The sequence below is a fragment of the Plectropomus leopardus genome, chromosome 14, assembly GCF_008729295.1.
Source record: "Plectropomus leopardus isolate mb chromosome 14, YSFRI_Pleo_2.0, whole genome shotgun sequence".
In the NCBI taxonomy this organism is placed as follows: domain Eukaryota; kingdom Metazoa; phylum Chordata; class Actinopteri; order Perciformes; family Serranidae; genus Plectropomus; species Plectropomus leopardus.
The window spans coordinates 17303545-17372675 of NC_056476.1; the positions used below are offsets into that span (position 1 = coordinate 17303545).

Sequence of the window (69131 nt, forward strand, 5' to 3'; positions counted from 1 at the left end):
TGGTCTCTTTAAAAAGGTGGTTGCAAACAAGTGGCTAAATGAGAGTTCAGCATATCATTTTGTATATTTACACGTGTATGCATATATGTGTATGTATATATGTAAGTATATGAATATGTGTGTGTGTATGTATGTGAGTCTGTGTGTGTAAATATGTAAGTGTATGTATAGTTAAAGACTAAGTTCAAGAATCAATTAACTGTTTAGCTGATAAGGGGTAAATAATTAGTTTATACTTCCTCCTACTCCTTTCCGAACATGCAGTTTATACTCATTAAGTATAGGTCAAATTGTGGAACGACCTTCCCCTCCACATTAAAGCCTCCTCACTGTCCATTTTTAAAAGTCGTCTTAAAACCCATTTTTATTCCTTGGCTTTCATCCCTGCATGAGACTCTGCTCCTGTTTGAGTGTTTTATGGTTTGTTTTTAGTTATTGTTTTTTTTTTAAATAATGAAACAATTATCTTAATGTTTTGCCTGTTTTATTTCATCCATTTTTATTTTTATTTTTTTAAATGGTTTTATGTCTGCATTGTTTTGTCTATTTATGTACAGCACTTTGTTTCAGCTGTGGTTGTTTTTAAAGTGCTTTATAAATAAAGTTGAGTTGAGTTGAGGTCATCATCCATTTTTGTTATTGCCATTTTGTTTCATTTTTGTCTTTTCTGTTTGTTTGCTTGTTTGTTTGTTTGTTTTTTTTTCGGTCATAGTTCCCGGGAATCAGAGAGGAGTGAGCGCTCTTAATTTTCACCTCGTCTCGGACCTCGGACCATCCCATCTGTGTGTGTCTCATTCAGTCAGTCAGTGACCCGCCTCTCCGGAGGTTACCATGACAACGGAGAAACGATCCCGGCGCATTCCCTGTTGTCTCGCCGGCGGTTTCCAGGCAACAGCTACACAAAACCAGGAAAACATCCGGAAAAGACCCTCGAGCCTCCTCCTTGGTCGCGCGAACGTGGAATAACTGCAGGACTTGTTTACTCATCAGGATTCCGGGACGATATATATTTGCAAGAAAAAACAACACAAAACAAAACATGACGACTTATTCCCTTCCTGTCTTGGATAACAGCGACCCCCGTCTAAAACTGAAGGTGGAAAACAGAATAAGAAACGTTTTTGTAACACAACCGGAAGACAGCAGGTAGGCCTGCAACTCATTACTTTAGACTTGTTGTTTTATTGTCATCTGTTGCAGGTAGCGTAACGTTTTATTAAGTATGTGTTTATTAGTATTTAATTGAATGTAAAGCAATTTATAACTTGTTTTGAAAAGCGCCTCGTAAATAAAGATATTATTAGTATTATTATTATAGGGCATATCATTATTATTAAGTCTATAGTTATCAATTATTTGACAAGCAGTCACTTTAACAACCCATATATAAATGTCTCATTTGAAATTTTCTTTTCAGACACAGAAAGGAGGAAAATGTCAACTACATACCTGTTGTGACCGAGGTAAGACAGAATAAGTCAGCATGTGTTAAAAAAGAGTGAAGTTGTGCATTAGGGAAATTACACAATATTATATCAAAAGTAATTGTTGTGGCTTGTGATGACTTGCTTTTAAGGTGTTTTAGTACAGTGGTTCTCAATCAGGGACCCACAGGGGCCCTGGAGGGAGCTGCAGAGTGTTCCCAGAAAAAGGGTGGATAGTTTATTTTGTGGATGAACTCCCGCTCACTGTCTCACTTGCAAACCCAAGAAAAAGGTTGAGAACCAAAGTTTTAGTACATGGAAAGAGTTTTTTTGTTTGTTTTTTGAAAAAAAAAAAAAAAAATTTCAGACTTCAAGCAGACTCCTTGAGGCAGGAGTGAACACTTTGCAAAAGACCCTGGTTCTGAAGAAACAGGCTGAGTTGGAGGAGGTGAATCAGCAACTTGCACTCAAACGGCAAGAGTTTAAGAACCGTGTGGAGGCTCTGGCTCAGAGGAGGTCTGAACTGGAAATAAAACTACAGCAGGTGAATTGAACCCTCCCGAAACTACTTGAATGATTCTGAGCTAGACATCCACTGATGACAGCGGCCTAATACGCACATATTTTTTTCCAGACTAAAGAGAGGGCAGTAAAGTTTGAAAAGTTTGTGGCTGAAAATGAAGTGAAGCGGAGCCAAGCACTGAAGAAGTATGAGGCTGCACGGGACCTGAACGCTTCAAAACAGAGAGAGATAGAAGACCTGACAGAACAGTTGAAACAACTTAAAGTCAGGTGAGACCTCTAAACCAAAGCCTTAATGTTTGAGTGATGCTCATTATGTCACTTTCTGGTCTCAGTTTGACCATATTTCAATTTACAGACAGCAAGTTTTAAAGGACAGAATGGCAAAGTACAAAATTTATGAGGACTACTTGATGAAAACACTTGATTATTTCCCCAACAGTAAGTTGAATTGACTTGTATTGGCCTCCATGAGCAAACTTTTTCTTTAACACGTTCTGTTTATCCTAAAGCGTTAATTACCCACTGGCTGTAAGATGGACTAAACTGCACAATCTCTTCCAGCTCATCTTGATAATGGGTCTGAATCTCTGGTTATGCCCATTATTCGGCGCCACGAAACCCTGTCCATCACCCATCGGGAGCTTCTGCAGCGTCTGGGCCGTCTGGAGGAGGAGGTGGAGCAGGGCCAGCGGCAGCTGCAGATCATGAAGCAGGACCACAGTGTTAAAAAAATGGTCAGACATACAGATACTTGCAGCTACTTTTCTTCCACCGACAGTGCTTGAATGAACAACCTTTTAATAGTTTTGTGTGCGTGTTGCAGATGGACAATAAGGAACTGTCTGAACTCCAGGGTGAGTTAGAAACCCTGAAAGAGAAGAACAAGCAGGCGGAGGTTAACCTGCTGATGGAGCAAGGCCTGTCCAGAGAGAAGGTATGTTTTCAGGACTATGAAATGTTCCTTAGATAATAAAATCATAGGATTATTAGATAGAAATGTTGTCATATGTGTTGTTAACACAGGTTGAAGAAGTGGGTTCCTTGCTAATGGCCATACACAACCTTGCAGAGCAGTGTTATCTATCAGCATATGGACCTCTGGAAAACATGGATGTACTGACAAAGATGGACATGGTGAAGGTAATGTCTGAGGAAAGTAGTTGGTTACCTAGAGCAATATGACTTAAGCTGCTTTCAGACGCCTTTCACAAGTATTTGAACCTGTGAACCCTGAGAAAAATGGTGTGTTTTCAAAATAAAAGAAACAAACAAGGGAAAAAGGTAATTAGCAACTTGGTAAGAAATGGAAATTGAAAGAAATTAGTACATCGCAAAAAATTATTTTAAAAAAAATTATTATAAAAAAAATTATTAAAAAAGGTAGGGAAAAATGTCTTGCGAAAAAAAGAAGAAAATAGGGAAAAACTATATTTATAATGATCAGAATTACATACCTAAATTCTGTTACAAAATTTTTATAATTTATTCCAGGTTACTCCCTTGTATTTTTGAACTTTGATTTTCTTTTGTTTTTTTAACGAATTTTCAGGTAATTTACTTGTAGCTTTTTACTAAATTCTTGCTAATTTTGGGTTATTTCTTTAAATTGCTCAATGCCTTCTTCCCATTTTTTGAAAGAAATCAAGCCAATTTGGCCAGGTTTCAAGGAGTTAGTATTCACATCGAAATACTAGTAATTGATGTTCCTTTACCTACCTGAAACTAACAAGGGTATGATTTCAGGAGTACATCCTGGACAAGGCGGACACAGAGAGGAGAGCGAGGAGACTGATGGACTCGGGGTCTGCAATGACGAGCAGAACAGCTCTGACAGACAAAAGAGAGAGAGGGTCAATGAAAAGTATCGGCAGTAAAACACTCATCAAAAGTTCCAGTAAAGTCAGTAGAAAGAGTGGGACAATGAGCTGATGTAGAACTTTTACAACAAATCATGCTCTTACTGCTCACAGTAATCTAATTATAAAGATTTTGTGGAGTGTAAAGGTTCATTTTTGACCTTGGAAGCAATTTTAAAAAAAGAAAGCACAGCATCAAAACTAAGTAAATGGCATCTAATGATAAAGAATGTAAGATGCATTTGAAAAAATGGGCCAGTAAGTGAAACTAATGTCAAAAATATTTCTGTAAACATATCAGAGTGCTGTGACACTTATTTTTTGAGTTTCACCATATAAAACTCCTATTACAAAATGTCATGCACTATATTTTTTTACCTACATTTTTTATTGATTTTGAAAACAAGGTAATCAAGTGTATTCGAGCATCAGAACTTTGAAAATGTGAATCTCTGGAATCATTGTTGCATTTTAAAATAAAATTGTTACAATCAAATGATGCTTTCATACACAAGGTAATAGCCATCAAATGGCATATGCAATGGTAAGTATGCAGTTTTCTCTTTTTTGTGATAGTCGGCATTTTATCTATTTAATACAGTAAATATAATCAGTGTAGCAGAGATAATCGTAACTTTCCTGTTGTAAATCATACATATCATGCAGAACCAAATGTTGCAGCCACTCACATTTTCTGTCCTGTATCATTTAACAAACAGTCCGTGTTTCAGCAAGAGGCACCAAACAATAGCAGCAATGCAGATTGTTGATTCTTGCCCGCTCCATATTGTCAGACGCGGCTGCACAGGTTTTGTGCAGACTGTGATCACCAATTATGTTGCAATGCAGTAAAAGTAGAAAAACATGTTCAGACATACATCTCAGGGGTTTATCTGTGTCCCTGTGTTGTCAGGCTTTGAGAACATTTACTCAGGTATTATAGCTGGCTTAATATTTGTACTTTACTTGAGTATTAACATTTATATGCTACTTTATACTCATAATTCACTACATTTCAGAGGGAAATTCTGAACACAACTACAATAACAAATACAAGAATGTGCAGTGGTGGAATGCAACTGAATACATCAAGTCTTCGCTGTAGACTACATAAGTACAATTTATACTTGTATACAATTAAATGCATCATTTTCATCTTGATACTTTAAGAATAATTTGCAGATAACAGGTGTATTTTTGTATGAAAAATTGAGATTTTGATTTTGAGGATTTTAACTTGTGACTGAGTTGTGTTGTTTTTTTAAATGGAATATTCATAATTTGATTGATTATGTATTTCTCTACCACAGTTTGTAACTCTTTGTATATTATTATTAAGCAGCAACAATAGGAGTACCGTTATGTTAAAAATGAAGAGAGAAAGGGGATTTTAAAAAAACCAACAAAACAAAATGCAACACAATTAAAAGGGAAAAACAATCAGGTAAACAGATGAGGAGGACAAAAGAGCAAGGACTTAGATGTAGATGTATTTAATTTTATAGCACTATTATTACTATTGTGATGGAAAAAGGCTAATATTAGGCTAATTGTGAGATGACATGCTTGAGCTTACACAGGTTACACTGCTTTCTTTTTGAAGCTAGTTTTCAGGCTGTCATCCTCGGGAGGTTTGACACCCGGAATTTAACAAACCCTGCACTGTCCCTTTAACACGGGCACGTGGTACACGCAAACATCCGGTTTTCAGAAAATGGAAATAAGATTGAAACAATGTTGTGACACACATCTTTGACGCGCGGAGTCTTTCCTAACTGTAATTACGTTTTCTTGCATTTTTTCCATGTTGTTGAAATACGAAGGTATGTCGTGCGGTCAGTCGACCCCTAAAACTGCCTTTTGTTCTCAAAATAGTAAAGCTGTTTGTTTGTCGACAGATGGAGGCAGGCAGCCTCGTCTCATGCCGAGAGGACATTTCTTCGCTGTTTCCTGAGCAAACGCCGGGTGCCAAATATAAAGTATGATGTTGAGGTGGTCATTTTGTCACCCCTCTTAACTCACGCCGCATAATAATCACATGTTGTCCTTTGTTAGGATTTAAGCAGCCAGTTTTCCACCGTCAGACAAGTGCGCGGAGATGGGAACTGCTTCTACAGAGCTTTCTGCTTCGCACACTTGGAGTCTCTGCTACACAATGCCAGGGCTTTACAGAGGTCAGTCAACATCATCGCTGCTGCTTGTCCAAACTGAGGTCACTTAAAATCTAAGGTGGCCTTGTCTCGTCGGTTTCACTTTCAGATTCAAGGAGAAAATCGTTCAAACCTGTGAAGATTTTTCTTCTGCGGGGTTTGACGAGAGTACCTTCAGGCACCACCTGAACACAGTAAATGATGCATTTCCTACCACAGTCACACTTTTTTTGTACTTACTAGGTATCCTTACATCAGTAAATCACACATGTTTACAAGCCTGAATCTCCATCAACATGCATGTTATTGTAAATGAATCTTTCAGAAATTAATGTGCGTCAAGCGATAAAACAAAGTTAGGCAAAAGACAAGTAGATTGTTAGTTTTGGCCTTTGGCTACGCCTCAACAATGCTTTTACAAAACTAGTGTGATGACATAATAAACACCTAAAGGCATAGAATGAGATGTATAGTAAAAAATAGATCAAGTTCTAATAATTTGGATATGTGTGAATGAACTGCAAGTCTAAACCAACTGGGCTTGTTGTATCATGAAGCCTTTTGGCACTCATCCATTAGGAACTGATAAACGCAAGTGGCTCCTTACCACTGCGATGGTTTTGTTAATGGGACACTCATGTAATTTTAAACCTGGACCTTATGTCCCCATGTTTTGTGACTAATGGAGACCACATTTTTTGAAATTGGTCCAGTATTGAGAGAGACCGCTGCAGGCTTAGCAGCAGTGAAACAAGCTCCAATGTAATCACTACTAATAATGTACACTAGCAATTTATGTCCACTAAAGGTGCTTGTTTTTGCCACTGACAGGCTCTGGCTGTTATTATACACATTTGACAATATTAAAAAAAGACGCTATAGGGAAATAAAATGTTTTTCTTTGCCTTTCACAGATCCTATGTGTTTGTTCATGTAACCAAGTTGGCCTCAAAGTGAAGTCTTGTTCTGAAATTTCAGGGACATGTCCACAATGTCCAAAAAATTCAGCCATGACATTAAAAATCTTTAAACAACACTAAGCTATACTTTCTATATACTCTACTATTCTATGTAGTCCAAAAATCATAAAAAATATCATCGTATAATATGTTGTCAAAAATCATAAAAAATGTTATAGTATGTTGTCCAAAAATCATAAAAACTTTATAGTACAGTATGACGTACAGAAATCATGAAAATGTAGTAGTATAGTATGTTACACAAAAATCATACAAAACGTTATACTATAGTATGTATAAAAAATTCGTACCATAGTATGTCAGACAAAAATCATAGAAAACAACAAAATATAGTATGTTGTAAAAAATCATAAAAATGTCATAGTATATATGTAGACCAAAAATAATAAAATACGCCATACTATACTATGTCATCCAAAAAGCTTAGAAAAACGTCATAGTATAGTATGTTGACCAAAATCATAAAAAACATCATACTTCAGTATGTCGTCCAAAAATCATAAAAAATGTCATACTATAGTTTGTCGTCCAAAAATCATAAAAAGACGTCATAGGTTCTATAATGTTTTCAGAGAGTTGTAATAACAATCTTAGCCTGTTGGTGACACAAAGCCACTTTAAATGGACATAAATTGTTGTTGCACAGTTGGCCGGAGTGATTACATTGCAGTTTGTTGTTTTACAGCTGCGGCTGTAGCAGTCTCTCTTCAGGATGGACCTTTTTTTTTAAAAAAAAAAAAGACACACATTCCCCTTTAAGTGTGGTTAGTCTGCTACTGGATCTCTACTTTTAAAAAAGGTGCAGGGAATGATAATTATACCACTAGAGGCAAACTTGTAGAACTAGAGGGAACTGTTTTGTTGAATTGTGAAAATACCTTCGTGTCTTTTCTCTTGAAGGTGGTACATGTTGTGGAGCAGTGCCAGGCTGAGGAGCAGGAAGAGACGCTGCTCAGGCTCTTTAATGAGCAGATGACCTCTGACAGCGTGGTGCAGTATCTCAGGCTGCTCACTTCAGCACACCTACAAAACCAGGCGGACTTCTTCTGCAACTTTGTGGAGGCGCCCAATCTGCTCGTCTACTGTCATCAAGTTAGTAACAAAGTGTTGCTGCCATCTAGTGAAAAAATAGTACACCTAGTTTTGAACTAAGGATAGTTCAGGCAAATGCAGCTGTGGGGTCTGGTAAGGACGTTTCTAGGATTTGAGGACACTGGGGGCCTCTGCTGGGGTTGGGGGGGTCCCCCTTGTGAAATTGTTTTTGATGCATACAGATACCACAAGTTGTATTTTGATTCCTTTTCTAAGCACTCTGGCACCTTATTTACCCGTAGAAAAGTTTTCTTTTTTTAACTTTCCAGACTATGGTATGACTGTTAATTATTAGACGTAAAATAGTAGTTGTTAGAAATTAATATTGAGTTCATTATTATTCTTAGTTTTATTTGTTTACTTATTTTTGTAATTCAGTTTGTTTAAATAAAAAGCAAGACAGAAGTATTGAGTAGAAACAAAATACTTTAAAACTGCTGTCATTCAAAATTTTATTGACCAGAGCTGAAAAAAAGTCTGTTTACGTAACTATGGTGGAATATAACAAAGTACATTTATACATGTAAAAGTATTTAAAGGAATAACAGATTATTAGATCCGGGACTTTTTTATTAGGCCTATTGTTATTTTTGAAACATTTACATGGCATACATATTTAGGTCTGGGGCTGTGTATAAAACATTCAGGGCTGAAGCCTTGGACGCACGGACCTAACACCACTGTTTGCGCTCTTTTCATTCAGGAAGTGGAGGCCATGGCGATGGAGTGTGACCACGTGGACATCTTAGCTCTGTCGCAGGCCCTGGATATCTGCATCCACATCGTCTCCATGGAGGGTGACGAACAGCAGTTGGCTCACCACGTCATTCCAGAGGGTGCTGAGCCCTCCCTGCACCTTCTCTACCAAACGTCACATTATAACATTCTCTACCCGCGACCACAACACTGACCAGAGATCCTCGAGGACTCGACGCAACTCAGGAACACTGACTGTGGTTGAATAAAATCCCAAGTAAGGACACTTCATGAAAACAGATTTTTATAAAGTATTGCAGTGTACAGCACTTCAACATCTGGAAATACACGTTTTTGCACACTGTGCAACAAGTATTTCATGAATTGAATGTATGTAAAAAAGAAATTACATCAATCAACAATCACACAAATCCTGTATAAGACTGCCTTTTAAATGCACATTTCCATTAACATGTTACTGCTGCTGCGGTTTCTTCTGCTTTTTCTGCCGTGACGGACCACCTTTCTTTAACTTCTGTTTCCTCTTCTGTATTGAAACTTGGGTGAGGGCGCTTTCCCTCCCCGCTAGAGGCATCTGAGGCAGGGAGAGCTTCCCCATCTGAGTGGGATACTTTGTCTTTATCACATTCTTGAACACAGACTGGGAGATCAAATGCTTCAAATGCTTTTTCATCCCCTTCACCACCTTCTGCTGCTCTCTGTCCCCCTCCTCATCCCTTCCTCTGCCTGTAGACACAGATGGGATATTCAGTCGTCTGTATTTGTATACTTTTTAATTAAAGGGAACATGTTCAGGAGATTTTGTGTTGTGTTGGTCTTACCAATTAAAAGATCATCATCCAGGTCCATCTCCATGGCCTCTGCCGCTTGTCTCAGCCAGGAGTTGTGCTGATTCTTCCTGCTGTTGTGAAACTCGATCTTCTCAATCTGTCTGGCCAAGTTTACTCGCTCCTGTGAAGGAAAGCATTCCACAATAATAATCAAAATATAATCTCTTTAATGTCAAACTAAGGCTAGTCTGGCTCAAAGGATGTAGTCTGTGGGTATAGATCTGTCCTTAGTTGCCTATTTCAGATGGTAACACGCTTTCTGTGTCGCCGTGTTTAACTTGTCCTGAATGGCGAGACCTGTCTGCACACCTCACTTTAGCATTGTGTGTGATAAAACAGCAACCACCTCCTGGTTAGCAACATCCACACTAAAAAAATTTCAATGCTCTATGCAGTGTTTGTCTTTTGTGGGGATTTAGCCATTTTAATACCAGGGCTCACCTCTCCATGAGCAGATGTTCCACCAAGACTCCTAAATTTACTCCTGACAGTTTTTTGCAAGGGCACAGTTGCTGCATCTTGGACTTCGTGCTGCCCCAAAAAGACTGTTTGGTTTGACATACAAACAGCCCAGAGCTGTTTTACCTCTTTGTGCAGATTTGTAGATTGCAAAATTGCAAATTTGCGTTTCCTGGCAAAGGCATGACCCGCCCAAATCTCCCTCTGATTGTGTAGCTGTGTAGTCTTGTTGGTTGAGTTGGTAAAGTTTAGGACAGAGGGGTGGGATTGGTTAGGGTAAGAATATCAGGATAAGCAAATCAGAGAAAGAGTCAGGCAGAGTACTGCAGATCAAGTCTTCGCCTAAGAATCGCAAATTCGCCTCCGGTGTTGGCATAGCACAAGTTAGGTGTGGCTGTGTAGAACTACATGAAGGCAGGACGTAATGCTGGATCTCACCTTGATGGCCTCCATGAATTTGAGTTCTATTGGGAACATGGGAAGGTCCTCGTCCTTCTGGAGATTATTGTAGATCTTCTTAAAGTTCATCATGTCGTCTGGGCCTATTAGTAGCAAACTCAGGCCCTCTTTGGTAGCTCTCGCTGTTCTGCCACTCCGATGGACGTAAGTCTCAGATGTCCTGGGGACCTGATGTTCACAGAGGAACATAAGTACAAATAATTACGCCAGGTACACCAAGGCTGTGCTCATCCATATGTTGCAGGATAACATCTATAGAACAGTGGCTGAACCATGGCTCAGTGGTTTGTGCAACAGTTACTCATGTTTATTGAGGATGATACTCATGTTACGTGAATGTAAGCGAATTTTAAAAAAAAAAAAAATGCTACGGACAACAATTAAAAAAGCTTACCTGGTAGTGAATAACATGCTGAACATTTGGGATATCCAGTCCTCTAGCTGCAACATCAGTCGTCAGCAGGACACAACTGTGAATGAAGTTTTGAAATTCAAGTGTCACCTTCGTAGAGTTTTGAGTTGAGCCACTAAAGCGATGCCAAATAATGAGTTTTGTTGCAACTACGACTTAAGAACACAGGTGTTAATCACTTTCTATGACAGAGATTGCTGCAAGAACTAGAAAATAATCTCAAAGTTACCAAATACAGATTCTGTGTTAAATGATCTCGAGTATATTTTTTTTACTTTCACTGTGGTTTTATTTTTTAACTTTAAGAGACCTTGCCAAGATGGCAGCAACACATGAACATGTACAGACAAAGTGAAACTGTTTCTTCACCTTCCACTTTGAGGAATGAATAAAACTCCTGTTTGAAACTTCATGTCTGTCCTCCCACTGTTGATTAAATCTCAAAACTTGAAAATCTTGTGCTACTAGAGGAACTTGTTTTAATTTGCCAAACCACTATGGTTACAAATGTATTTTGTAAATATGCATTATGATAAAACTCTCAATGTTGGAACTAGGCATGGGAAACATAATCCTGGACTTTTCACCAGATAAAACCCTTAAGCTCTTAGTTGCAGCTAACAGGTTTTTACATTTTATCATAAGAACACAATTACTAACCTAACCCAGAGGCAAACAATACTGCAAGTGTGTGCAAACCTCACCTCTCCCTCTCTGCAAAGCGTTCCAGGTTTTTGAGGCGTTGTTTCTGGTGCATGTTGGCATGAAGAGGCAGTGGAGTACAGTCCAAGATAACCAGCAGGGAGTTGAGTCTTTTGATGCAGTCGATACTGTTGGCAAACACCATGGTGCGGCCAGGATACTGCAGCAGAAAGTAATAAAGGTAGAAGTCCTTGTCCTCCTTTTGACAGTGGATTCTGGTCTCAGTCAGAGTCTCCACAGTCGCCTCCTTCCTGGTCAGGTCAATGATTTTGGGTTTGGACTTGATCCCCACTTTCTCCATGAGAATCTCCAGTTTGCTCCTCTGGTCCAGATTCTTCTTCTTCTTCTGCAGGAGGCGGGTGGGCAGGCTGCGAGCCATGGTCAGCGTGGCAGAGAACACGAACGTTTGCCTTGTGGGATTAAAGTGCACGGTGTTCAGCATCTCCAGCAGACTCTCCAGCTCTGCAAAGTGGCCTTTCTCTACCATACGATCTGCTTCATCAATGACCAGGCACCTGCAGAGAAACACAACCCAGATTTATCGATATAAAGAAGCATGAAAATCTAACAAACAAGCCTCTATGACTGATCAGTGCCACAGAAAGATTCATCAGACTTCTGATGTTTCTCATGTTGATCTAGCTTTCTGTTACATTCAGTAAAAACAATGTCACCCCCTCTGGTATCTGTTTAGCGTTCAGCAAATATTGTTTCCTCTGCCTCTGGCTTTTGTATTTCACACAAATAGCTATAATGTGCACGCAGTCAATACCAGGGGTCTTTGCTTTATTTAACATTTGACTACTGCTGATGCTGTACTTAATGATGGGTGGATTGTTTATTCTTAAGCCCAATCATGTACTGTTTATAACAGAGCATTTCCATACTGTTTTAACCCATTAGTGCCCACAGACTATATTTAGTATGTTGAGAATGCTGCGAAATTTGTTTTAATTTAAAGTCTTGAAATGCAGTCTTGCAACTTTTGTGTTTATAGATATCAAATATCTGTTAACCTATATTTAGTCTATGAAAATATTTGACTACTGTTTTTCTTTATATTGTAGAAAAAAACAGTAGTCAAATATAATATATAGTCCCTTGTGTCCATAACATGGTCATAAAAATGTCATTATTTATTTATTTATTTATTTATTTAACAAAACTCTGTTGTCTAATGTATTTAGTAAACACATATTATAAAAATAATTGGTGCAATTAACTGTATAAGCTTGAGAAAATTCAGTGCTCAGGGTCTCTCTAAAACATTTTAACACAATCTGAAACTGCTTGCATCTCACAAAATCCTTAATGCTTATGCCAGGTGCAGATTACAAATGCATTTTGAATAATAATGCATTTTTACCTGAGCTGTCTTAAGTTCAGCAGATGTGGATGTCTCTCCTTGATCAAGTCCCATAGACGTCCCGGAGTGGCGATGATGATCTCTGGTCTCCGCTTTAGCATCCGTCGTTGTTTCTGTTGTGCCATTCCACCCACCACTATCGCTGTCCTGATGTCTACATAACAAACATCTTAAGCATCTTGACATTCATAATTCAGATTATTTTTTTAAAAAGCTAATTAAAAACTTGAAAGACTTACCTGTAAATTTCGCAACAGCATCAATGTGGTGTTTGACCTGAACAGCCAGCTCTCTGGTGGGAGTGAGCACGAGTCCGAGCAGCGGCTGACTGCGACCACCAGCAGGTTCTTCTTCTGCCTCAGCAGCGAAGTCAAACTCTGCATTTTCGATTACTTGAACGCACCCAAGCCTCTCATCATCCTTTCCTTCAGTGTCATCATGTTCATCTTCGCTGTCATGTTCGTCTGTGTCACCCTCCTCCTGCTCTGTGATGCTCTCACCCTCCTCTGCCTCCATGTCGTCCCCCTCATCTTTGGTGGACTCGTCTGCAGCTGGTAAATACAAACTCTCCACCTGTGTGGTCGGTTCAGTGTCAACAGACTTTTCGGAGTTGTTTTTCCACTCCAGGATGGTGTGGATCATGGGAATACCAAAAGCCAGTGTCTTTCCACTTCCTGTAACAAAAGTGCTCACATTAGCTTAATTCACAGACACTCAGGGGCATATTTTTAAGCTGCAAAAAGGTATTTTATCTTACCTGTCTCAGCAGCTCCCAGCACATCCATCCGATCCCTGATCGCTGGAGGCAAAGCGAGAGCTTGTATTGGACTCGGTGAGCTAAATCCAAGACTGCTGAGAGCCTCTAGCACAGGCGAGGGGACAAACAAGTCCTTCCATGCACTCACATCAGCATTTTTACCATCAGAGCCAGACAGAGCTGCATTTGTCCAATTCTTGATCTGCTTTTTATTTTTGGGAGGCTGTGCCACTTTGTCTTGAGTGGATTTTTCTTTTTCCAGAGGCTGATTTTCTGACGGAGAGTCCTGGTTTGACTGTACCTCTTGGATTTGATCATTTTCTCTCTGCTGCTTCTGTTTCTTTTTCTTCTGTTTGTTGCTTTTCTTTGTGAGTTTTGATTGGGCATCAGGCTCTGAACTCACTGCTGTATCTTCTGAAGCGTCCTCTTTAGGTGCTTCATCTTCTCCTTTCTCGTCACCTGCAGCTGCATCCTTCTGTGTCACATCGACAGCTGCATTATCTGCATCCTTTGCAGCCAGTTTCTTATTTTTCTTCTTCTTCTTCTTCTTGGCTTTTTTCTTGGCTGGTTCAGGTGCTGTCTCTCCCTCTTTGCTCTCCACATCTCCTTTCTCTCCAGCCTCCTCTGCCTCACTGACTTTCCTTTTCTTCGCTTTCTTCTTCTTCTTCTCCTCCTCCTTTTTCAGTTCCCTTGCTGCTGTAGCTGCGGTCTTCTCGGAGTCAACCAGACGATAATTTGTCAGCTCTTCAAAACACACCAGACCCTCCATGCCCTCCTCGGAGAACAGACTAGGATCCAGCTCTATGGCTTTCCATTTGCCTTTCACATGGATGCCCCGTTTGTCTTTTTTGTGCTGTGCCGAGGACAGACGCTTGTTTTTGGGCTTCTTCGTCTTCATTTTCCTACAGTTAAATAACAAGGTACGTTGATAAAAAAACCTCCTACCTTAAACTTGTTGTTGAAAGCGTGTGTGCGAAGTTAGCTTCTAGCTAAGTTTGGTGCAAAACCACTTTAACTGTACAGAAAACCCTCGAAGAAATACCAGCTCCAATAAGCTTCGTCTATGATAAACAACTACATAACAACTACAAGTAAGACCATAACAAAAAAAGTACCACCTTCGCTGATGTGGTTATTTAAAATGTCAAAATACTGTTACAAATGTCAACAGCCACGCATGACACGAGAGCGCAGCCATGACAGTGTTGATCACGTGGTTTGAAAAACTTTATTTGTCGAACAGCAGATACAGAGACTTTTCTCCTGCTGATATTAGTCGTTATTTATTCTTCACTGTAAGTAATAAGTCTTCCCTGCTGCTGTGTGTTAAGTCAGATCCTGTCTTATCAGTAAAACAATCACAATATCTTAAAATCTTCGTTCAGTAGCCTGGTATCTAAAGATATAGTGATTATATTCATAAAATTAGATATTAATAAGATTCAGGTATCTTGGGTGTGCTGGTACCACTTACTCTCATAATAAAAGGTTTACACTGTAAATTATGACTTTATTAATAATTAAAAATCTATCCTATATTGTGCTAATTTTCAGGTTCATACTTGACATGCTTTAATGTTCAAAAGCCATCATATCTCTGGCACTCTGTCTAAATAGGTGTTTACGTTTCAATTTAAAACTGTCTATTTAATATATTTGTATCATACAAATTTACATTAGTCCTGACGGGTTGTTTCTGAATTTCTCTGTGGATCAAACATTTTGCTACACTCACAGTTTTTATATAGCCTGCCTGACTTTTCCCAATATGGGAGCTTTTATGCTTTATACATAATTTAAAGTCTATTAATAAGAACACTTTCATAACACCAGGTTGTGAAAAGCATCTTGTTGGTGAGCCATCAAGTATTCAACAAATGCTCACAAGTTTGTCACTTTTAACTTAATTTCTGCATTCTAGTGAATATTCATTTACAGATTTGTGCCTTGTCTGCATCAGTGCATGATGTACATATCTCATTTGTTTTTTCTAAGCATTGAAGTCCTCTGCTACTTTTTTTAAATATATTTTTTGGCTTTTTGCCTTTATTACAGATAGGACAGATCAAGTGTGAAAGGGGGAGAGAGAAGGGATGACATGCAGCAAAGGGCCACAGGCCGGAGTCCAACCTGTGGCCACTGCGGCCAGGACGCAGCCTCTGTACACGGGCGCCTGCTCTACCAGGTGAGCTAATGGGCACCCCCATACTTCGTTTTTATTGAGGGGGACATATGTACAGTACATTCAAAAGTATTGAAGGAGATGACCCCTGTGTACCCCTGAAAATCTACACCTATTCAATTCAATTTAGTTTTATTTATTATTATTCATTTTCACAAAACACAGTTTGCCTCAGAGGGCTTTACAGCATACAACATCCCTCTGTCCTTAGATGTGCATATGCATCTGATCAGGTAATTAATAAAGGGTCTTGTTTCACATTTTCTGATAAAGCTTTCTGTTAAGGTTTGTAAGTTATCTGCATACAATAATAAATTTTAAAAAAAGGTTAATGGTTTTGACAATATTCCTTTAAGTGTTATTTTTTAATGTTAATATTTAAATGTTTTCCTAATTACAGGTCAAAAAGCAAAAATATCCTTGAGCTCACTTGTATATAGTCAACACTGCTCTCATTTAGTATGCATTTTGCACATATCTGTATTTGAGAGCTGAAAAGATTTGATTAAATCCAAAAAAAGGCACACTAACATAAGTTCTTTTTTAATAGGGATTACATGTAGGTAGGTAGGCTTACAGAACAGACCAGCATGAGCATTTTAAATTTTAAATTGAAAAATGCACCAAAGCAGCCCTTTAAAAGCCTAAATAAACACAACGACACGTGCAACCACTTCAGTACACAAACAGCATAGTCATGACTGCTAGTTTTTGGTGGGGTCAATCACCCTGCCCATGAACAGCAGGCAGTTTGTGTCTTCGTGATATATGAAGAAGAAAAATGGTCTGTTGACAATGAAGGCCCTGGGTAAGGAATATGGAATGATGCCCATTGTTGTGGCAGCTGCTGCTGTGGTCCCCGACTCGTCCACCTCGATCACTGCCTTGTGAAGCACCTGGGATTTTATAGTGGAGATTAAAAAAAATTAAAAGTTATTATCTGCAAAGGTTGGAATATAGAGGTAGTATTCTGTTACAGGATGGTGACATTGAAAACTAACCTCTGACACTTTGAGATCTTCTTCCTTACTCAGCTTTGTCAGATTGGCTGAATTGCTGAAGATACTGGCCATGCCTATGTCCGGTAAGAGATTGTGCAGGGAGTACGACTCTTCCATCTTGAATTTAGGCAGGTTGATTTCCAGTTTGCTGTGAACGAGACGACATGTTGAGTACACTCGCTTGTTAATCTGTTGCTGTAGGTATTTAATATTATGCATTTGTTACTAGGTGCTTTTAACAGCAACTTTCTGGAGAAAATGTCACAAAGTGCTCAAAAACAACAGAATACAGACAACAAAACAGCAGGACAGCATGCTTTATTATGATTTTCTCCACTTACAGTTTGTGCAGCTTTTTGATCCAGCTGAGGAACCTCTTAGCATTGATCCCTTCTTCAATGACAGTGTAGTCCATGCCTTTGTTGGGGAGTAGGATAAGCATGGAAACACCCTCCTGGTACGGCAGCTTCAGCACTTTGGCACCAAGAGAAACATCTTCCATCATGTAGAACTTATCCTCCAAAAACATCATTGGCACTTGCACAATATTATAGTTGTCAATGTAGAAGGATGCATTTTCAGTGAAATTGGGGTTGAAAGGCAGCTTCCAGGTACCTGTAGAGGAAATAATACTGTCAGTTTAATTGTGGGCACTATAGGTCAAAAGTCAAAACACAAATGGGAGTCAAAGCACAAAGATGAAGTTCTAAACTGAACCAGCTTACCCTGGAAGAAAATGGTGTTGATTAGCATGAGTTGCGTCTGTGTATCCAGGGTGGAAATCATCTCCGTCACTTTGCCCTCAGTCTTGTTCTTGATATACTCATTGATGAATCTGACACTACCTTCTCTGTCCGCAAAGTCTACAGTTTTGATGTCAGCGTCAAAAAACATCTTGATTTGCTCTTGAAACATCACCTGCAGCTCAAACTCCTGGCGTATAAAGAGGCCCATGCTTTGGTCCAGCTTCAGTGATCCATTCTGTGTGATGCTCTCATGAAGCAGCTGAAAGAGTTGAGGTATAAGTTCTGGCTGGTCGGCCCGCTCCAGCTGCTCCAGGTTGAGTCCTTTCAGTATTTCCTCATGCGTGACACCATCAGTGGCCATTAAGAGAGCAGCAAAGCTGGTAGAGATGCTCAGGGGTGAGAAAAAGATGTTCTTGTCATGGTAGCTGGATATTTTTCTGTATAGGTTCATGGCAAAGTCCATGTTTTTGAAGGAAAGATCTGCGATGGTGGCATCCGGGAGGCGCGCTTGGTGGACCGGAGCGAGGAAGCACATGAAGGTTACAATGCAAATAAATGCCATCTTCATTTTGTTTACCAGCATATTTTGAGATGTTTGGCTGCACAATCTGAAATATGAAGACAAGTAGATGTCAAAAGATTATTATGAAAAGCACAACTGAACAGTAACTTAACTAACCCAAAACAATGCAGATTAGAGATGATAACTTTACCACCAAAACACTTTTATGGATGCAATAGATAATTCTAAAGAATATTTTCCAAGATCAACTGTCGTACGTACCCTTCAGCTTGTGCAAGATCTGAAAGCTCCATCTATTATTTGGGGAAACAAAGTGCAAGTGTGCTCTGAGCGTTACATATTAACCACAAAACACGACGCGTTGAGTTGTTCCAAATGGAGCTGTTTTTCAAACATTCAGAGCCTCTTTTTTTCCCCAGAGGTGATGTCACAAGAACAAATAAAAAACAGACATGTGAGACTTCAGGAGGAGTGAATGTCACTTTAATCCCGGAACAATAACTAACACATGAAATACCCACTTTTCCCCAAAAACCTCTTCTGGGGTGTCCCTTGTCCTGCATGTTTGAGATCTCTCCATGCTCCTGCACAGCTGATTTAAATGATCATATTGCTATCAAGCAGCTTCAGGGATTCATGATGATTTGACCATTTGAATCAGATGTGAAGGAGCAGGGAGAGATCTGAAACACGCAGGACATGGGTTACTCCAGGACAGGTGCGGTAAACGCTGCATTAAAGATCCAATGTGTAGGATTTAGGGGGATATGTTGGCAGAAGTGGAATGTAATATGATAAGCATGTTTTCTGTAGTTTATAATCACCTGCAAATAAGAATTGTTGTGATTTTGCTACCTCAAAATGAGCCGTTTATATCTACATAGTCAGCAGGTTCTCGTTTACGGAAATTGCCTGTTGCACTGCCATGTTTCTACAGTAGTCCAGAAGGGACAAACCAAACACTGACACTAGATAGGACCATTTACGTTGTCATGTCTGACACTGTAGTTAGCAGCTGCTTAACAACAACTCACAAACACTGATTTATTTACGATGAAACTGCTTTATTGAGTCTTTATACCGGTTTTAATAACCTGGTCCATTTGCTATGGAGAGGAAGAGACCTCTGCTGATAATCTGGCTCCCAGTTAAAACCTCCTGAACAGTGAACAATGATGGAGTTCTGACCATGAGAAGTTTTTAGCTGGTTGCAATCTGCGATCCTCACCACTAAATGCCACTAAATCCCCCTAATCTTCCACACTGTTGCATTATAAGAAATAATGTGCTATGATAACATATGAAAGTAACAAAAATTCAGTACTTATAAGAATGTGGTGACTGGAAATAATGCAAATGATAAAAACCAAACTACCAACATTTTACACTCTTTTGCGAGTGCATCTTAAATAGAAAAAAAGCTTAACAGATCCAAAGTAAATGAAAACAATACAGGAATTTTCTTGAAAATCATCCAGCACAAGAAGTCAAACTTTGAGTGACATCAAATACTTCTGTGGAGGCATCAAGATATATTCATGCTGAACTGTCATTAGAAAACAATAACAACTGTAAACAAACCTATCAGTTTTAATGCTATGATGTGGTCTATTCATCTACATTGTGTGTTGCAACATTATTTTAGTTTTTAGGACTTAATGTACGCTTGCAGAGAATAAAAAAAGAGAGATTTTAAACAAAATCAGTCAGAGTTGAATGCAAAAAAAAAATTCAACAAACTCTTCAAAGTGAACACATGGTGACACACATTTGATGCTTCGTTTTATCTTTGGGTTTTAAATTATACAAATTATGAGGTTAAGTAACTGTCGCCCTTCATTCTCGCTATTTTACTGTTATGTCAAAGGGTCACCAATAAGCCAGTGGCCTCCATAGCTTTGAACAGTGGAAACCTCAGTGCAATTTAATTTATATTTGTACAACTAACGTGTACAACATTGCTCTAAGTGTTATTGGAATACAGGATAAGTCAAATCAGTGCAAATTAAAAAAAAAAAAAAAAGTATTTCAGGGTAGAATTGTTTGTAAAGGTACATCAAAGGGAGAATTAGCATTTTAACAAAGTATTCTTAACAATAAATAACCTAAACGGGTCATGACAAATACTGATGAGGAGAAACAACAGACACCAGATGGGCAGGTCGGACATGTCAGACTTTCTTTTGGTTTTAAGTGATCGTACTGTGCTGGAGAAATGAACTACGTATTTATCCATCAGCTGCAGTTTCATGGTGTTTACAGAGTCTTTGTTCCCCATTACATGTCAACTTATTCTGAACAAGATATGAAAAGTGATGTATCAGTCAAAAGCATCTTAGATTCAGCAAGTATCTCTATAGAATTATATTGTTCAGCCCATCCAAAATAGACAAAACACCCTAAAATTAAGTGTTTGTGAGCCGTGTAATCCTATATTTCATTACGCCTACACTTAAAGGTAATAACAAAGCCACAACATCAAAAATATGTTGTCTAAATATCTTGAGAGTTCAATCTTAGATGTTCTGAAGTAAAATGAGTGATGAAGTCAGAAATAAAAGACCCACATATGTTAGTGCTGCTGGCTAAAAGATGCATCTCAGTACAAGAAATGTTTTCAAAACTACACTTGTGTTTTAGTGTGGCAGGTGTTGGAATCACATCATGTGTCCTACATTGTGAAGGTATGGGGCTCTGTCATTATCTATCAAACTTTCATCTGTTGTCTTAAATTGGTCTCCTATGGCTTTCACAGAACACCCGTCTCTGCACGTATTCACCTCCAAACAAGTAAACACACTCTTCGTATGCTGAAGATTCCTTTCCATCTCTTCCAGAGAAAAAATGAGAATAAAAAGAACAATATACAATAGAAATAGAAGGCGCCATGGTAAAAAGGCAATTGCAAACTTGGATTAACTGCATTATGAGTTCTGTGGTCACCCTTTTCCCAGCGTCAGTGTCTCACTGAGTTAGATTGGACTAACTGCTGCCTTTTCTTTGTCGTTGTTCTCTTCTCTAAAGCCTGTCAGCGAACTAACCGGGGGAAACCTGTCAGCCTTCTGACTGTCCTTATGTTCGCATGTGCAAAAGGTTAGAGGAAGGAGCAAAGCTACCCCTGTGCGGGGTTGCCAATCCAGGCAGCTGGTAAACAACACAGACATACTCGCACATCTTCACTGGCTGGGCTTTTGTTGTTGGTCCTCCTTGGAGCCAGTGTTTACTGAGACTGGAAGACAAGAGAGGACTTAGGTAAGTGATATTTCATGTCTTTCTTGGATAGGCTTATAAGATCAAATTCATTAAATAATCTGTGCTATTTATATTAAAAAAAAAAACTGATGTACATACCTGAGCCACCTGTTGGTTTTGTGTCTGGTTGTTGGGGAATGTTCGGCTGAGCTTGTTGCTGCTGCCTAACGCGTCAACAGGGGGAATTTGTATCAAAACCTGCACGTTCATTTTCCACTTACTCAAACGGGGTGGGCACAATACCATGAATACTTCAAGCAGCTATAAAAAGAATTAATCACAACAAAAAACATTATGGCCTCAAAAATGTGGGCCTTTTTTGTAGTGTTGACCAATGAAATGATCACTGCATTCTTGCGGGTGTGTTCCCTTTACTTCTTAGAGCATCCCTTACGAACCCTTACTCTTTAACCGGCTTCATCACTCACATACGGGGCGCTCTCAGAAGTAAAGTGAATGTGCCTGCAACAAAGCGGGGATCGTTTCACTGGTCAGCACTATACCCAGAGCAGAGGAGAAATCTGAGAGTAGCCTGAGTCTGCAGGACAGGAAATTTGTGCAAGCAACAATGTATCTGAGTGTAATCACTCAACTTCAGCAGAAGCAGCGCCAATCGGAGCGCAGGCGGGGGCTGTTTGAGTGAGAAGGCAGGGTTTTGAGGGAAAGCATTACAAAATCTGAATGTGAAATCTAAGTGTCAAGTTCTCGAATTGAACAACCACGCTATTGAATAAAGGTAGTCCCAAACAAAAAAATGCCAGTTATTTTCAATAACACGTTTTCACGAGGACACGTTTACACTATAGAATTAAAAAAAATCAGTGCTTATAACTGATTTGCTCAGAAGTGTTTACAACATTGTGTTCACCCCCTGTACAGTAGTCACCAGGCATGCAGTTAAACCTACCGATCAAAATAGGCTTGTCTCCTCTTCCGCAGCTCCTCGGCTGTGAGCGCCTCATTCTGGCCTTCTCTTTGTCCTCCAGCACTCCCTGCTGCCTGGCTCCCTGATTTCACATTCCCCATTTCGGACTCTGAAGACATGTTGCTCAACACTGCTCCTATGATATTAGAAAAACAAGGGCCCAATATCAGTATTGCCTTTTGTAAAACACATAATGTCAACACTGCCATAAATGTATATCCTCAAAAAAATGTATAAATGTGAACCTGGAACACAACTTTTGAAAACAAGACTGAAAACGTACTGATTCACTGATATGATGATATAGAGGTGAAGCCTTGTTAATATGCAGTAAATGTATAAAGAATCGTGAGTTTAAGAGATCAGCATTTCCACCAAATCAACTGGACGACGAAACACTATATTTTAAAATCTTTGGATAATTCATTCTTTTTTTAAAGATTATTTTTTGGGGGAATTTTCCCTTTATTTTGAGACAGATGGGTAAGGTGGGACAGAGAGGGGGGAAAGACGCGCAGCAAAGGGCCACTTTAACTCATTTCTTGTTCATCTTTACCTTGCATGCTCAGCTGAATGGCCCTGCGAAGATCAGCTTCTTCATCTTCCACATCTATGTCCTGTCTGCTGAGTGCCAGAGCTCTCTTCAGCTCATCGTCATCATCCACAACCTCATCCTCCACACCAAAGGCCATCTCCGTCTGGTTCAGAGCTGCTGACCTGCTGCTCACAGTGCAAGACTTAATCAGTTGCAACAAGTCAGTAAAAACAAACTTATTTTTAGCAACTGAAACATAAACTAATCTGTGTCTCTGCTCCCTATTTTACTCTCTGCACACACACATACCCTGCACTTGTCTGGGATTCATCCTCTCCAATAAGCCTTGGTCGCTGCTGCTGCTGCACCCTCATGATCCCGAGAATCTGCTCTGCTTCACACTCAGGCAGGTTTCCTCTGATCACAAATATGGAATAACCTGCAGAAAATTCAACTTTCAGAATCGTGTCTGCTTTGCAACAACTTAACATTGTATAAACAAAAGTCGCTTTTATGATACCTTCTTGTTGTAACTGTGCAAGGAAAAGGGCTAGATAGGTGTCTGATATCAACTCTGGTCCAGTCAGCAGGGAATTCAAGTTAAACCACTGCAATGAAAACAAAACAGTGTTTTTATTTAGTAAATCAAGCTGCACTAGGATTGCTCATGATAACAAGTGCCTCATACCTGTTGTCCAAGTTTGCGTATAGTAAACCAGTGCTCCTTGTAGTTGCAAATGAAGGCTTTCTCATTTCTGGAAGATAAGACAAGAAAAACTTGATTAATCTCACACTGAAGAAAGTCACACGTTACAGCAGCTCAAGGGTCCGAAGCAAAAGAAGAAAGTTAAATAACAGGTTAGATGACAAAAAAAGAATAAAAAACCCTCAACAATAAAAGTTAGATAAAATAAAATTCACACAATATCAAAAACAGATACTCTATGTCCATAATTGATAGTTAAACAGTATAACTGTAATACAAACATGATTTGTAGTATATTTACTTGAAAAATATAGAAATTTGTACATATAATAACATAGCAAGAGGTAAATTGGTATGTTAAACAGTTGGAATTAAGGTAGAAATAGCTGTCACCAACTATTTTAACTGTGGCTGTGGGATTACAGTGTTGTGTCAAAGACTGACTGGGGGGTGGGGGGTCACTCATTTTAATACAACAACAGATTAAGATATTACACAGTAAAGTCTAGAAAACTTTACATTGGATTAATCATCATGGTCTGGTACTCCCGGCTGTTGAAGAGGATGAGCTCCAAGCCCCACACTCTCAGTGCATTGCTAATAACCTAGAGGAATTCGATCACAGAAAAGAGAATTAATATTACTAACTTCAAAAGGTTACTGATCTGTTATTAGGTAACAATAAAAAAGGGAATCTCTCACTTGTATTGAAAAGAACCCGCTGTCATCCATGTTCCCAGATGGTTGCTGGAAACACAATAACACAACATAAAGTTGGAAACTATTTGATAAAGGCTGCTGCACTAGCATTCACTTTTATGTCTCCTCCTCACCTGTAGAAAGGTCCTATACTCTTCACTGGCCATACCTCCCTCAGCCATCCTCATCCTCTCCTCTTCATCGAGCTGATGAGCGATGGAGGACAGATCCACAGGGGTGAAATACTCACCCTGCAGGAGGTTGTTGAGGCAGTGTTGGGCGCAAAGAGAGCCCTCTTGCTGCAAATGAGGGAGTGTTTTCAATAAGACACCGATACAGATCGCACTTTTAACACGACAGGACAATGACCTGTTTGTTTTTAAACTATTTGCATGGCTTTATTAACACCGATTTGGCTGATGCTAGTACTTAAATTTTACACGGTAACAGTCAAACACCAGCAGAGCCACATACAGTTAGCTTACGGAAACAACAAGCACAACTACTCTCAGTACTTCTTTATAAAACCAGATAGCTGTGTTAAGCTGGTTCGTGTACCAACTTGACAAAGATAACACGCTCTCGGCTGTTAGAAAGCTTTCTGCGTTGTTAGTCATTGCTGCAAAGAAACTTTTCATAATCTCTAACTAGCAGGTGCAGTTAGCATGTTAGCTGTCTGGACAACAATACTGCCACACACTAACACAAATCTCTCAACACCGGCCACTTAGCGACGGTAAACTGATAACCGGCATAAGATTCAAGACTTTCCGATTAAACACGGTGAAATTCTCGGGGGTAAATATTTGAAGTTAAACGGTTTAACTTACTTTCTCATGAAATATAGAATCCATGATCAGCTTTCTGTCAAACATTCAACTCTGACCTCTAGCCCCGCTGCGTTCATCACCATGGAAATAAGAGGACATCTCGATTAGCGCCCTCTAATGGCCTGGCTCCCTTACAACAGCACCATCCACATTCAAAACTCAACTTATAATAAAATGTTATGATAAATGTATATATTTATTTGTACATTAATGACAGAAACATTATTGAAATCACTGATTTTTAAAATAAATTTTTAATTCTTTTTGGGAATTAGAATATTGTTCTTCCAGACAATATCAACAGATATAAAGGACATTCAGAAGAAAATCAAAATGGCAAAACTATTTACAATGAATAAAAAAACAACAACAGATGCATATTTGAATAAAAGTGAAAAGGTGAGAAAAAATGTATTTAAGGCAATATACTTTGAAACCTCTTTTGCAATCCATGTAGCAGACCGATATGACAGCAGAGCCAAAACAATCCTTGCATTTTGATATTGTGACATACTTTGATTAACGTTTTGGATTCCTGTATCATTTGAGAATTGTTGAGAAGAAATATACTTTTTTAAAATTGATTTCTAAACCATAAGAGTTTCTGATTTTTCCATTTACATAAATGAATGTGTTTTCATACTTAGCCAGTCACTGTTATTTTGACAAAATTGTGGTGAGACTGGACGTGGATAAAAAGTGTTCAATACTTTCAGGTTCCTCGAGACAAAAAAACCCATTTGTTTCATTATTTTTAACATTTGTTTTTTCAACCCCAGGCAGAAGCTACTTGATGAACAGGATTTGAAAATGTGGCTTGTTTGTTTGTACTTCAATAATAATCATAATAATGATTATTATTATAATCCAAGAGTGTATTCATTTATTACATTTTTTCAACACAACAACGTGAGACACAAAAAATAGAATAGAATAATAAAAAAAAAAAAGATGGACTCAAAATAATAATAACATATGAAGATCTGGGTGACCACCAGGGGGCGACTCTAGCAAGAGTTGTTGTTTACAAAATTCTTGTTCTGACCAGAGACAGCAAAGATAGAAAAGACAGGGGTATTTTTCCCCCTAAACAAGTGCCCTTTTAATTAATAAATTACGGTATCCACATTTAAATATTTCTGACAACTCTTGTTGTGCTCTAATAACGTCGCAAAACGTTTCGATTACAAGTGGGACAGTCTCCTAGTGACGCCTCCTTCTTTACGGCAAATGGAATATGGCGGAGGGTGAGAAATCCCCAGACGGACTGGAGCTCAGTAAGGTATGATTTTTCAGACAGCTAATATCACTGTCAGTGGTCACCTAGCCCCTGGGACAAAACACTGAAGTATATTGTGTTAGTTTCCTTCTACAAAATAGCTCGGCCGTGTAGTTAAATGGCATCTTGCTACCAGGCTAGCATGATTAGCTCCCGTGCTAGCTACCGAACGTTAGGTTCAAATGTCCCTGCAGAGGCTGCAGCATTTACTGTTCACCAACAGCGAGTAAATGTTGCTGGTTTTACAGTCAGTACTTATTAGAGTACATAACACAGTTGAGGAAAACATGACAGAGTTGTTTTAGTATTTTATCTCCATCTTGTTGTATTTTGGTGGACGCGTTGTCTGAAGCTTCAGCATGAGTTTGCGGTTAGTTTAAAAATGTTGAGCACCATTGTCCCGACTGTTATCCGACCTCAAGCTGTTGCAACATTTTCTCGGTTATACACTGTCGTCCAAAACGTTTTTGAACGTGAAGCTGTCCTCATAGGGATTTAGATATTCACAGTTCGACACTTGTGGTTGTATTGACTTGATGCAAAACATCAAAACACAGAAATGGCAAGTTGTTGTTTGTAGTAGTTGTGGCCTATTAAATTTGCAAAACCTGCACTGTAAAATATAAAACATAGTTGATATGTAGTGCAGGCTAACTCGAGCCTCCCTGCACAGTGTGCAGCATGCAGATACATACCACCTGCTAGTATGAATGATGTTACTATCCACAATCCACAATCCACAAATATTACAATAACAATTATATATACATTTGTACATGTACAACAGCGCCATTATTGAAGCCACAGGGTTTTTCTTAAACAATTTTTTTTAGAAAAATTCAAATTCTTGTAGGAAAATAGAATACTGCGTTCTTCCAGACAATATCAACAGATTCAAAACAAATTCAAGCTAGTATTCAAGCCAGTATTTACAATGGATAAAAATAGTTTGTGTTATTGTGTTGCTTTGGTGAATCAAAGCAGCACACAAACTAACAAGCTGTTTAAGGCAGAGGTAGACCAGTAGCTCCTGTGTTCGCTTAAATCACTGTTTTTCTGAATGGAGTCTGACATGAAAGAAAGTGGTATAAATGCTTCAGGTACCCACTGCAAATCGCTGTCTAACAGAAAGGTAAACCAGTGAAAATACTCTACTCTCAATAAAGCAGACACTCAAACTGATATTGATTTATTGAGGTGGGAGTTTTTTAGGTGGCTATCATTCATTAAATTGCTGACCCCATCCACAGTGGCGCATTGCTAAGCTTCTGTGTCAGTACTTTCCTGCTTCTCCAAGCTGGGGACGTGCCCGCTGCCATCTACTGTCGGTAATACATTAGTGGATAAGTAACTCATACCAATACTAGTAAATCCTGTTCTAACATTAAAAACTTCCCTGCCTTTGTACATGTTGCTATTAATGTAGCTGCCAGCCAGCACGGGAAGTAGCAAAGTGAAGGAGCCTAATTCAACAGAAATCAGGAAGAGGAAGTGTGACTTACTCATATTATTAAATTGATTTGTCATTCTTAATTTTGAGATAGTTTTTTGATTTTTAATGCCAGGCTGGTTGTGGTGCGCATTTTCTCAATTTTCTGAAGACAAAACAATAAAAATATAGTAGAAAAAAACCAAGATATGATAGTAAAAAACAAGGTGCAAACTCAACAGTTAAAAGATATTAACACCAATTGCATATGGAAGACAATTGCACTTGTGATAAATTGCACTTTAGTATAAGCCTTTGAACCAAAATTTGAAGTTTAAATTGATTAGTTCGCATGGTGCCAGGGTGCCAGTGCTAAAATGATATTTATCTGTGTATCACTATGAGAACAGTGGCTTCTAAATGTGACTATAAATCATTAGGTGGAGACAGATTTGAGTAATTTCCCTCTGTTGTCTTGCAGGAATGGCTGGAGGCTGCAGACTGCAGGGCGGAGCTGTTGTGCTACCTGAAGGAGCAGGTGCCACAGATCTTCTGCCTGAAGAAAGCGTTGAAGCCTCAGGAAGAAGATGAGCTCATGCAGAGCCGACTCCTGCACCCTCTGGAGTGCTTCCTGTTTGGAGAGGATCCTCAAGAGGGTCTGGAGAAGCTCAAGCAGGGCAGCACCTCCTCCCAGCTCTGTGGACGTGTCTTCAAAGAAGGAGAGACTGTCTACTCCTGCAGGTTTGAATACATCCTCTGATCTTCTGTAAGTTATAACAGCAATAATTTAAATAGGGAGAATAAAATACGAGGTAAGTATTGGCTCCTATTAATAATTTGAGTCCTGGATGATTAATGTCAATATCCAGATGAATAACTGTTTCACTTCTTGTCAGAATTTAGACATTAAATTTGGGTATCACAAAGGGTTTTCACAGTACTCAGCCACTGTGGAGTCTGGGGTAACTTTTTATCATAATTAAGCACTATTAAACAAATAGTTTGGTCTCAACAGGTTTTAGTCTTGCAGTGGTCTAGTCCAAGGACAGCCCTGCAGTATTTAGGCTAAGTGTTAAAAATGAATAGTTTATGAAAAGACTCACTCAAGTTTCAGTATGTGGCAGTCTTTCAGTGGACACTGAATGATGGGAAATAACACTCACATACAGATGTCTACATCTGTTCTTCCATCACCACCAAAGCTGTCATTTAAGTTTTTTTTGTCAACATGAGTGGTATATAAGAAATTACTGCTAAATCCTTCCATAGTTAGGCAATAAATGTCAATGACTTATCTTAGTAGATATTCTTAATGAACAAGGTAAAGTCACTGTATTCAAATAGCCTTTATTAATATACTCTTAATAAAAAGTATATACCATGGGACAACAACATTTTTTAATAACTTGCCAAATAAAAAATGAGTGAATGCAAACTTTCAGAGCCAACAGAATGAACGTTTAAGTTTCACTTTCACTGGTCTTATCTTCTATCGCTCCGTCTGTGCCCAAAGTATGCTCTGCACTGTGAGAGTGTCATACAATGATTGTCTGAGCGGTATACATATATTTTATTAGCACTTCCAATGAATTGTCCAGCTCCAAAGTAGGAAATCTGTGGTAGGCTGCCACAGATAAATTAAATTGTGGGAAAATCTGCAGTAACAAAAATACTTTGAGGAAGTGTATCAGAGTAAAAGTGAAAGTTGAGATAAATTTGAAAATAAAGTGAAGTTCTGATAAAATACTTAAGTACTCAAATGAAGTATATTTACTTCATAACATTAAACCACTGAGAACATATATAAAACATATACAATGAGACGAAATGTTATTTGCTATTGTCTTAAACAAGTCCTTTGTCAATAGTCTATACAATATGCAGCCAATGACATTGAATCACTAAGTTCATGTGCTCTTCATGTTTACACTCAAGATTTTGCAGTAGACAGTGAAGCAATGTTTGGTTGATGCAGGAGTTGTCTCACATAGCCAGACCTATCAACACACTTTGTTTTAGCACTGTGCCAGCACTGCAGAAAGGTCTTGCTTAACCCCATCATAATTCTGCACTATGGGGAAAAACTGCCATTGGTTGTTTGTATTTCTTTAAACAAGTCACGGTCGTCTTGGGCGGCCCTAAGCCCAGGATGCAGCGATGGTGCCCTTGCACTACAGTGTCAGGACTAAACTTGTAATAGTGGAACATTTGCACACAGGCAGGCTAGCCCTGGCATGAAAACGATTAAATCCATGTAAAAGAAAACACCATTTAAAAACACTGAAAAATGCATGTGTCCTCAAAATAAAGCCTACCTATAGGCCTAGTCCTAAAAAACTACAGACGATTTAACAGCTGAATGTGGCTCTTGCAAAACATTATTAACCAGATATCACAAAAGCTCATGTGAAGTGGAACGGATTTGTGCACTGGTCAAGTCAGTGTCACTGGGACATGCTGCTGCCAGAGTTAAAAGATGTGCCAAACCAACCCAGTCTGATAGTTACAAGTTCTGAAGTTGTTGTTTTACATAACAAACTTTGATTTTGAAAATGGTAACACGCAGATAGTAGAACGGGAGGAGAATTCAGTCTGTAATCGGCTGGCCTTAACGCACTGTCTGCATCGTTTGAGTCAGGATACAGAAGATGTCATCATCAAGTTTGTACAGTAACTACGATGGCATGTATTCAGCCTCTGATAACACACTTCTTGTTGTCATTTGCTCATTCAAGTAGCAAATCCTCTTCATCTTATTGCAGGGATTGTGCCATCGATCCCACTTGTGTGCTGTGCATGGACTGCTTCCAGGATAGTGTGCACAAAAGCCATCGTTACAAGGTTGGTGTCAGTATATGTTAACGTTTTAATCAAATCCAACTGAGCATCTTTTTAAGTTTTTTGTTCAGTTGCTGTCTGCTTCTTGCCCCTTGGATGAACGGGTGTAGTAGAAAATCACTCATCAGTGGATTTATATAGTGAGTTTTCTAGATGGGTCCACACATCCTGAAGCATCCTAACTTTGCCCTTATCAGTTACAAGTCTCCGATTTGCTATGTGCGCAGTGTGCATTAATGTTAACTTGATTACCCTATATATACCCACTAAACTTCCGAAAAAAGCATTACATATGTCTACATACACTAAAATCTGATTGATTAATCTCAAGTCAGTATAGGATTTGTATTTGGCTGTCCATGTTGGAACCCCAGTGTTGCATAATGGTGCATTCCCACAGCTAAAACAGCTGAACAACTTAATTACTGTTGTGTTGTATCCATTACTGTCCCATAGCTACATACATATTTGCATTTTTTTCCCCAGATGCACGCGTCATCAGGCGGGGGCTTCTGTGATTGTGGGGACGTAGAAGCCTGGAAGATTGGCCCCTGTTGCTCCAAACACGACCCAGGGGCAGCCACTGCCATGGTAACGGTGAGTTATATAATAGAGCGGAAAGAGGGACGTGGGAGGGGTGTACTTGTCCCATTCTGTGTCAGTGAACCCCAGAATGCTTATTTTCCCATCTTAGTCCTGGATGCTGCTCTCTTGGCTGTGGATGTGGCTCCGGAAACGAGAAAGAAAAGCACTTTGTTGACCTGCACCGACTGAGAAAATTTATAACTAGGTTAGGAGATTGTGAGGGTGATGAAAAGCTGGTGGAAAACAGTTGTTGATGGTGAGACTGGTTGAGAGCAGTCTTTCTATGGTTGCTTAAATCCTTCTGAAGTGTGCATGAATGTATACAGTTTACAGCTGCTTTCACGAAACTGCTGCTGGGACACATTTTGATGATCAGTTGTTGTTTGTCAGGCCTTTCTTTGCTAATCACAGTGTTTGGGCTTTCCTCTGATAAGATCCTGCTCAGAGGCTTAAAGCAGGCGTACAGCTTGATGGCTCTTTGCCTGTTTCTGTAAACAGCAGGTGCTCCTTTTAACGGAGACATCACTGGCACCAGTCTGGCAGCCTGCTCTCTGTTTGTACACCAGATCTGAACCTGTGCTTAACGCGCAGTGACACATCACATGACCATCTCCACACTGAACATGGAAACCCTTCGTGCCATGTCTTTTTATTTAGATTATGGTAGACTCCAGTGCTTGTTCTCACAGACACTAGTGTAAATACACAGACTCACCATATGTTTGTTTTTGTGTTAAATTTTGGACATTTGTATGAAATACTTAGCTGCTGTGTGGAATGTTTGCTCTCAGAGGATTTGATATTAACTTCACTGGGCCAGCTGCCTGTGTAGCTTTTATTAAACAAAATATTTAGACCAGTTCCTTGTCATAGTGTAGAGTCCCTGCTGGTGGGACAAGAAATGGAGAATTAGCAACGGTTATCACAACCAATTCGGCTAAAGTAAGATAAGCTTCAGTTTCTGCAAAGTTAGATATTTGTGCCTATCATTTTCACTTGTAGCAACATATTTATCAAATCATTTTATATTTAGATTTTACTTTTACTTGCATGATTCTCTTTCCTCTTTTTTAGAGGTATTTATTAAACATTGTTAGACGCGGCCTGGAGCCTTAATTTTTATTGCCAAGGACTGCTTCCCTGTAGCTGTTGTTCACATGATCAGAATAAAAACTGGAGCCAGGGTTCATATAAGGTGCTTGAATACTTGAATTTGGCGCTCAGAATTGTAATTACTGGAATACTTTGAAAAGGTGTTTTTAACTTGCTCTTTGAAAAGTACTTGAATATATTTGAGAGGAAAGCTAGTAGATAGCTGAAGCCAAAATGTTTTGCTAGCCTGCAAAACACTCACAGTGGCGCAGTGTCAGCCATTCTTTTGCAACTGATAGTTGTATGAAGAAAACAATTTCATGAAAAAAAGTGATTGAAAAAGTGCTGAAAAGACATTGAATTTGACTTTGCCCCATTTCTATGAACTGTGCTTGAACTTGAATTTGAAGTTGACATCACAAACACGTGATACTTAGTTGTCACAAAAGTAATGCTTTTGCGAAAGAGGAATGTGTGCTGTTCATTAACCAGTTGATTAAACATTGCTGCGTAGGTAGTCAGCACCAGAAATACTAAACTTATTATTAAAATGAAAATTTTATTGGTATACACATTTAACTTTTATGTTGACATTATTTGCATTGAAGTGTTATGCCTGTCTAGTCACATGTTGCTTTATAAAAGACGAGCACCTGTAAGCTACTTATGGCCATAATATGTCTTAAAAAAACAACAAAAAACACGAGGAAAAACATGTCATGTCTTAAGTGAGTTGTTGTGTGCAATTTTCATAATGCATGTTGCAAAGTGCCCAACATTTCATGTGCACTTTAAATATGGTTTGGTTACTAAAAAATGTGATTTAATGATTTTCAAATGGCTCTTATTATATACATGACTTTTTAGACAATGTTTAACCTTAAAGATTAAATTGTGCTCAATTCTGATTCTTATCTGATTGTTTTCTTACTTTTAGAGTAGTCGACTTGTCTGAGTTTAAACTTTGGTTTACACTTCACAGATATTAGTTGAGATATGAAATAATAGGAACATATTTACTGTTAAATTAAAGATAATGTTTCTAGTGTGTTGCTTTCAGAGTAAGAGACCTCCTGAAAGTGTTATTGTGCTCAAAAATGTCAATCCTGTGTCTCATTTTGTGCAGGATGAGTGTGTGTTGGAGCCAGAGCTATATGAGCGTGCTGAAAAGCTGTTTCGGATACTTCTGCAGTACGTCACAGATTTCTTGGTGTGGGAGGAGAACTTTGAGCTGTCGGCTGAACTCCAGCCCCCGTACGTCTTTTCTCATCACATGCAAATACATTAATCTATATGTAAAGCACTCCGCTTAACTTTGACAGAGTATTTCTCCATCCATTCAGGACAAAAGACAATGCATACTACTGTGTACTGTACAATGATGAGCACCACTCGTACGACCACGTGATCTACACCCTGCAGCGTTCTGTTAACTGTGATCAGGCTGAAGCACAGACACACACAGCACTTATTGACAAAGAGGTACTACTTGTTTTTTTTTTCGCATGACTCATGGATTTTCCATTACAGTACTGTCATGTCAAGGTTAATAATTTCACTCATCATATCCATTCCAGATTATGACATTTTGTAATTATTGTGAACTGTTGCACAGGGTCGACGGGCAGTAAAGAGAGGAACCCTTCGTTCTTGCCAGCAAGCAAAAGATCTCATCAGGGTAAACACCAGCGACTCTACATCAGTTTAGAAAATTAGAATAATATGAAGACCTAACGCAGTTTTGCATTTCTAATGCCTCATTTCTACTGCATGTTTCGGCTTGAATCAACTCAACTCTCTCTTGCTATCAGATCCTTTTCTCCATTTTGTTTTGCACTGTGGGTAGTAAACCCTTAATGTGGGCGGGAGTATCAGCTGATCAGCATAGCAATGTCAATCAGTGGTCTTCAGTGTTTTAACTTCAGTCATTTATTTGTTAGGATTTTACTGATACTACCTCTCTTATTGATACTCCTTATTCACCTCAGTAAATTTGTTTTTGTCATCAGTGACATCGACGGTGGTCTCCTGAAACATGCTCCAGACTCTGATTGGCTCGATTTCTTGCATCACTTTTGGCTTGTGTCGTATTTTGTTTACATATCTATGACCTAAACGAGATGGCTGCGAGGTCGCACCTCCCAAACATAGGCTCAGCTAGTTTTAAACTTTGAGCGAGGTGGTACCAAATAAGTACCAGGCACTATTCACAACTTTTACTTGCAGAAAACCAAAAAAGAGTTATTTTAAGTTGAATAGAGCCGTGCCATGCAGTGGAAATGTTGCCTACGTGAGCTCTAACTTTTTCATTGCTGTGTTGCAGTCCAATTCTGAGCAAATATCCCTGCAGCCACTACGCGTAGAGATCCTTCATGCAGCAGTAATGGCTCATCAAACTTTTGTCCTGCGCCTCGGCTCCTGGTTCCAAAAGATCATCGGTTATTCAGGTTGCTGACATCATTGCTAAAGCTGTATTTATTGATTGTGCACATTTGAAGTGTACCATCAAGCTGTCCAAACATGTCATGTAACTGGAAATGTGTGTGTGTCTTGTGCAGTGGGCTTCAGGCATGCCTTCTGTCAGGTGGCATTAGAGACCAGCACAGAAGGAGACAGGCCTTGCCTCATCAGCAGACTCATGCTGCATGATGGCAGGATGTACAAAGGCAAGAAGCTCCGAGCTTGATTTTCAGTACAAGCTTAATCTCAACTTGATTTCACATGACACTAACATGAAGGTTTTTTTCTTATTTCCTCAAGGAGCTCGCAAAATAGTACATGAACTGATTTTCTGTAGCATGCTAATGGAGACAGAGTTCAAGAGGCTTTTTGCAATTGAGTTTACAAAGGTAAAAGAGTGAATGTTGCATAAAAAATTGAATTTTTATGCAAGTCTTATACTTGCTTCAATTAATGCATACACCATCTTTGTCTTTTCAGCACTATAAGCAGCTGCAAAAGGACTTCATAGTTGATGATCATGAGAGGAGTATATCCATCACTGCTCTATCTGTGCAGATATTCACTGTACCCACATTGGTAAGTGGTGTTTGTTATTAGGGCAACAGTACAGATATTGTGTCACAGTCCGGTAAATGTTACATATCTGTAATATTTGTGTGTCTTTAAGAAGATTTCATATATCTCTGCCTTAACATCCATCTCTGTCCTCACGCTCCTGTTCATGTTCTAGGCCAGACAGCTCATAGAAGAGGGCAATGTCATTAAAGTGATAGTTGGTACAGTCATGGAGTTGCTGCGTGAACATCTGGATGACAACAATCGCTTCTTCTTCCTCGGCTACAACTCTGACAAGTTTGCACGCATTCAGGTCATCTTCCACGACCTCAGGTCATTAACAAGAGCAACAACTTTAATAAACTCTTCTTTCCTTCCTTTGTTTGGTCTTTATCTAACATGTAACTTCTCTCTCTCAGGTATATTCTGATCAGTAAACCCTCAATATGGACCCAAGAGCTGCGAAGAGAGTTCATGGAGGGGTTCAAAGTCTTTCTTGGGCTTCTCAAATGCATGCAGGTAATAATTACCTCGACCCTGACTCATCCTTTAGCTTGTCTTTTACATTAGGTTGCAGTAACTTGACAAACCAGATTTAATTCAAATTTAATAAATCCCGGCCTTCTTTCTCTTTCATTAGGGTATGGAGGAGGTGAAGCGCCAGTTTGGTCAACACATTGCGGTAGAGCCAGAATGGGAGGCTGGCTTTTCTCTTCAGATCCAGCTACGCCACATTCTTGCTATGTTTCAGGACTGGTGTTCCTCTGATGTGAGTTGTTGTGCGAATGGTCCATCAAACAAAAGAGTCGTACCACAAATAGATGGAGCATAACTATAAACCCCCTCTTAAACCGGGGCGCTCGACAGAAAAAACAGTTGCATGTTATTTTCAAGCCATAATTCAGCGAAAGGTTTTGCGTTGTCGTCATGGTAACCACAGATCCCCTGGTTTTTCATGCTCTGAGGTCTATTTTTCTCACATTTAGTGAAGCATAATATGTAAAGCTATTAATCCAGTAAAACATGAGGAAATGGGCTTGATTTCTTTCAAAGAAATGTTTTTATTACTTTTTTTTTCTTTTTGCTTTTCAAGTTGAGGGGGTTTCGTTTGCAAAAACCTTTGGCTTCTTGATCGTCCCGACACATTTCTTGTTTTAATTCATGTGGATTTTATGCAGTTTTTAATTGTGTGCAAATTAACTAAGTAAATAAGAAGAAATTACCTCAAAATTAACAAGAAATTAACTAAAAAATAAATTCACCTGGAAAAATAGAAAAAAAAGTCAAAAACAAAAACCAAAGAGGGAATGACCTAAAAATAGTGCATAAAAATAATAATACTCTTGTAACATAATTTTAAATAAATAATTATGATCATGATAAATACAATTTTCTGGACATTTCCCCCAGCTTTTTTAAAATCTATATATTTTTGCATCTATTATTTATCTCTAATTTCTTGCAATTCACTGGATTTATTTTATCTTTTTGCCACATTGCTTATTGCCTTTTCAAAAGAAATCAAAATGTTTTGCTTAGGGTCCAAAGGTTTTGTTACTTGTGAAAGGCATCTGTTTGCAGCACAAGAAAAGTGACATTGATCCAGTTTTCAAAAGGTTAAAATCACACAAATAACAACGTATTTTTATTAATTGATCAGCCTCATGTTTGTCTTTGAGCAGTAGATCTCCCTCACTCGCTATGGTGGGCAGTGAAATAACATTGATTAATCAATAAATTGCATCTCATGGAGATGAGATGAAAAATATTTAGCTCAGTAAATATCTGCCGTCAGTCAGCCTGGTGAAGGCAGTTTAGTCGGCCGCTGTCCTCTCAGCTGCTGGGGCTGCTGCTGACAGATGGCTGCTTCTGTGGACAAAGATGCTGAAAGCTGGTCGCAGTTGATGTTGATTGAAAACTACTATATCCACGGCAACGTTGGTAACACTACCCAATCATATTGTGCAACAAAATACGAAGGTGTGTGACATGAAAGGAAAGTGTCGAGTGACATTTTTTCTGTTTAAAAGCGCCCTACCATAAATAAGCCTTTACGTGAAATAGGGCAGAGAAGAGGAGTAAGAGAAGAGGAGGAGTGAGTTGCTGTCATCAATCATTGCTTGTTTGCCCCCTCAGGAGGAGATCTTGCTGCTTGCATTTAAAGAGTGCCACAAAGTCCTGATGCAGTGCAATAACCAGCCCTTCCACAGGGAGCCCACTGACTACTACATGTGCAAGCACATCCTCCATGTTCGTCCATACAAAGTGTCTCAGGAGCCTGTCAGCATACATCTTCCCATCTCCAGGCTACTGGCGGGTAGGAGAACTAATATTGGATACTCTCATTGATTTATTTGTAGTTAGTGTGAACTTACTACCTTCTACATTGTTATCCGTAGGTTTGTATGTACTTCTGTGCAGAACAGGGGCAGTCGAGCGTCTGGATGATCCTGTAAGTTTCATAAAATATTGAAATGCTTACAAAGATACTGTTTCCAGTATTTAGTGTGCTGTGTTGTTGTGTCCATTGAGTGAACAGTGTTAAAGCAATACTTTACCCACAAAATGGTCATTTGTTAATCGGTTAGTTATGCTGTGCTATGTTGAATTTGTGAGGAGAATTTTGTTTTGATCGCATGCCACCCCAGTGAACATATTGATTAATGGATGGGGACCACGTGTAACTACAGCAAAAATATCTCAAAACATTTATTTACAAACTTGCAAACTTATTCAGTTTAATGCAAGCCTCTAATATCCAGACCAATGCTCAGTACTTACAAAATACATTCATTTTGCTAAAACATTACTATTCAAAACTGAACTTAAAGTGAAACTATGCTTTCTTCAAAGCCAGACGCCAATGCTAAGTTGGTTTTTTTTGTTGTTTTTTGTGAAAATCGATGTTTATGGGAAGCACTGAGCATACAACTGAATAATTGAGACTTACATCATACTGCACAAGTTTTGGGAGAGTTTAACAGATGTTTTAATATATTTCTGCTGTTGGTGAACGTGGTTCCTGTTCAGTCAATAAATAACTATGTTTGCTGTTTTGTGTGGAGCTGTTTTGTGCAAGTTTTTTTAATGAATTTAAGGAAACACAACATGACTAATTGATTGACAAGTCGTCATGTTCTGGATGAAGTATTCCTTTTACTTCCACTGGTGGCATTAGCCAGTAAAGGTTTCTCTCTGTCTGTTGCAGGAGAGCTTGGACCACACCCAGCTGGCCGAGCATCCTCTGCGCTGTGTGGTGCTTGCTGCACAGGTCTCAGCTGAAATGTGGCGAAGAAATGGGCTTTCATTGGTCAGCCAGGTATACTACATTATTTGACTGTTCAAGGCATTGCTTTTATTCTCTATCCTCTCTGTTATTTATTCCATTAATAAATGAAAAGTAAATGTAATTGTTGTTTTGCACGATCAGGTCTACTACTATCAAGACGTAAAATGCAGGGACGAGATGTACGACAAGGACATTCTCATGCTTCAGGTTTGATGCAGACAATGGCTATGTTTACATGCATAAAAATATTCTGTTTATTTCCTTTATTCTGAAAAAGACAATATTTCTATGAAGCTGTTTACATGGCTATAGAAAATGAATATTCCACTCATATTCCTATTTACACGCAGCCGTGGATACTCTGATTAAAATGCTCTAACATTTCGTTTATCACATTAGCATAAGGAGAAATGGAACAGCTAGAGTTGCTCGTGCCATTTTTCTTGTTTGAATTACAATAGGATTTACTAGTTTTTCAATAGTGGCAGAGTTGTTTGACTGTGCAACACAGCCACCCCCTTTCATTTCCTCTACCACCTTCTTTAAAAAGGTTGGTGTTGGTATAATTGCATTTATCCAAAAACCTGTTGATTTCCAAGTTTTTCATGAAATTTGAAAGTAGGCGTATTTCTTCTTGCAACCAGAAATATGGCTTTTTGTTGGGCATACATTTCTACCACAGCCTTTCAAACTTTTGGTTTGTGGACAACAGATCAATGACAACATACAGAGCTGACCATAAACAAGCAAGAGGCTGTGTGTAGTAAACAGCGGTAAAAACAACAGCTGAAGATGCTTATTCAGAATGTGCTGTGTATATGCCCAAAGATTGCTCCTAAAATTAATTTGGCTTATCCCATATGTCTTTATTGGAAAATGTTGCATTCATAGTAAGTCCTAATTTGGAATAATAAATAATATAATAAAACTAAGAATATTTTATTATTCAGAATAATAGTGGGCTATTCGTGTACATGTGAGAACATCTTAATTTTTCTCATGCTCTTATGCTTCACCTTTTTATACTACATATACACAATGTGGTGATATATGACTTCCTTTGCACAAATTGTTTACAGATAGCTGCTTCCAAAATGGACCCCAATCACTTCCTCATGCTGGTCCTGTTGAGATTTGAGCTCTTTGAGTACTTTAATGGAAGTTGCTCAAGCAAAGACCAGGTAAGCACCTCCAACAATCATTCACAATAAAAGTTGTGCCACCCAATTTTCTACTGAGAGATGAAATCCAACTCACTTCACAGGACGAACTGATACAGTGGAACCGTTTGACAGAAGAGATGCTCTACCTCCTTATCGTCATCATCGGTACAGTGTCAAATTCTAGTGGTCAAACTTGGGATGTTAGTTTAGTACTACTAACCATACTGTAGTGTTGACCAGTGTTGTGTCTCCAGGTGAGCGCTACGTTCCCGGTATCAGTCATGTGACCAAAGAGGATGTGACAATGAGGGAGGTTATCCACCTGCTGTGCATTGAGCCCATGGCTCACAGTAGCCTCGTCAAGGGTCTGCCAGAGAATGTAAGTCACAAATACTGTCTAAATTATTCATTTAAAGTTGGTTTCTTAGTTTTTGCAAAGGAATAATTGTTTAAGATTGAGTTTGAAACATTTTCTTTTGTAGGAGAGCCATGAAACAGGCCTGGAGACTGTCATTACCAAAGTTGCCACCTTCAAGTATGTAAAGACTTTTGAGGAGCTTATGAGTTTTATCTTAATAGTCATTTCAGAGTGTGTATAATTGGTCTATTGTGCCTCTGTTTTTAGGAAACCAGGCGTTTCAGGGCATGGATTGTATGGAGTAAAAAAAGAGCGTCTGGTAGAATTCAACCCTTTCTTCTACCACTATTCAAGATCACAGCACAGCAAGGTAATGTGGCTTTACAGCACAAGTTTAAGTTTTTACTTAACTTTTGTCAAATATTTTATTCTTATTTTTCACTGTTTGCAGGCAGAAGAATCTCAGAAGAAGCGAAGGACTCAGGAGGGCAATGATAAAGGTGATCAACATCTTTGCGTCTGTGTAGCTCCAAGATGTGACAGATGTTTGTTCCATTTGCTAATAGATCAACTCCTTCTAACATTTCCCTCGGTTTGTGTTGTCAGCTCTGCGTCCACCGGTGCCCCCGCCCTTCTGCCCAAATTTCTCCAGCATAGTGCGGCTGCTCTGCTGCGACATCATCATCCACATCCTGAGGCGCGTCCTGCAGAGAGCTGCAGAGGACCGCTCCACTCATTGGACAGAAGCCATGATTCAGAGGGTACGCATTATTTTTTTTTCCTTTACAGAGTCTACCTTGCTCAGCTTTTGCCTTTTATTATTCAAACCACACAAACTGAAGTAACAAAATGTATGCATTTACCACACAGGCCCTGCACTTGATAGGTCAGGCATTGCTTGAAGAGAAAACACAGCTTGAGGATAGCAATGTGGAGGATGTGACTTTTGACTTCAGCCTCAAGGCTCGCAGTGAGTGAAAACTAATTATTTTGTGTGTATTTTTGTAAGTACTAATATAATTTTCATTATAGTTCTCACACTCACACAAATTTGGGTTTGAGACATAAATGTCTCCTCTGTTCTTTCAGGAATCGGTTCAGAACACGGCAAGTCAGTGTTCCTGTTGTTGTCTAAGATCAAAGCTGTTCCTTCCCTTGAAGCTCAAAAAGACATGGTCAAGTGGGTTCTGCAGGTAGGCTACTCAATTAGCCAGTTTTTATTCTGCATTTTTATCACATAACACTTCCTATCATTTTTACAGACTGTTGCATTTGTTTTTCAGTTAACCATTTAATATGAATGTTTTTTGCCAGATGTTTGAGATTGTCAAGTGCCTTAGAGAGAACTCCAGTCCAACGGCCTCCATGAGTGTGGATACAACCAAGCCAGAGGAGGTAAAAGAACAATGAATCATGAATTTTAAAGATATTCATTTAGCAATACACAATCCATTTGCTTGCAATATTTTGGGGTTCTGAACTATCAAAGTGAATGTGAGCAACTGCGATTTTGTGAAGAGGGCTCTGGGCTGAGTTAACTGGAACATTTTGTGATTGAATGGGTACAGACTAAATAATAAATTGCAGAAAGTGTTCTTCCATCTCTGCTAGAAATTGTAGCTGTAACTCCAATATTAGGGCAGAGTCATCAAGAAATGCAAAAAATAAAATTTTACCAAAATACCAAATATACAGTCCCCTTGTCACTGCAGAAATATGAAGCCAAAATAACCTGCATATGGGGGCCGCTGTCTTGAAATGGTGAGGTCATATGAAGCCAGAGTCTGCACAGTAGCGATCAGGAAGTAGAGCCTGAATATCACATTTCTGCCCATACGACCGTCCAACCCAGTCGCAAGCAGTGCCGCTAATGGTGAGCACACTGATTGGCAGAAGCAGCTTTCAGTCATGTCATAACCTCTTTTATTAGAATCAAATAACTAATTAAAATCAAACTTGTCAAACACGAACACTTGTATATTTGGGTCCCTGAAAAAGTCATGGAGAAGTTTGAAACCTGTGTGACCTGAGCAAGCCACCAGGGGGAGATCAAAATGTTTTGGCTTCACTTTTCAGGAGCTGTCATCCCACTGACCACTAATTTCCATTCATTTTGTCTCCCAGTTGTATCTGTGTTCAGGGTGCCAAACACACAATAAAACTGTTATGAAATTGTAAAAAAAGCAAGTAAAACATAACCGCATTATGTATCTTCTCCGCACTGATTAGTTTTGCTGTCTGACTTGTTATTACTCCAGAGTGCTCAAGACAAAGAAAAAGCTGAGCGTAAAAGGAAGGCAGAAGCAGCCAAACTCCACCGGCAGAAGATTATGGCCCAGATGTCGGCAATGCAGAAAAACTTCATTGAGTCAAACAAGATGCTGTATGAGAACATGCCGGAGAGCGGGACCCAGGGAGAGCCGGTTACAGATACTCAGAGGTGAGGAGGACCATTTAGAATACAAAAATATTGATGTTTGTTTTACTGTCTGGAAATCAAGCTCTTAAGCAGACTAACTTGGCCGATTCTTGTGTTCATTCCTCTAGCTGTGCGATGGAGCAGAAGGAGCTGTGTGTAGCCATCGGGCCCAAACGTGGGTCCTCTCCAGCTGAGAGGGAGGTGCTCACCTGCATTCTTTGCCAGGAGGAACAGGAGGTCGTAGCGCAGGCTCCAGCCATGGTATTGACTGCGTGCGTCCAGAGTTCCACAGTGCTGACTCAGTGCAGAGGGAAGATACCGACCAGTAGAGCAGATGGTCAGTCTCCATTCATTGATCATTTCATTGTTAATAACTGTAATGTAAAAAAAAAAAAAAAAAAAATAGACTATGATGCATCTGACTCAAATGTGTACTGTTCTTATCTCTCAAAGGGGCAGGGACATCATATCCCCTTTTCATGCCTCCTGAACTGGCAGTTGGGACCCACACTGGCAGCTGTGGACATGTCATGCATGCCACATGTTGGCAAAAGTGAGTTTTTATAAGAACAGATGTGCTGATAATTAGGGATGATCTCTGAAATTAGTATCGGGGTTGATCAAGCCATTTATAGGCAACCTATATTGGGCCCGATCCAATTCTTTGTTTTACGTCATCTGTTGCACAAGTCTTTTTACTGAGAACAGCAATGTTGAGTAGAGCTGTTTTTAACTCTACAACTCTGTCTCCTCTCCACCCTGCCTGTGTGAAACAACACACGCCATAAATGACTTTTTTTTTTTCAAACTTAGGTTTTATTATTTTCTATATATTCAGTACATAACAAACATAGATAGTGTCAGAGAGACGGAAATAACATTGATATCGTCAGGATGTCCATCTTTTTAAATTCTGATTGTTGTATGTGCGTGAGTCTTTCCATGTTAAATATCTCATCAACAATGTCCAGCCAGTTTTCCAGAGTAGGCTAGTCCTCCTGGCGCTATCTCCTGGTGATTGCCTTCTTAGTTGCGGCAATTAGAAATTTAACCAGATATTGGTCTTCATGTTAGACGTTGTTCGGTGTAAAGTTTCCCAAAAAAAAGTACATCAGATGTCTTCGGTATTTCATAACCTAACATGCCGTCCACTAGAAGGCACTAATGATTTACCATTTAGGTGTTTATCTCTGTGTTTTTCAGATATTTTGAGGCTGTTCAGAATATGACCAGGAACCGGCTCCATGCTGAGCTGATCATCGACCTGGAAAACGGGGAGTACTTGTGTCCTCTGTGCAAGTCTCTGTGCAACACCGTCGTCCCTCTCATCCCATTTGAACCACTAACATTTAACTAGTAAGTCCAGTCCACTGTCTTCAGGCCAATCTGCAATGGATCGCTAGTTGTATAAATGTGTAATAAGTTATTTGAATATTTGTTTCCTGTGTGCAGTGAAAATGCAGAGATAATCGGACAGCATTTGACCCTGCCTCGCTGGATTCAGATCATCACAGCCAGGATTAAAGGACTCAAGTCAGTCACTCAGGATAATGGTAAGACATCAACATACAATGATTCCATATCTTTGGTTGCTTGAACAGAAGTGGCACAGGAAACGGCATGTGGCGTTGCTGTTGTGTGTTTGAGGTTTTAGGTTTAGCCGCTGTGTCTCTTTGCCCTGTTTGTGTCAAACTGATCAATCAATTGAAGACATGCACAAAACAATATTATATATAAATGCAGAGCATCATGTAACCTGGCAGACTGGCATGTTAATTGTGTTTGATATGTCAGTATGCTGCTATTGTGAAGTCAACACTGCAGTTGCTTCATAGTAAAAGCCATAATTACAGTTAGGTCTGTGTGGAACATAAGTCTTTTTACATTTGAAGCTTCTATTGAGGTTTTTGAATGACGCTTCGAATGTCTGTTGTCATATTTCATAATGTCATCATTCCTAAACAAACAAAAAACTCATTTTGAATAGTTTTTTTTTCTTTTCGATTACTACAGGTGGCACGTGAGATTTAAAAAAAAATCGTAATCATAAAATAATTATACTACATTACATTTAAGAAAAAGAATTGCAAATTTAAGTTTGGTTAGCTACATTTTATATTAAATATTCTGATTTTTAATGCATCTTTAACTGACTTAAACTTCTGTAAACTGCAGTAAATTGCCAACAGTGGCAACAAATGGAGTCATGTTTGTATTAACACACAAAAAATAATTTAAAATGGTTACATTATTAAATCGTTAAGAACCTTGGTGTTAGATTGCTGACCTCTCTGTTAATATGCAAAGGATTAATAATGTGCCTCGCAGCTTGTAATGTTTGAGTTGAAATAATTGATGATTCTCTCTCTCATGCAGATTGCAACACAGAAGGCAGTAGTGTTGATGTGGACACGGGGCTGTGTGGAGAGGGCCAGCCAGACTTTAGATCCATTCTCAGTTATGGCGTACAAGAACCGTAAGTGAAACTGTCCAGTGTCCAAGTGTCTGTTTCCCATAGCGCAGCAGTTTGAATTCTCTGCGGCTGGTTGTTTTTAGGAGGAAGTTCTCTGACAGCATAGTGGAGATGCTGGTTGTTTGCGCCACCACAGTCCACAGAGTGGGGCTGCAGACGGCACCAAATGAGCTGTGTCCACGCGTGCCCCTTATGGCTTGGAATACATGTGCCTTCACTATTCAGGCCATAGGTACAGTAAGAGTTGGCTTATTATGTAAATCTTCTCCTTTATACATGTTATTGCAATTCTTTTTATGAAACTATGATTACATGTCTTCACAGAAAACATATTGCAGGAAGAGGGCAAGCCACTCTTTGGGTCATTACAGAACAGACAGGTTGGATACCCCATGACGAATTAACAGCTGTCACACATGATGAATGTGATGTATAATGGTTTGTGTTTAACTTGATCAGAAATCAGTTTTTGAAATACCTTTCTTTTTAGCTTGCAGGTCTGAAGGCAATTGTTCAATTTTCAGCCGCTCAGAGACTTAAGAGCTCGCAGGCTGTCATTCAAAGGCACTTCGCCGACATGTTGGGGGGTATGTGGTCATTTAAGAATACATGCATTCATATGTAATTGGACAGGCTTCTTCTATGTAAAGCATATTGTGAATTCCTCGCTGTATGAAAGTTGCTCTATACTGTGTTATCCATTTACCGAGTGGTTCTAAGCGTGATTTCTTTCCCCAGTCTTGTTACCGGTCATGGGCAGAAAGAAAAGTCCTTCGATTCTGGAGGTGGACTTCTTCCATCTTTTGGTAGGTTCTGTCTAAAGGGACAGCTCTGTTGAAAATGATGAAACTATTGATGTATGCTTTCATAAAACATTTAATGAATTAGTATCACATTTTATAATAATTCCTCTTTAAGTTTCCTCTAATTTAAAACTTGTACTTGCATTTATTGACCAGCTAGAATTTGCATTTTTTGTTAACGGGGTATATGTCGTCAGGTGGGGTTGGTTTTGTCTATACCTGCACTGTATCAGGAGGAGGCTGTAGACTTACAGCCATCTGCTGTCAGCTCCGCCTACAACCACCTGCACATCCTGCATCTGGTCACCATGGCTCACATGCTGCAGGTCCTCCTTTCCTCTACAGGTAAGAACAGCAAAATGTGCAAACTTTTTTTGTGCAAAGATTTGTTTTCATCAACAGATGCTCAAATTACAAAGCAAATGCAGTTCCAAAAATGCATCAAGTTTCCATTCATGCATTTGAAAATATTATTTTAAAAGTACAAAGTTTCTTACCAAAAACAAAACAAAAGAAGCAACAAAAACAAACAAAAAAAAAAACACTCACTAGGGATACTACTATATAAATATATATACATGGAAGATGTACTAACACTGAATGTACAAACTGTTTTGTTTGCTGAACTGCCTTAGAACGCTGTACAGTAACAAAGATGAATAAATAATGGTGTCATTTCTACCTAGATTTTCCTGCAGTAGCTGGAGAGGAGACAGAGGAGGGGAGAGCAGCTGCAGAAATGTACACCACGGTGTCACAACACACTGAAAGGTAAGAGTGTTTCTCAGCATCCCATCATTTTTCAGGCAAAATATATGCAAAGAATTTTCTCTCTCTGTTTAACATTTGTATGTGATTAAAAAACATCAGTTATCTTTTAAACTGAAGGTTAATGGGGTCCACTCTCCCTCTTTACTGAATGAGAAAATTAAAAAAAAAACGAACAAAACTTATAAATGCATTCAATAACATGACTGAACTCTATGGAAACACAGAAAGACAGACGTACGTGCTCCATTTTGCCACATCCTCTTTCATAACTAATGAACAGGTTGTGAAAGTGTTTGTGAGGTTTTTGTTCATTTAAACATCAAAATGGCAGCTCTTAACAAAAAAAAACCCCCAATATTAAACACTTATAAACTGCCATTGCTAACACTGCCCTTCTGGTATTGAAATAACTTTTTTTTCTCCACGAAATATAAACTGCATGTCTAGTTTTACTCTCAGCACCCATGCTCCTCCATTAACACAGTTTATAGACATTTTCACTGAGTGCGGGGAAAGTTTGATGTAGCAGGCAGAGCAGGATGGTGAGTTTTATTAGCCCGCATCATCGTTACACTTGAGAGCTATTGACCTCGCCTGTTTGTTATTGAAACAAACGCCCTCTCAGTCGAGCTCCAAGTTTCCTCCTGTCAATGCTGTTTCCATGCTGCACACTGAGAGATGTACTCGGTAATGTGGACCGCCCTGAGCTTGTTTGACAGATTGTTCTGTGTTTTGCTCTGTAGACTGACTCCAGATGTGTCCGGCAGCTCTGTGGCAGAAAGAGTGAAGACAGGAATCCAACCTTTCCTGCGCTGCGCTGCTCTCTTTTTCAATTGCCTTACAGGAGTAAATCCTCCAGAGGAGCTTTTTAATACTGCAGGTAGGTGAAATACTGTGTTTTTGTAAAATTGTGAATATGATGATTAAATAAACTGACATTTTGTGTCTTTGCAGTTACCTCTCAAGGACAGATGGAGGCGCTGTGCAGCTACTTGGCACTACCCTCCAATGTGTTCCAGCTCTTCCAGGAGCACAGAGACACTGTTACTCCACTGCTGCAGAGGTAGGTGATAAACACTTAGACAAGGTCAGTGTATTTTATCAATGACCGTTTCATATTTACTGGAGAGGTGAGCAGTTTTATGACAGTTTTTTTTCTTTTTAGGTGGTGCGGGAGCCCAGCTGTAACCAAAGCCCTGAAAGGCAAAACTCAGACAGTCAGGTAGACTTTGGCCTTTGTATTCCACCAGTGCACATTTTATTTTGTAACGAAAATATTCTAATAATCAAACAATAAACTATTTCTCCAGATACCCGAGGAGAAGGAATCGTTTGATCGATCTTCCCGAGGATTATAGTTCTCTCCTCAATCAAGCCAGCCATTTCCAGTAAGCGGGGAAATCTTTTTAATCACCACCTTAAAGTGGGAAAAGAGATGTTAAAACGCACTTGTCTCCTCTGTACTCTGTCCTCAGGTGTCCCAAGTCTACAGATGATGACAGGAAGCATCCGACCCTGTGCCTGTTCTGTGGGGCCATGCTGTGCTCTCAGAGCACCTGCTGTCTCAGCCAGCTGGATGGGGAAGATGTGGGAGCGTGCACCGCCCACGCTGCTACCTGTGGTGCTGGAGTGGGCATGTTCCTCAGGTGGGTCAATTCAAGGCCTTATAGGGATCAAGATATTTATTTCTATGCCTCTGCAACAGCCGTTACTGGAGGCATTATGTTTTTGGGCAAAGAGCGTGGTTTTTAGTTAACATTGCAGGGGGTACATATCAAACGGGGTTTCAGTGTCCTCCACCTGAAAATTTTGAGCATCAAACATTTAATTTTCTGCAACCTGGTGAAGTGTATGCTTTGCTTTACTAGGTTATGATGTGAGTGTCTTGATTTTGTTCTGCGTCTTTCATTCTAAATATTGAGGGGGACGTATCCGCTAGGTCCACCCTAAATCTACACCAATGTTTCAGTTTGTCTGTTTTGCCATCTGTTTCTCAGTAATGCCTTCAAATTTGGCACAAAGGCCCACTTGGACTCAAGGATGAAGTGTTTAGATTTTAGTAGTCACAGGTCACTGTGACCCCAGGAAAATGGTTTCTGGCCAAAACTCAAGAAATCGTACAGTAATTGTTAAAAAAAAAAGAAAAAAAAAGTCTATTAGGATGAAGTGATAACATTTTAGATCTATATGAATAAATATGAATTCACTTTGAATTGCATTGATTCTTGTTTGAAATGTGCTTTAAAAATAAGGTTGGATTTTTATGTTGACAGGATAAGAGAGTGTGAAATAATACTCATGGCCAGTAAGACTCGAGGAAGCACATATCCTGCTCCTTACCTGGACGATTATGGAGAAACTGATCCTCACCTCGGGTAAGAATCGCAGCTTTTTTTGCAGGTGCTGAATGGCTTTTACTTCTGCTTAGAATTGCAAATTTAGACAGATTGATATTGCCTCCTACAGGCAAATAAGTAAAAGCTGCTGCAATTTTAACACCTCCACCACCTGCAGACAGTTTTACACAAAAAAGCAGGTGTGACACTCATTGTGTTACAAACCTGCAGTTGTATAATAATTGCTGGGCCTGGTGCTTTTCATCAACTACACCATACGACCTTGTTTGAAAAGATGTAAATTTCAGATTTGGAGCAAGGGTACATTAAACATTTTTTTAAAAAATTTTATCAAAGGAATACTTCATCCACAAAATAACAATTTTTAAATCAAGTTGTCATACTGTGTTATCTTGAATTTGTAAAGAAAACTTTAATTGGTTGGAATTTATTGGAATAATGTGGGACCACATTCAACAACAGCAAAACCATATGAAAACATCTGTTTACACAAAAACCCTTACTGTTTAAAATTAAAAAATATTGTGGTCCCCAAGCAATCAGTTAATCACTTTTACACTGCCTATTCAAGGGGAGAACCTTGCACTGCTGTGCCATATCACCTTTCAGTATCAAAGGTACAGTAGCAGAACAAGGGGACAGAGTTGTCGCGCCTTTAAGCCGGTAATAACAGTGCCAAAACAAGGTATGTTGTAAAGCGTCCTGGGAACTCCTTACCCTCAGAGCAGGGGAGATCGTCCACCATATAATGGGGACAGTTAATTATTGTTTTTGCCATGTCATGCCATGTTGTAAGTCACACTAGAGGCAGATGTTTTTGCATTAAGCGTTAAGCCTGTCATGCCTCTTTTAATTTTGCGATGCCGGCATGCTCTCTGAAATCACCACGGAGCAGCACGATGCCACTGTTACTTGGTTCTGTGTAAAAATGCAAAGGCGGCTAAAAGAAGGGACTGCAGCGGCCCTATAGTGCGGTCTCTGTTTTAAGGGAGCTATTATATTTGTCATTTTCTGTTCAGACATGCAAGAAAAAACAAATCTTTCTTCACAAATTCAAGGTGACATGGCATAACTAATTGATGTAATAATGGTAATTTTGTGGTAGAAGTATTTCTTTAAGTCAAATTTTAGTGCTGAAGAACAAAAGACATGCTGTCCTACTTAGCAAAAGTCTTCCAATAAAGCCTTGCAAAATTTAATATCATTTAACAATGCTGTCACTAAAAACAAAAAAATTATTATGTTTCATCAAATGTTTTGTGTTTTTCTTGGACAAACCCTTATAAGAAAATGAACGGTAAATCAAACCCTCTGTCTTTTTATTTGTAGAAGGGGCAATCCATTGCATCTTTGCCCAGAGCGCTACAGGAAGCTGAACCAGCTGTGGCAGCAGCATTGCATCCTGGAGGAAATCGCCCGCAGCCTAGAGGTGGTCAATGTTATGTTTGCTTTTGAGTGGCAGATGTTGTGATGATTACTCCAGCTGTGTTGGACGGGAGGTAAAGAGCACAGCCATAGAGCACAATCTGCTCCAGTGCTCCTAAGGCACACACACTCACTCACACACAAAAACAAACAAACAAACAAGCATCCTATAATCAAAGGAGGCCCGAGCAGCCAATCCCTCCCTGATGAACCCCTGCTGGAGTCTAGAGAGATGGGACAGTTAAAAGAGGGAGAATAGTGGAGGGTATTGAATAATGAGCAAACCTAAGTCGCCTTTTTTTAATTTGATTGTCTGCTGTGACAATGAGTTTCTGCTAGAGTTGAATTGCAAAGAGGCTCACTCAAATAAACACGAACATCAGATACACACTAACACGCTTCAGTTATCTGTTCATATATTTGATTTCTCTCCTCAGTCATGCTGTGAATTTTCTGCGTTCTGTTTTGGTGTTAGAAATTATAATTTGTCATAAGTTATAAAGGTTGAATTATGCTGTTTTGGAGGGTACATTTGGAAATGTTTAGGCACGGTCAGAGATCTCACACATTTTTGCTTTTGCCCATTAATTATATGGACTGTCCAAATGACAGAGCCACATCCTGCTGTCTCCTTTACCCACTTGAGATGCATATGTTATGGATAAGACATTTATAGAATATATATTATCTTCAAAGTTGTATTAAAACAAATTCAGTGTTCAGAGATAAATTAACTGTAACCTGCTTCCATGACTTCCTGATACAGATGCGTTATTAATGCAATTATAAGCAGAAATTTTGACTCTTTAAAGTTCTCTGAATATTTCAGCCACAGTTAACATTTATTGTGACAATATGAAAGCATTGCTATCATACTATATGCTGTGCTATTAAATGCCCTTTTACAAAAAAAACTATTTGGCCCAAGTGATTATGATTCTCAGATATCCATTGTGTGTTTGTAGTTATAAAAATCTATTGCGGGACCATTTTGCTTGACAGATTGTTAGTCACTCAGCACCACCATTTACCCAAATTTGAATTTAAGCAACAAAAGCAAAAACAACTAAGTATTATATTTAAGAAGGAAATGTACTTTTTATTGAAAGAAAGCCAATGTAGTATATATCTTTTCAGTTACCCCCTTCAATATTGCTCAGCCTTTTCAGGAAAATGTGTGAATATAAAATGTCCTCCTTTTTGTGTTGTTTGACATACTTCATGACTTCCAGGTTATGGAAATAAAGACATTAGCTGATATACAGATAAACTGCTCCTGTGCACTCAGTCTATCTTAGTACACTATAATATCTAATGTGTTATCAGACTCGATTTTTTTTCATTATAATGGATTAAAAATCTCCTCTCATTGCTCATCCATAAAATAGATTTATTTTGCTTCATCAATATTGTGTCATCAGTGAAGTGAGAGCCCCCAGATGAGTCAAAGATAGGCAGCAGTAGCCTCTTATTTCTTCAGTTCATTAATGCCTCACAGCCACAGTTAAAACTCACTTTTGATTTAGCAATGCCCAACTTTCTTTATTCCTCAAATGTTTAAAAGGACAATTCATCCCAAAATCAAAAATACATATTTTTCTTCTTGCCTGTTGTGCTATCTAACAATCTAGATTGTTTTGATGTGAAATGCAGAGTATTGGATATAATCCTGTGGAGATGTCTGCCTTCTCTTCAATATAATGGAACTTTTTTTTTATTGTGGGGTGAAAGGTCCCTTTAATTTGTAATGTGCTACCTCAGATGCAATGTTCTCCGTCATTTCTGAAAACAAAGGCAGAAAAAGCAAGAGTTCTTTTGGCCAATAGATGATGTCCCGCCTCAGTCAGCATGTTAAAGGCTTAATCATTAAAACAAAGTTGTTGCCTAGTTTGCATTGTACTAGTTTTTTAAAAAAAATCACTTAAAAGCCAACTGTCACCAGCTCAGTAGGTTTATTGTCCACTTTTTGGTAACTTGTGCCAGCGAAAATGACTGAGGTGTTTTCATAAGACCATGGTGGCATTGCTGAGGCACACGAGTCGTTGTGGTGATGGTTTAAACGTTCTAAAAATGGATTATATCTTCTAATGAGTTATCAATTGAATTTCTGTTCTGGTTTTAACTAGTGTAAAAGCATATGATGAACATGCTCTATTAATCAAATTGTAGGCTAACGTCTGGTTAAATGCAAAGAAATTATTCAAAAATGTAGCTATTGATCTAAACATCCTGAACTAATGTGAAATTCATGCTCCTCCAGGTCTTTGTACTGCAAACCTACCTATTTAACTTTAAGCCAAATCACCCTGTGCCTAGATTTGTTTAATTCTATTTATATATCCTAAAAATTTTAAACTCTTTCGACAGCATTTTCTAAAAAAAATCTGGAAAAAAAGTGTGGGCTTGAGCTTCTGACGCATATTACTAATATGTCTTCAAACAAAAGTATAAAGTCAATTTTCCTCCAGTGTTGTAACTGACAGGTTTAGGAAGCGGTTTTGGACGCCTGTTACAAAACTACAATACAGAGGCAACAAGATACTGTTTTGTAAACAGATTACATTACAGATGTACAGACAATGACGTACATTTGTGGTGATTTATGTTACTGGTGTTTGGATGTTGGCATAGACAAAAATAAAAAAAATGAATGTGTATGGATAGATTTTGATGCATTAATGATTATAAAAAGTCAACAAGGCTTTATCTGAATTTTTGAAAAAGATCTACCCTGTCATTATAGGATTTTGTGATGTGTGGTTAACCCACAATATAATTTTGTTTTCACACACAAAAACCTCTTTCTTAGTTGTGGTCCACGACTTATATACATCAAAATCAGTAAATGTAATGACAACAACTCTTTTTAAGTAATGGGGAAAAGGTCCTTATTTAGGCCGTCGAGGATGCTGTTCCCTGATGCCTGAGAAAGCTCAACTGGCTTCAGTTGTTGTCTTCGGCGGCGGCACATTGTCCGGCCCATAGTGAGCTGTAGAGGTGGAGGGAACGTTAATGTTTGGGTCTCCATTGTTGAATGTGTCTATCTGGTTGCTCTTGCCGAGGTTCTTGATGATGTTCAGGTTGGTGCGTGCAGTCTCCATGAAGCTGTTTTCCAGCAGCCAGCCGTCAGAATCAGAGTTGAGGTCGCCCTGTCTCAGCACATTTTCCAGGGAGGTCTGCAGGTAACGAACCCCTGTCAAAACAGAGAGCTGAAACAAGACACACGGATACATGTTAGTGACAAAATCACATGAAATGTAGACAAAAATCATGATACAAGATGTCAGAGCACTAGCTTTGTTTCCTCCATATCGTATGCTGTAACAACCTCCACTAAGGAGGTTATGTTTTGGGTTTGGTTTGTTTGTCTGTTGGTTTGTCTGTTTGTCAGCAGGGTTATGGAAAAATTACTGTCCCGATATTTTGAATGGAAGTCAGTGGAAGGGTGTAGCATTGGCAGAGTAAGAACTCATTACATTTTGGAGTGGATCAAACTCATGAGTTGGACAATAAGGTTACAGCCTTTTCTTGTTACTGTCTGGATAATGTCTCATACTTCAAAAAGTTTAATGATAAGCAAATTTTAATGATTTATTGCCAGTGACGGACCTTCTTCATTTGGGTGGCAAACAGAGGCGGCAAGTGGCCGCAAGTGGCCACCTGTGTTTCTTATGTTTGCCGCCCGAATTATGTCACTAGAGGCAATTTATCAGACGGCTGGAGCCACAAAAACCTATATACCCTACAACTTTTTATTTTGCATGCAGTGGTACCTCTAAGACCTGAAACAAGCTTTGTAGAAGTAGAGTTTCCCTTTCATGTCACCATTAAGACACCATTTGTGGTTGTCAACTTGTCTCTCCTCACCTCAAACAGCCAGGTGATGAGGACTGTGAGGCCAATGGACTGCATGATGTGGGTGTAGTACTCCAGCAGCGCCTGGCGACACCCTTTCATCCACAGGTTCAGCACCTCTGTCTGGTGCTCGTAGTTGAAGTGAGCGGAGTTGTTGGTGATCTGCTGCTGGATGCAGGGCCGGGGGGAGTTGACGTTGCAGCAGCTGAAAGGGACTCCGTCCATCAGGTACTTCCCCTCCACGTTACTTTTTAATCGGCTGGAGAGCAGGAAAAAGAAAGAGAAGCTTAGGATCTGTTTGTGCATCAGTGTGTGAAAGATTTAACTTTAGTGTTGTTGTTGGGGACCCTGCCAAAATTATTTCTTGGTAGAGGGTATGTAGTTATTTATTTTGCACAAAGGAGGTTAGTCTGACATTTTCAGAAGAGCAGGAAAGGATCTTACAACTTTTACGTATTGCAAATGAGCCTTTCAGCCTTTTTGTGCAAGATTTTATAATTTTTTAATTTGCTGTTTTAAGGCTTTAATTTCCCATTTTCCCCGCATATATGTCACTTATGAGAGAAACAGAATATACGTGGATCTTTATGATTTTAGCAGTTCCCTTTCTTCCAACAGACGTGCCCTCCTCACTTTAGTCTGCATCCTAACAGAAAGTTTAAAAAAAAGTTAAATAAGATCTTGAAATTCAGACTTACTGTGTTATGTAGTATATTTTTATCCTAAAGTGGAGCGGCTAGAATATTCATATTTTTGTTGTTAGCCATAAATTTTGATATTTTCAATTCCACATTTATTGTGAAAATTATTATTAATTTGATTTTATAGTTTAGATAATATAAACATTTGCATTTTTAATGTTTTGCCTCTCTAGGAAGAAGTTTTTTCACCAGTACTTTTTCCTTACTTGCACATATTTTGAGATATTAGGGGGAGGGTGTTGTGTTTACATTCCCTTTTTATGCTAAGTGGGAATTTACTCTCAATAAAATCAGTGTCCTCATCTGCAGTTTGCACTTACTCCACCACCTCTTTCCGGGACATATCTAGATAACGGTTGCTAATCCACTGGATCTGAAACCAGTCTTTATAGCCACTGTTCCCACAGCACTGGAACTCTATCTGCAGCATGTCCACAGTTCGCTTCAGGAAGCATCGTCCCGGCGTGTCCGTGTCCTTATAAAACCTGATGGCCTCTGTCAGCCCCAGGTTCAGAGACTCCTCTAGCTCCCCGCGCATGCTATAACACAACAGAGCCCCCACCAGCACGCAGAAGGTGAAGAAGAACGTGCATATGATGTAGGGCAGCATGATCAGCTTCCAGCGCAAGAACTTGGTGGTGTCCACGCAGTCGTAGCAGATCTTCCCACCCAGGAAGTTTATGGCACAGGCGATGAGGCCCACGGCGATCAGCATGTTGGGCACGTACTGGATGTCCCTGTCCGCCATCAGCTCTCCTCGCTTGTTGATCTCCACCTTGAGGTACAGACCCAGGCTGAACAGAATGACCCCTGTCACTACTGAGATCCAGTTCAGGATCCATAACACCTGGGCCAACTTGTCTCTTTTGGTCTTGGTGAACTTCAGTCTCAAGACTGCCATTGTATTTATCTCCTCTGTGTGATTCTTTGAAAAGCAGGGGACGATTAAGGGTGGGACACAGGTAGAGCAGGAGAGAGGAACAGGTTATCCTCCAGGAGGTGAGGGGGACCAGGAGGAGGGGGATTGGTTGTACAGTTCTCCGAAGGTCCACTCATAAGCAGCTTAGCCTGGTCATCACGATGGATATCTTGTGGACGCTGCATTGTGGTCTGTGAGAGAGTGTGAAAAATATTCTCACATGACAGCACAGTTTTTTGGAAACAATTGAAAACACTTAAGACAAAAACAGTTCTGAGTCAAAAATGTTATCAGTTGTATGCAAACGGGAAACAGTCCACATGTTATGCAAACTGAGGAAACATCTGCAACGTGTGATTAGGTTTTAAAGAAAAACACAATTTCCTTTTAAATCCAGTGATTCATACATTTCTGACTGAACAAAGTTCCTAAAAGTAAAATTTAAGGTAAAATTGACATGATGAAACAGAATCAAAGAAGTCCCTTGCACCTACCTTATTCTGGTCAGTATTCACCTTGAACGTTTGACATCATTTTCCTTATTATCAGTTTGTTTTCCTGCTGACATCCTCAGATTTAGTCCCTGAGAGAGGTGCGTGGTCGTAGTGACACAGATATTATGGATGCAGCCACGGCAGCATCAGAGTGAGACTCGTAGCCAAGTCCTGACCCTCCTCCTAATCCCCTTTAATCATTAATCAGCCCTGGGCCCAAGAGGGATTTGGACCCACCTTCTGCCACCTACACAAATCTGACTGTCCCAGCACTGTGAGAGTAATGCATGACGGTCATTGTGTGAGTGTGTTTGTGTGTGTTTTCATTCAGTAGTAAAAAGCACACCTAACTGGACATTCTCAAACGTGATATTTTACTGTCAATGTAGTTAATTAGTCACAAATTTTACTGATGCCAGCTTGTAATGACAACAAAAAATATAATCACAGAAAGAATTTAGATGAATTATTTTTCAAGTAATATTTCATCATGTGCTGCCCTCACACATAAGAACTAGAGAAGAAAATAAAGGCCATACAGGGTACATTTAGGATAAATATGCAGTGAAATATTCAGAAACAATTGCTGGCCTCCTCATTGGTGAAAATAAGGCTGAAATTGATGTCTTTCTAGAGGTGGCAGCATGCTTATTTTAAGCTAGTACGACAGTGGCTGTATGTTGTGACACTAGACAACATAAAGCCCAATGAGTGATGTCATAGCAGGTGTTATTTCTACAAAAGTGCCAAATGCCTGAAAGATCTGTCATTTAAGAAGTTCATTTTCACCTCCTGCTATCATCTCACCCTTGCTGGTCTTAGCTATTATGTTTCCCACTTTAATTTTAGTGCTCACACACACAGTAATATACACTCACAGCCAGGCTGCAAATCAGCCAATGAAATGTTAACTGAGAGTGAGATTAGTGGATTAACATGTACCAAAGTAGCTTGTGTAAGAAGAGAATGTTACCGTAGCCACCGGGCCAGTCAGCTAATCCACAGGGCAGACAGAACACACAGCACTCGCCGCTGCGCAAACCAAGAGTGAAGCTTAACAGAGCTACTGGAAAACCACGTCTCCAAGTAAGTATTGAGATCAAACAAATCCTTACAGCTTTCTCTGTGGAGGAAGAAGAATGCCCACCATGTTCATGCTTTTGTCTGCTCTTGTACTGATCTAATTATGGAAGCATGTAAGAGAGATTTTCCTGACTTAAGGGGGCGAGTTATTTAACCACTCATTAAGACAGCTGAAGTCAATAACCTTAGCTGTGGTTAAAACCTCTCTAGTTTTCAGTATGTAAGATGATTTCATAGGTAACCTTATTTTCTAATAGGTATCAGCATTTTTGCTTTTCAGTGATCTCTTGATCCCAGCATGTGAACTCCCTCGTCTCTGTGTGGACCCCGGGGTCTGAGGACATCATGCTGAATACAGAGGGCCACTGGTCCGAGGCGTTGGCCGACAACAACATAAGAGCCATCATTCGCTGGTTACGAGAGCTTTCAGCAGAAGGTACTTTAGGATTTGACTACCATGAAACTTTGATTCTGTCCACTAAGTGCAAAAGCACTGTTCATCACCTCTTTGTTTCGTTAACATTTGCTGCTGCAGGTGAAGCTGACAAGGACAAAATCCTACCGACTTTCAGCTGCTGGGTGCAGAGGACATCAGAGTTTGCTAAAAAGGAGTTATTAACACTTTGTAAGAACATGTTGCTTCATCAATCATTTTGAATATTAAATTACACACTGAGGATCTTCTTTTATATCTGGGATCTTCCTACAGGTTTCAGCCGCTGCCAGGGTCTGTGGATGTTTCTGGACCGTGGCGCTTTCACCAGAGTGCACATGCTGCTGCAGAGACTGAGAAACTTGCTCACCCTCGCCCAGTGGGCCAAAAAGCAGCTCGGGTCAGCCCATCTCTGGCACGGTACAGAAAACATACAGCAAACAGCCGGGACACCGTGATGGTTGCGTGATATTTGTCACTGCTATTTTAGACTTAGACATATCTACAAGAATTTACCAGAATTACAATTTGTATGTTTTTATTCAGGTGTTGGGGTTCCATGTGTGGTCTGCAGGGATACATCCGGCGCCGCAGACGTCAGACGTGGCTGCTGGAACCGAGAATACAAAGCCCTAAAGCAACACATCTGGCTGGGCCGGCTGGTTCAGTGGTGGGGCATCATGGGACTTCTACCCAAGTACCCTGGTACAGATCCGATCACACATGTTAAGCTAAATTGACATGATGACATGTTGCAAAGCCTCCAAAGTTTTTTTTTTCTCCGCTATTGTTAGAGGCTCAAGAGGTGAAGCGTATCTCACAGATGTGGAAAGAAATGGATCAGAGCCATCGCAAAGCTTGTTTGGAGACACCAGGGTAACGTGGATGATTTGACCTGATGGGGGAATTTCAAACCATTGTGCCAATTTTTCTCCTGCTGAAGTTTCCCTCTTTATTTTTCTCTGCATTTCTTACATTTGACCAGATCGGAGGAGGGAGAAGTGGGAAGATTCAGGTCTTTGATACATGGTATGGTGACTCAGTTGGATAGACAGCACGGATGTAATTGGACTGCTGAAGACTGCACAGACCAGTGCTATCCCCCTCCTAATCTTCAGGCCCTGCTGAAGCTTGTGTTGGTGCCTAATATTGACAACATGTCAGTCCAAGCGCTTGTATCCATCAAAATTATAGCATCAGTGAAGCCTTAAGTGCATCCCCTCTGTCTTCCTTTGTGCTATGTTCTGCTGTATTCTAGATAAATACTATAAATATACGTGTTGAGAAAAGCTGTAAGCCATATTAAAGATATATAAATATATCAATTTTTGATTCAGGTTATGAGTTCTTAACCTGTATGTATCACAGATCATGTACTTTGTCCTGGATATGGCGAACTTCCTGCAGTGCAAAGACGACCTCCTCCAGTCTTTCTGTCACGCCTTCGCTATTCCTTACAGCTTTTCCCAACAAGTCAGAGCCTTTTGGATGCTTGATCATGGTCAGACCAAGGTACAAACCCAAGAAGCAGAATTTATATCTTACATTAGGCATGTTACTGATTCATATTTTGATTTTTAAGTCATTAAAATGAGCATGTGCAAGCTGACTGTGATACCAGTGCGATGTAAGGACCTGTGAACCATCCTGGTGATTATATTAGCCTCCTTGTTTCAGCAGCCATAATAGTCTGCAGGTGACACTAATGGGCAACTTAAGTAGTGCGTATGATTAATATAATAACGCTCCACTGGGCCATTCATTAGTGATGAAATTATAGTGCCTCCCTTTTGGAAGAGAAGATGCTTTTATGATAAGAAACTTGCCACCGTCTTTATTGATAACAACAAGTAAGAGATATATAACTGACATTTTTTTCTCATGGATGTCAGGAGACAACATCTTCAATATTGTTTAAAAACAAAAAACCCTTGTAATGTTGCTTTATGTTTCACCCAGGCCTCCATGGAGTTATTATTGAGCCCAAAGGCTGCTGCTCCTTGTCTCTTCTGGCAGCATCGCTGCATCATTCACTGTCTGCTAACCAGGAAGCAGCCTCAGTTGGCGTTAAGGTACCTCCACTGGACCAGGCCCACAATAGAGAGTGCTGAGGATGCAAAGCTCTGCGCAGATGTTCTGCTTCAAAATAGGTACATTCTGGTACATTAATGGCTTGAATCGTCATTTATTATCTTATTATGCTTTGCTGACGACGTCTTTGGTCTCCAGTTGTGTTTCTGAAGCCTGGGCTCTGCTGAAGAGAGGCCACACGGAAAGCAACAATGTGGTCAAACACTTCCTCCAGGCGTGTAATGGATTTGGTTTGTGTGCACAGGCTTTAAAGTGCATCCCTGCAGGATATAAAGTAGGTGAATCTCTTGTAGTACAACAAAACATACTCAACAAAGATAATCAGCCTTGAGATGACATTTTTTTTCTGCATAAAAATCTTAATCAGGGTGAAGGGGACAATGTGAATGGGTTGACAGGGCCGCAGTTGTCACAGATAAAGCAAGGTAAGGAAGATTTAAGGTCCAGTGTGAAGGGTTTAGTGCCATCTGGTGACGAGGTTGCAGAACTGAAACTTCTTCCATGCACCAAGTGTGTGAGAACTGCAGTGGTTGATGCAAAAACAGAGAAATGCAAATGGCCCTTTCTAGAGCTAGTGTCTGATTTTTCCATTTTGGGATAAAATAACATCAGGTTGTGTTGTTAATGTGCCCGCTGGCTGTCTATCATCTTAAATCTGTCTTCCAGCTTCCTGTTTTTTTTCCTCAGTGAAATACAGACTGCTGCCAACTGCTGGTATGAAGAGTTATTTCCTCTCATGCAGGGCAGAATGTACTGAATATCTTCGCAGTGTGTTTGTGTGCAACTTTTTGGCTTAGATAAAGGCGTCGTAAGACCATGCAACAATTGGCCTTCATTGCTTTTAGTTTTTCGATGTTGGTTTGGTGTGTCTGGGCTTTAATGGTATCAAAGCGCAATGATTTTCATTTTTCAGCTGATTATAAAGTAATGACATCCCGTTCTGAATATTACATACTATTTTTGACAATAGATGCTACCAAATCCGACGCACCGGACCTTTAAATGAATATAATAATGAATCATGTCAAGTCAGAATAAAGTTCATTACATTTAACCATGAGGTTAATTTTCAGAAGACCTGTCAGCAGGAAGGCCACCCTGCCCACTGTCTGCCAAACTGTATCAGGCTCAGAGAGTCAACACAGTGTCCCCAGAGGAACTGGTCCAACTAGTCAGAAAGGCTGTGATGGAAGTAAGAAAGCCACATCCCAAGATAAGGTACTGAGGTTGTAGATGGCATGTGGATAACAGGTTCAACTGAGTTATAATAAGCTTAGTACCGCAGAGACTTCAGCAGATCATTTCTGTGTTCTTTACTCCAGGTCTGTGGTGTGGCCGAGGCACACAGAGAGAAACAGCAGAGAGATGTTTCTGTCAACCCAGGCTCTTCGTCATCTCACACCCAGCCCCTCACCAGCAGACCTGGCAGGAGAAACGGAGCAAACGGCACATACAGATGAAGCAGAAGAGGAACAGCTTGACCATAATGTATGCACTGTCAGTGTCCCTATGAAAAATGACCACCATAGCATAGTTTATTGATTTTAAAAAATAATGATTCTCGCCCTGCACATCTGTTCTTGTCCCAGCTGCAGCCTGAGTCGCCAGAGTGCATTTCCTCTCCTGAGCATCTGAGCTCTGAGTCTGTCTCCTCCTTCACCTCAGCCTCCTCCTTGCCTCTGTTGAGACGGGACCGTCCTTATGTGTATGAAAGTACCGTGACTCTGCAGAGAATCTCCTCTTTTCTCACTGATGGAGAGAACCAAAGTGAGGGAGAGGAGGATGAAGAAGAAGAGAGCAGAAGCCCTTCATCAGTGGATACCTGCACTGAGGCAGCAGTGTCACTAGATGGCGGCACAGGCCCCATTTTCCTGAGCAACTTTGACAAAGATGTTTTGGTGGAGCTGGTGCTTTCTGCACGAGGTAAGTTTTGTGTTGGATTATATTTTCACACCATTTACATAAAGAGGAAGTCAAAAGATAAAGAGACTCTTCAACTCTTTCCTAGATGGAGAAGAAGACGTTAAGACGAATGTTTTCTCAAGCACAGACTTCCTCAGTGTTGAAGCCTTTTCAGGAACTTCCATGGATGAAACCCATTCTCTAAATAACAGGTCAGAGGTCATCTTATCTTTCACTATACTTATCATGCACTTAACATTGGCAATATAATTAAAAAGTTAAAAATAAGAGTTATTTCATGATGCAGTTGCGGGTTATATCATCCCCCTCACTTCAACAGTAACGAGATAAGCCAATCAGTGCCCTCACTCAGTGAGCCGCAGGTGGACAGTCACAGCTTCCTTTCACCTGACTATGGTGTGTAGATGCATCCAGCTGGTGGGGCAAAAATATGTCATGCTGAATTGTGGTTCACTGAATCTTTCACATCACTGCTTGAACCTTTATTTGCAGAGAAAATAGCCTGCTGTAAAGGAGAAGAAAATGTTCATGCTCCCCCAGATATCACCAATCTGTGGAGCTCTGCACTGTCACTCAACCAAGATGAACCAGCGGACTGTGTCACTTCACAGATTTCCAGCTTTTGTGAAGCAGCAACATTGGACTGTTTCCAGGAAAAGGAACTTCATCAGGTAGGTAGTAATTCTTTAAAGGAATTCTTCAACCCCCCCAAAATACCATTTGTGTGTCAGTTACTCTCCCTATGTTATGATAATTCTGCCTCTGTAGTTAACGAAGAATCTTCAAATGGAGAAAATTCCTGATAAATTGAAGTAAAAGGAGCTTAACAACTCAAGGTTTAAGATTCAAGGTATCTTTATTATCCCCAGGGGGGCAATTTGGTTCACAGCCAGTAGTAATAGATAAACATCACACAAAACAAATGAATGAAACAACAAATGCCAACACAAATAACAATTTCAAGGTGTCATTAACAAGGCTGATAGCATCAGAAATATATTACTTTTTGAACCAGTTTGTTCTGCATCGTGGCAGATTGTATCTACGCCCTGGTGGAAGCAGCGGGAATTCACACCACAAAGGATGGCTCAGATCAGCCAAGATTGACCAGGCTCACACAACTCGTGCAGCATGATCCAAGTCTTTTTTACCCAGTCGCATACTCAGTACCTCCCACACAGACAGCCCTTTCCAAGGGAAGAACTAAACTGAAAGTGATATTTATTTATTCTCTCTTTAAAGCCAGACTTCATTGAGGAAATAAGTTATTTTACCAAAGACATCAAAACACAAACACGAACAAACTATAGCAGCAGTAAATGAGCAACTTCTATGTTCAGCGAGGTAAAATTCCTGTTTTTGTCAATGGAGTTTGGCTTTAAAGAGAGCATAAACGCATTTTTTTCTGTTCAGTTCCCCGACAGAAAGGGCTGTCTGTTTGAGAAGTACTGAGCACACAACTGAATAAATTAGACTCGGATTATACTGCACGAGTTTTCAAAGGGATGTTTTGATGCAGTTTTGCTCTTGCCAAACGCAGTCGGCTTTACTTCAGTTCATCAAGAATTTTCTCCATTTTTGGATTCTTTTTTGACCCTTGAGGCATGTGACAAAACAAGTATTCTTAATGAATTTGACGAAACATGGGGTAATATACAAGTGATTATTTAGGGGGTGAAGTACTACTTTAACTTAACTGTACATACTGTAGGTTGATTATAACTGTACATTTCCAAAATGAACTCACCATGTGTAATTTTTCACTTTATGTACTCAGAAAACATATGAGCATCACCAGCGAGAGGAAACAGTGGATTGCTTTAGTCAAGGCCTCTCTTCTGCCCTGCCTGAAATCACTAAGGACCTGCAGACTGACCTTCACCACAGCTTTCTGTTAAAGGATCCTGCAGCCATTGGCTCTGTGGTCTCAGCAGGGACTGGTCAGCAGGACATCTCTGTCCTCCCGTCTGTGTGCAGCTCTATTTTCCCCCCACAGCTTCAGATCTCTGGTAGCTCTCTGACCCCCAGCCTGACCTGCAACATCATAACCACCTGTGCTCCTTCTGACACTACCAAAGAGCTCTCCCCCACAGCCCAATTAAAGACGGATGAACTCTGTGCCTGGAGCACCTCAGCCTGGCTCGATCAGTGCAAAATGGACAGCTGGTGGAAACAGGACCTGGAAACTCATCAAGCTTCCATTGGCCTTCTACCTCCTGCAGAGCCAGGAGCAGCTATCTCATCAGGTGAAGAATTTTTGATGTTTTTTACTGCAAGTCAACTTTTATAAGAACTTCGAATACATCCTTAAGGAAAAACCCCAGCACCCTAATAGCTCTTAGATATACACATTTATCCATACGTATACACATATACATACACAGTATATACGTCCACACAGTACACATCCTGTTTGCTATTTATGTTTTTTATATTCATATTCATATTCATTCACACATTTTGATTTATTTGATTTAGATTATGAGATTTCATTTTATCCCCCCAGTGTGTGCATATATGTTTATGTGTTGTGAAAGTGTGAATGTATGTCAGTATGTATGTTACATGTGCAGTGTTTTCTGTTTTGTATTACTTCTTGCATGTCATTTTTTTGTATAAAAATGGGAAAAAATTACAATGAAAATATCTAAATATAAAAATACACATCTTAAACCATAAACAAAACTATGCAACCACATGGCCTGCACACTTCCAGTTGCCTTATTGACATACAGAGCTCCAAAAAACATTCCAAATGGTCACTAGCTAACTAAAATGCCTACTGAGAAGCCAATTAATATAATTGCTTTTATATTGTCTGAGGACGAATAATTTGTGTTTGTTCTGGTCAGACATAATTGTGTGTCAGAGGTGCTGCTGTTCACTGCAGGGTGCAGGACACAGGTAAAGGCACCAAAGGCAGGGGGTCCAGGCTGTGAGGAGGGGGAGTCTGGTGATGAAGTGAAGTGTCAGAGATTGGTTCCCTTAACCTTGCTGCAGCACTCAGTCATCCATAAAACAACCACTTCTCCCTCCCTCCCTCCCTCCCCCACACCTTCTATGGGGGGTGAACTGTCTACCACTGCAAACAGACCTCCCTCCATCTGCTGGGTTGTGCTGATCACCACCGGGCCTCAGGGATCTACGGCCTATTGCCCCACACTGATGCCCCAACCTTGTCACTGGGACAAGACTTAAATATATAACAGTGGAGCAATGTTGCATAAAATTAAAATGATAATGACAGCCTGTTTCTTTCATATCTATTGCATGTGTTGTGCTTTCAGTAATGAATTCGGACTCCACTTTTTCTAATTTCTGGTTTTGTTTCCATTCATTCACAGATAATAAGAAGCCATCTCTTGTACTAGGTCAACCATATTCCTCCAGTCTTGTCAACTTTATGGACTTCACTGCAAAGCAAAAAGAAGACAGCAGAGATGGCAAACAGGTACTTTATTTTAATGACACACACTGTACATTGAAGCTGGGTTTTATCCATCATAAGGTGATAAAAACCAGTCTAGCCAGTAGGGGTCACTATTGTTCCAGTATAGAAGCTGAAAAGCATCTCTGGTTTGGATGATCTCATTTCTGGTCCCTGGGGATTTTGCCTCATCACAACCCAGCAGGTGCCCTCTTTACTACCCTTCATCCCTCTCTCTCCTGTCCTCCAGCATAAACACCATTTGCTTTTAAGATCTCTGCTTACAATGATGTCATTTTCCAGATATGAAGGCAGCATGTCAGAGAATGGGATTGTTTTGTATCTTGAAGTATCAAATGTGCATGAAACAGAACAGAATGTAGTTATTTATTTGCCAAAAATACAATATCTGATGATGATGCAGTCATATTGCATAATCTTACTGCTTTCTTGTGCGTTGACCTGGACGTTACACTGCTAAGCACTGTAATATAATTGTGCGGATATGACCAGGTAATTGTTTTACTGAGGTTTCATTGGATAATTGTTTGATTGGGATGCGGTCACCTAATTATTTTGTTCAGAATTGGGGACCATATGGAGCTTGGCAGGTGAAATGTAATTAGGCCATGTTAATTTATGATGATTACACCTAGGGCCTGGGTAGCTTATACTGTACAAACACTATGCGTCTATCACGGCCAATCTATTCTGCTTGTACAGTGCATGTTTGTCGTAAATGCATTACATCCATTACCTTGCAATCTCACTGTGAGTGTGTGTTATCTAATTGTTTATCCAGGCCAGGAATGATGCTGCGTAGGATAACCTTATTTGGCAGATAGAGAGATATTAATGTGTGAAAATTTGTTTAAGAAAATTCCCGACTGTCTGATGAAACTGTCGTTTTAATGCCAGAGTGGCTCAAGATAAGAAAATCAGGATGTTTAACAGTTATTTGTGTAAACTATAAATTTAGATCTTGTCCCAAATGACCTCATGCATGACTGTTTATGATGATTATTGTGGCAGTTTTGTAAATGAGATATTCACTGTGGTGAAAACAAAATCATCAATCAAGTCATAGGAGCTCACAAAGAGATCATGCCCGCTTACTAAGATATCACAAAATGAAATATTATCAACTTTGCTGTCTTTATGAAAATACCAATATTTGCACAGAGAGAGGCGGGGAGCTGCGGTGTTGGGTTGATGTTGCATGTTGAAACATTGAAGATTCGAGCGGAGACGAATGGCTTCTATTAAGAGCATTTAATCAGTGCTCCCAGTCTCCTGCGCCCCCCTGGGGAAAGATTAATGGGTACAGGATATTTCATCAGGCCCTCCACATCACTGCCCAGGATATGAGGCTGTAATTGTGTCTGTTTTGTGCTGTTGTTTTGTGTTACAGGCAGACAAAGAGGAACCCGCAGGTTGGAGTAGTTTGGGGAAAGGTTCACAAGGTGCCATAAGAAGTGGAAGATCATTTCGGAAAGGAAAACGAGTAAAGAGAGCATAAAGATTCAGCACATTTACAACAGGGCATGGAGAACTAAACTGAATGAGATACGCTCTGTGAGCCTTTTAACATGAAACACCTTTCATTTGATACAGAGATACATTTTGAATTCAAATCTGGACTTAATTTATTAACCTAAACGATACTGCAAAGATTAACTTATAACAAAATTAACTCTCTGATCGTGCTTGATGATCACCACCACAGACTTTTCACCTTGACCTGATCCATCTTCCCCTCCTCATCAATCAAGTGGTCAAATTGTTCTGACAGCTGCTGCTTCTGTCAGCAACCTTTCCCACCCAGCGATATTGTCCTGCCACACCCTTTTTCTTTCACTGTAACACCATGTGTCAGAAACACTCAATAATGAATTTCTCAGGAATTATTAATAAACTTGAATTATTAAATATTTTGCTAATTACAACTCCAGTTAAAAATAGATTTTTTGGCTTAGATTGTGTATTTATCTGGTCACAAGTATGCATGTTGGTCCATTTGAAACATAAATGCACCACATTTCAAATGCAGTGATGGTGTCCTTGAAAATGATTCTGCACTTTAGATTCTTTTTTTTCTCCTCTTGGAAAAAAAGGATGTTTGCTTTGCTGCCATTGCATCTCATGAAAAATGGATGACCTCCCAGTGCTTTCTGCTGCCCATCGCTCCTCATATTTGCACAGAGCCCAGGGACCGCATTTGGGTGAGCATCCTCCTACCTCCCTCCTTCTCTCCCTTGGTGGCTTGTTCTGGGGGTGAATAACTTAACACATATTTCAGCTTGACACACTTCTGCTCTGGGTCTCCCCTGGGCGCCCAGTTCACGAGCCCACACATGCTGTATTATTTAAAAGTGTGGTTTGGAGTTCTGTATGTGTGGATGTGCATGTTATGTCCTGTTTGTGTTAGGAGGAATGCCACACGGAGCTGTTAGGCCTTTCCCTGTGACCTTGCAGGTGTGGCTGCGCCTCTGATACCAGATGATCTCCGAGGTCTCGCCAGGAACAACATTGGCAAAGCAGCATAATTAAGGTTCCCCTTCTAATTTATTGTTTCGCTTTTTTCTGTTCTCTGCTTTGACTTCTCCGTAAGGAAACGGTAAATAAATACAGTTTCACAAGAAGTGCAATAATTTAGTGATAACATATCTAAAGAGAGGTCTAAATCACAATGTGATTTATTACAGGAAATAGTAACCTGGACAATTTATCATAAACCAAAGAATAAAGATCTGCAAGAGCAAAAAATGCCCATGTTGCACGAAACATAAGTAACAATATCTAATGATGCTAAAAAGCAAACCATGGCCACAGATGCATGCAGGCACACACATACAATAACTCAAGCTAATCTGAGAGCTGATAACATCATGGAAATCAGAGTGCTGTGGTGCAGCAAAATGACATATGAATCATCTGCAAGGGAGAGGATACAAAATGTTGCGGCTTGCATGATGGATACAAATTGCTGTGCGATGTCTGTAAAGCTCTCGTATAAATACTTGTCTTTGTGTTGCACGGGGTATTACCCACGTAACTATTATTTCGTATGTAAAATGAGTTAATACCAGCATCTAAAGAAGCTGATCACTGTGTCATGTTACTTTTACGTTTTTCATTTCAAATTCAAAATAATAGTGCTTTTGAGATAATTGGCTGAATGTCTTTTCATCCCAACAATTTGCAGCATCTGTTGACTGTACCTTAAGGCAATGATTGTAGTAAGAACAGGAAAAAGGGGGGTCTGACTATACAGTTGCCTTGCACACTGGAGGGCACTGTGAGCGGCATTGAGGCTGGGTGGACGGGAAGGTTGAGGGACACCTTGGCCAGCTCACCAGATGGCCTCAGTGAAGCGTGTCAGATGGCTGTGACAGCTACCTGCCCTTCCTTAAAGACTGTCACCATGTATAAACAAACCATTACTCTAATTTGTGAGTGCACTCTGTGTGTGTGTTGGAGTGTATTTGTGTGTGTGTGTGTGCGTGTGGAAGGGCATGATTGTATTCACCATGTCAGTGATGTCATTTAGGGCTGTACAGGAAAAGTCTACATACAGTGACATTTTGTGACTTATGACTTTTATGACTTTTTAATACTTTTATAAAAATTAAATATTACAAAAATGCTATGCGGGAGGACACACTATAGTATGACTTATTTATGCTTTTGTATGGTATTTATACTATACTATGATTTTTTTTCATGTTATTTTTGATGACTGAGTTTTTATCCTATTTTGGATACATACTATTCACAG

General features: G+C 39.6%; 7 protein-coding genes across 8 annotated transcripts; 3 read left to right on the top strand and 4 right to left on the bottom strand.

Annotated features, from left to right (window-relative positions):
- The first annotated feature begins 722 nt into the window (after positions 1-722).
- On the top strand, positions 723-4055 carry si:ch1073-416d2.4 (coiled-coil domain-containing protein 42 homolog). Its single transcript, XM_042500558.1, has 9 exons — positions 723-1146; positions 1418-1463; positions 1792-1968; positions 2059-2216; positions 2305-2387; positions 2511-2683; positions 2773-2883; positions 2973-3089; positions 3693-4055. Exons 1-9 carry the CDS (start codon positions 1040-1042, stop codon positions 3876-3878), a joined length of 1158 nt encoding a protein of 385 aa, XP_042356492.1. The 5' UTR covers positions 723-1039; the 3' UTR covers positions 3879-4055.
- A 1422-nt stretch (positions 4056-5477) lies between these two features.
- LOC121953448 (ubiquitin thioesterase OTUB2-like) lies at positions 5478-8938 on the top strand. Of its 2 annotated transcripts, none has more exons than XM_042500560.1 (6): positions 5478-5582; positions 5704-5784; positions 5861-5979; positions 6065-6149; positions 7836-8027; positions 8731-8938. In XM_042500560.1, exons 2-6 carry the CDS (start codon positions 5704-5706, stop codon positions 8935-8937), a joined length of 684 nt encoding a protein of 227 aa, XP_042356494.1. In that variant the 5' UTR covers positions 5478-5582; the 3' UTR covers position 8938. The 2 variants fall into 2 exon arrangements, with proteins under 2 accessions (XP_042356494.1, XP_042356495.1); XM_042500561.1 differs by having other exon boundaries at positions 5525-5628.
- A 72-nt stretch (positions 8939-9010) lies between these two features.
- Positions 9011-14921, bottom strand: ddx24 (DEAD (Asp-Glu-Ala-Asp) box helicase 24). Its single transcript, XM_042500555.1, has 8 exons — positions 13730-14921; positions 13212-13646; positions 12973-13126; positions 11609-12121; positions 10887-10962; positions 10472-10660; positions 9566-9695; positions 9011-9470 (listed from the first exon to the last, which is right to left on the bottom strand). Exons 1-8 carry the CDS (start codon positions 14625-14627, stop codon positions 9199-9201), a joined length of 2667 nt encoding a protein of 888 aa, XP_042356489.1. The 5' UTR covers positions 14628-14921; the 3' UTR covers positions 9011-9198.
- Positions 14922-16438: 1517 nt separating this feature from the next.
- Positions 16439-18553, bottom strand: serpina10b (serpin peptidase inhibitor, clade A (alpha-1 antiproteinase, antitrypsin), member 10b). The gene is made up of 5 exons (XM_042500556.1): positions 18443-18553; positions 17638-18266; positions 17254-17527; positions 16913-17060; positions 16439-16807 (listed from the first exon to the last, which is right to left on the bottom strand). The coding sequence occupies exons 1-5, from the start codon at positions 18472-18474 to the stop codon at positions 16616-16618; spliced, it is 1275 nt and encodes a 424-aa protein (XP_042356490.1). The 5' UTR covers positions 18475-18553; the 3' UTR covers positions 16439-16615.
- A 94-nt stretch (positions 18554-18647) lies between these two features.
- On the bottom strand, positions 18648-25243 carry atxn3 (ataxin 3). The gene is made up of 11 exons (XM_042500559.1): positions 25129-25243; positions 24433-24597; positions 24302-24346; positions 24119-24204; positions 23582-23648; positions 23414-23501; positions 23203-23332; positions 22915-23078; positions 22341-22494; positions 21533-21597; positions 18648-21410 (listed from the first exon to the last, which is right to left on the bottom strand). Exons 1-11 carry the CDS (start codon positions 25171-25173, stop codon positions 21358-21360), a joined length of 1062 nt encoding a protein of 353 aa, XP_042356493.1. The 5' UTR covers positions 25174-25243; the 3' UTR covers positions 18648-21357.
- Positions 25244-26302: 1059 nt separating this feature from the next.
- Positions 26303-51697, top strand: ubr1 (ubiquitin protein ligase E3 component n-recognin 1). The gene is made up of 47 exons (XM_042500440.1): positions 26303-26410; positions 28318-28577; positions 30599-30677; positions 31161-31271; positions 33478-33605; positions 33695-33833; positions 33967-34029; positions 34675-34798; positions 34910-35017; positions 35112-35200; positions 35292-35390; positions 35545-35702; positions 35789-35888; positions 36010-36138; positions 37506-37686; positions 37769-37821; positions 38578-38688; positions 38800-38865; positions 39738-39839; positions 39923-39986; positions 40076-40200; positions 40304-40356; positions 40447-40549; positions 40631-40679; positions 40786-40940; positions 41050-41149; positions 41269-41372; positions 41494-41574; positions 42438-42619; positions 42727-42935; positions 43052-43151; positions 43802-43954; positions 44051-44151; positions 44975-45074; positions 45155-45303; positions 45396-45451; positions 45562-45658; positions 45810-45877; positions 46072-46219; positions 46561-46645; positions 47389-47525; positions 47600-47708; positions 47811-47867; positions 47956-48033; positions 48121-48291; positions 48919-49020; positions 50332-51697. The coding sequence occupies exons 1-47, from the start codon at positions 26366-26368 to the stop codon at positions 50471-50473; spliced, it is 5223 nt and encodes a 1740-aa protein (XP_042356374.1). The 5' UTR covers positions 26303-26365; the 3' UTR covers positions 50474-51697.
- Positions 51698-53317: 1620 nt separating this feature from the next.
- On the bottom strand, positions 53318-55884 carry LOC121954130 (photoreceptor outer segment membrane glycoprotein 2-like). The gene is made up of 3 exons (XM_042501467.1): positions 55304-55884; positions 54295-54541; positions 53318-53636 (listed from the first exon to the last, which is right to left on the bottom strand). Exons 1-3 carry the CDS (start codon positions 55882-55884, stop codon positions 53361-53363), a joined length of 1104 nt encoding a protein of 367 aa, XP_042357401.1. The 3' UTR covers positions 53318-53360.
- Between the last annotated feature and the right edge of the window lie 13247 nt (positions 55885-69131).

Bases quoted from the DNA above. Each gene is read 5' to 3' on its own strand.
- atxn3 (XM_042500559.1), bottom strand. From the start codon at position 25,173: ATGTTTGACAGAAAGCTGATCATGGATTCTATATTTCATGAGAAA. The intron at 24,598-25,128 runs GTAAGTTAAACC...CCTCATTTGCAG, and splicing joins ATTCTATATTTCATGAGAAA to CAAGAGGGCTCTCTTTGCGC. The intron at 23,649-24,118 runs GTAAAGTTTTCT...CTTATCTTCCAG, and splicing joins ACCATGATGATTAATCCAAT to AAATGAGAAAGCCTTCATTT.
- LOC121954130 (XM_042501467.1), bottom strand. From the start codon at position 55,884: ATGGCAGTCTTGAGACTGAAGTTCACCAAGACCAAAAGAGACAAGTTG. The intron at 54,542-55,303 runs GTAAGTGCAAAC...CCTGCTCTCCAG, and splicing joins TCCCGGAAAGAGGTGGTGGA to CCGATTAAAAAGTAACGTGG. The intron at 53,637-54,294 runs GTGAGGAGAGAC...GTCTTGTTTCAG, and splicing joins TCATCACCTGGCTGTTTGAG to CTCTCTGTTTTGACAGGGGT.
- si:ch1073-416d2.4 (XM_042500558.1), top strand. From the start codon at position 1,040: ATGACGACTTATTCCCTTCCTGTCTTGGATAACAGCGACCCCCGTCTA. The intron at 2,684-2,772 runs GTCAGACATACA...TGCGTGTTGCAG, and splicing joins ACCACAGTGTTAAAAAAATG to ATGGACAATAAGGAACTGTC. The intron at 2,884-2,972 runs GTATGTTTTCAG...TTGTTAACACAG, and splicing joins AAGGCCTGTCCAGAGAGAAG to GTTGAAGAAGTGGGTTCCTT.
- ubr1 (XM_042500440.1), top strand. From the start codon at position 26,366: ATGGCGGAGGGTGAGAAATCCCCAGACGGACTGGAGCTCAGTAAG. The intron at 35,889-36,009 runs GTAATAATTACC...CTCTTTCATTAG, and splicing joins GGCTTCTCAAATGCATGCAG to GGTATGGAGGAGGTGAAGCG. The intron at 48,292-48,918 runs GTGGGTCAATTC...TTATGTTGACAG, and splicing joins GGAGTGGGCATGTTCCTCAG to GATAAGAGAGTGTGAAATAA.
- LOC121953448 (XM_042500560.1), top strand. From the start codon at position 5,704: ATGGAGGCAGGCAGCCTCGTCTCATGCCGAGAGGACATTTCTTCGCTG. The intron at 5,980-6,064 runs GTCAGTCAACAT...TTTCACTTTCAG, and splicing joins AATGCCAGGGCTTTACAGAG to ATTCAAGGAGAAAATCGTTC. The intron at 8,028-8,730 runs GTTAGTAACAAA...CTTTTCATTCAG, and splicing joins TGCTCGTCTACTGTCATCAA to GAAGTGGAGGCCATGGCGAT.
- serpina10b (XM_042500556.1), bottom strand. From the start codon at position 18,474: ATGGAGCTTTCAGATCTTGCACAAGCTGAAGG. The intron at 17,061-17,253 runs GTAAGTGGAGAA...TCTCGTTCACAG, and splicing joins ATCAAAAAGCTGCACAAACT to CAAACTGGAAATCAACCTGC. The intron at 16,808-16,912 runs GTTAGTTTTCAA...ATAAAATCCCAG, and splicing joins AAGATCTCAAAGTGTCAGAG to GTGCTTCACAAGGCAGTGAT.
- ddx24 (XM_042500555.1), bottom strand. From the start codon at position 14,627: ATGAAGACGAAGAAGCCCAAAAACAAGCGTCTGTCCTCGGCACAGCAC. The intron at 10,661-10,886 runs GTAAGCTTTTTT...TGTGAACATCAG, and splicing joins AGCATGTTATTCACTACCAG to GTCCCCAGGACATCTGAGAC. The intron at 9,696-10,471 runs GTGAGATCCAGC...TTTCCTTCACAG, and splicing joins AATTCATGGAGGCCATCAAG to GAGCGAGTAAACTTGGCCAG.